This window comes from Canis lupus, chromosome 38 (assembly GCF_048164855.1).
Source record: "Canis lupus baileyi chromosome 38, mCanLup2.hap1, whole genome shotgun sequence".
Classification (NCBI taxonomy): domain Eukaryota; kingdom Metazoa; phylum Chordata; class Mammalia; order Carnivora; family Canidae; genus Canis; species Canis lupus.
The window spans coordinates 17,632,031-17,704,119 of record NC_132875.1 but is presented as its reverse complement, the minus strand read 5'-3'; the positions used below and the strand labels follow the sequence as shown (position 1 = coordinate 17,704,119).

Here is a 72,089-nt window from a genome sequence, read left to right as displayed (position 1 = left end):
GATTCTAAGAATATGTGGAAGTTTTAGCATTGATGAAAGTGACAGCCTCAGGGCTCCTAGGGCATAAAGGGCCCTTGTATGCGAGTTAGTCCAAGGTGACTCCCCCTGGCTTCTGGAGGCCTGTAAATTCATGGCTTGGGCAATTGGCACAGGCTGGCTTTCAGCCACCCCTCCCCCCATTGGCATTGTCCCTTTGTACAAAGAACAACGGACAGAACCCTTGGAATAGCCTTGATCAGCTTCATTTAAAAATGGAGAAATTAAAGTCCCATAAATGTTCTCACTATTAGTTGGCTGCTTCATCAGAAGGATGATCATCTTTTGAACAAACTGCTTCAACCTTTACCACAATTTTACTTGCACTATTTGCATGTTTGAGATAAATTATGTGACGATTAAATCATTTGCTTTTATACAACTATTATAATCAAGGAAGTGAATGAACAGAAAATGTCGATTTAGTGGTCTAGATTTTGTTTTGCTTTCCCTTTAATAATATATTTCATCAGCTAATGAATTCTATAAAGACTGAGAATTTTGACAATGGTAAAGTTACTCATAAACATCCATCCTGGTGTCACCAGAACATGGTGCCAATGATATTTGGCTTCTTTTGAACTTCATATTAGTGGGTGGACATCATTATTTTTAACAGTCATAGACAGTAAGTACTTACGCCTAGTCAGTTTGTCCAATGAATCTTACATTATAATTCCACCACCAATTTGCTAAGTTATGTTATAATTAATTTGTTACACAAGAATTCGTATTTTGTTTGCTGTAGATATATAAAAGTTGCTCAACATTCTTTCTATGGCATACATTATAGCATAGGTTGTGCCATAAAACAGTGGATTTGTATTTACAATCGACCCTTGAGCAATTAGAAATTAGGGGTGTCGACTACCTCTGATCTCACCCAGTCAAAAATCCATGTGTAACTTTTGCTTCCCCAGTAGCCTATTTCTCTCTCTCTCTCTCTCTCTCTCTCTCTCTATATATATATATATATATATATATATATAGCTAATTGTTATAATAAACATCAAACATCAAACACCTCTCTCTCTCTCTATATATATATATATATATAGAGAGAGAGAGGTAGTTCTTGAAACTACCTTTTTGGGAAAGAAAGACGTAAAGATTTACCTCATTTAAGCCCTTCACAGTACCTTGTTTGTATCTTTCTTGTGATACAAAATTTGAGTGTCTAGTTGATGGTTTAGATTGTAAATTTTTGAGGAGTGATGCTGTCTGACTCATTTTATTTTTCCTAGTACTGGCCAGTACAGGAGAGACCCTCAATAGATGTGTATTTGATTGAATAAAACCTAATATAATTTAAAGTGATATGTAATAGGTACCATGGCAGAGATGCAAACAAAGAGTAATGAAGATGAGAGGAGAAAGGCAACCATTCTGAAGAGGAAAACGAGAAGCATTTTAAGCTAGAGGATATTAGAGTAGCTAAGATTTAAAGATCGAAGTTAAGGACGGGAGCAATCAATGGCGATCGCTGAAAAGATGAAAAGTACTTAGGTAATAGAAAATGTGTAATTAGAGTTGGAATAATGATTAGTTCATAGTAGAGACCAGAGAAAAACAGTAGGCTGGGAGCTATAACTGAAAAGTTGTGTTGGGCCACATAGAGAAAGCTCTTGAATACCCATGCCAGATATTTGAATCTTATTTTTTGGATGGTCAGAGACGTGCAAAGTTTGGGACGAGTCACGAAAGGGCCAGATCTTAATTTTGGGAAGGTAACTGTGACTCTGTGAGGGATAAAGGGATGGAGAAGATGGCTGGGTTCCTGTTGGGATGAATAGTAGAAAACTTGGTGAAACTAGGCAGGAAGTATTGAGAACTAGGCTAGGAAAAGGAGGGTGGGGACACTGAGGAAATTAATGAAGGGGGCACTGTGGAACCCAAAGCAATGATTAGAAGACACTGATTGGACCAATTCATATTGCCATGGTCCCCCCGAAAACTGGGTATGTGGGCTTGGAGTTAAGGAGAATATACAAAATGAGAGATATAGATTTAGAATTTGATCATGAATGTGGATAATTGGATATGAAATTGTTCAGAGAGTTAAAGAGAAAAGCATTGAACTTTCAAAATATTTAAAATAGTTAAGTCAGGCAATTGATCAAACTGTGCTGTGTGCATGTGCATGTGTTTATGTGTGTGCGTGCATTTGGTGGGTAGTAGTACACATCAGGTAATTCATACAGAAAAGGTTAAAAAGGAGCAATCAATGTATACTTTCAAAGTACTAATTTGTAGCTTAGTCAAACCCATAGTTGAATGTGTGAAAGACAATAGGTCCATCAGATCCATTTTCAACGTAAAGTGAGTAGTCAGCCGTGCTGCATTCTACTGCAATGATAGATAGTCGGTACTAACTGAAATGTACATTTTTAGGTCCAGGAAGCTCTGGAAATCTCTGTGTAAGGCCTAAATTCCATTATGTCAGGTTTATAAAATAAAAATGCAAAAAAAAAAATGCAGGTAAAATCCTGTTTCAATCTTATCGATGGATTCAGATTTAAGTTATCATTATTGCTGAAATATACCTAGTGATGGGGGAAGTAGAATTGCTTACAAATGAAAAAACATTGCACATATTTTTAAAAAACATATTAACTAAGAAACTTAAGTCATATCCTTTTGGTTTCTTCCTTGGGCAATGACTATTGCTCTGCAGTTAAAAACTTCCAAATATGAGGGTAACTTCTTTACTATTGAGATAGAAGTTTAAGAGGAGTGTGTGATTTAATAAAGTTCATTATAATCAGACAAACTAAGCTTTTTGTTACTAAAATACTAGCTTATGAAAGACTGTGGAAATGGTCTTGTTTGATGGAACCCACAGAAAAGTCATTATACATAGTATAACAGGTGGGGTTCCCAAAGTGCAAAATGACCCTAATTCCTCACTCTTCTTTAATGAGGCTCCCTAAATCTCATTAAAAGGGCTTGCCCGCCTTAGAAAACACGATCTAGTCTGATGAGTTTAATTCCCAGGAAACACATAAGCTTTCTGAGTGATTGTTTACTCACTTATAAAATAGAGATTATAATAATGACAATTTCCTCAAGGAATGACTATAAGGATCATTTTTGTGTATGAGAAAGATGATGTAATGTTACAGAGGATCATGGAGTGTTAGAATTAATGCTATATGACACTAGAATTTAGTGTTTTGAAACTTAAATGAGAATACTTACTATTTTCTTTTTCACTAGAATATCCTGATTTTTTTTTTTTTAACCCTGTTTTGTGTGTACTCCGTGATTACCCCTTTTAGCTAGGGAATCCGTTTTTCTGAGCTTTCTCAATTTGTGTAAAGAGCAATAATTTGGGGACCTGGCGAATGGTTGAAAAGGAATACAATGATTACAAAAGCATAGGATGAGACAACTGGAATTACAGAATTTTGAAAATGTAACCATTTACTGGTTTGTAGTGGAATGTTGCTATGACTGCAGGTGTTTATACAGGTCTGATTTAATCTCCCAAATAAGAAGGATTTTCTCAATCTATGTTTAGTGTTTCTCTTCGTCCTGGCAAGGATTTCAGAAGATTGTCACTCACTCACTCAATTAAAAAAAGAAAGATATTAGCACTTCATGTTTTAAAATGCCCCAGGACAGAAATCTCTCCAGGTAGAGGAAGTATTTAACTAAAAATAGTATATGTGCTCATCCCATGCCAAGTATGCGGATTTTGGTTAAAATCCACTCTCTTGTCTACTAAAAGTTGTATTGTAGTAAATCTGATATGTGACCTCTAGGACACTGCTTTATAAATATTTAGGAAAAAAAAACTTGATTAAGTATCCAGTGGGTAAATTTCCACTGCAAAATAAATTTCTCAGTATAAACTTTAGAACAACATTTAATTAGGCTTTACAACAACAACAACAACAACAAACCCTGAGGGGCACCTGGTTTGGTTGTTTAAGTCAGTTAAGCCTCCAAGTCGTGATTTTAGCTCAGGTCATGATCTCAGAGTCATGGGATCGAGCCCCATGTCCAGCTCTGCAATCAGCTCAGAGTCTACTTGTCCCTCTCCCTCTGCTTGTGCTCTCTCTCTCAAGTGAATAAATAAAATCTTTAAAAAAAAACCTTGAAAAATTACTACATAACGATTCCTCTAGGCCTTAGACTAGCAGAATAAACTTTTCTTGGGTAAAAAAACAGATAGTACAGTTGGTTTTAGCAAAGCATAGTGAAAAGATGTCATAGGTTTCATCTGTACATGAGAAGGCATGCTTCAGTACGTGAATTATAACATTCCCAGTAGAAGTTCAGTTTTCCACTTGAAGCATTTTTAAGGACCTTTAATATCCTTGAGTCTATGAAAAGTTAGACTTAAGGTGAATCAAGTTCTATGTAATTTAATTAATGTATTTTATATAGCTAAAATCATTTTACATTATTCATTTAAAGTGATACTAACTAAATAAATTGTAGAACTTAATTAGATACGTAAATTGTATATAATGTTAAAATTGATAAAATTGATAAATTGATTAAAATGTAACCTCCATTTAGATAGAATAACCAACAACATCCCCTGAACACTGTAACTGGAAAACATTTAATGCCTAGGAAATGTTTGCCCAATGATAATTTGTTTTCATGTTGATCATTAATCTGGAAGTTATATTTTTCTCCATAGAAAAACATCAGCTCTCCTTCCTTTATTTTTTTCTTTTTTTTCTCTTTTTTTTTCTTTCTTTCTTTTTTTTTTTTTTTCCTCTCCTTCCTTTATAGGGAACTGACTAAAGCACTCTTTCCTTTGGCACAGAGTGGTTGCCTCATGCAGAACCCAGAACACCATATAAACAGAGGAAGGGAATAAGTCTTGGTTAGCATGTGAAGCATGCAGCTGGCATTTTGCAAAGCTTCTTTGCAGAGAAACATTCCCTCCTCAGCTGTACCACAAGGTGGTTGAGTGTACAGCTTGGAATTACACAGTTCCACATCTGCATTCCAGTCTACCATTTCCCAGCTGTGTGACGTTAGAATCATACAATACCCATAAGCTTCAATTTCCTCAACTACAAAATGATAGTACAAAGAGTTACCTTCCACGGTTCTATAAATATGATACAAGATTATAAACGTAACATATTTAACATAGTGATTGGCAAATACTGAATAGTCATTATGAGTAAATATTATTAGGATACAACGATAGAACTTATAACTGAACTTTCAGTGTGTGAAAAATAAAGATCCTGATGCTCAATAAACTCACATTCTATAACAGACCAGCATGGCCAGAAAAAGAAGATGCAAAAAAGAATAATCCAGACCAGAATGGAGACTAGCCACATTAATTAAGGTGTTTTACCAGTTCCATGTAATAAGGGCATGGAAGTTTATTCAAATCCTCATTTTCATCTATTGAATACTTAGAAATGCTTTGTATATGATGGATGCTATTCATTTATTTAATGCATTCCAACATTTATAGTAATATCTCTATACCTACCCATATCCTGTTCTCAAAGTTCTGGTTATCTCATAAAATGCCAGAATATTTCACACAAATTTTGTGTGGAATGATGATATACCGATAACTGAGTCAGGTGGACTCTACTGACCTCTATAGTCAAGATTCCTTTGTTGAGAGTGAGAAAACTGATGAGCAGCGTCAGTAGCTTAAAGACTATACATTTGGAATCAGGCCTGCCTGAGTTTGGGTTCTACATTTTCTACCTAAACATTTAGACAATATTCTAAAATTCTCTGAGATTTCATCTTCCCATCTATAAACTGAATATAACTAACTCCAAATGTGGTTGTAAGAATCAGCAAATGCAAAAAAAAAAAAAAAAAAAAAAAAAAAAAGAATCAGCAAATGCCATATTATCTAAGAAGGGATTGTCTTGGAGGAGGAGTATCTGGCTGTGCTGTAACATTGTAAAATGTTTGATCTAAGAATAAAAAAAGGAGATGTAGAATGACTTCAGTTGGAAAAGGTGAGGGGTGAGATAATCAATGGACGTCATTTATATTTACAAAAAGTAGATAATTCTTAAAGATCATAACCCATTATCTCAGTTTGAGAATTCTTTTTGCACTGTTAAAGATACATCCATATAATGTTGCAAAATTTTTCTTACTTGTATTTTAGGGAAAACTGTAAAACCTTCTTTACATATTATAAACTGAATTGAAGTAGGACAACTTTTACATGATTTAACCTACATTTATAATATATGCACAGATATATCATTGCATCTTCACAGCACTTTATTAATCATTAATTTGTTGTAACTCCTGCTATGTTTATTAAGCCTTACTGAAAACAGCCATGGTTCACCTAATGTTGTATTTTGTCAACATTTGCTTTTATGATGTTCTTGATGTGATATGATAGGGGTTATTTTTAGAAACAAGAGAGTTAATTTTTTTTTTTTTAGCTAGGTGTTCACAAATTACCTGTACCTTTCACCTAATACAAGCAGCTTCATAGGTTGCTATGTAAATGGATTTTTATTAAGAACTTTGTCTTCTATGGGTATTGGTCCTCTAAAAACTGCAGGCCTGCTTATACTCTATTAACCTAGATTAACAATTTTTTAGCCAGCCTACCAACTTGTGATTTCTGTGACTATTTTACAAAATAAATGGCTTTTGTGTATAGTGGTTTAATAGTTTACCTCTGTTAACAGGAGTTTACTTAACTATGTTGCAGGAAATGTTAGTACCAGAATGTGTTGAATTTTTCTTCTTCAGAGTGTAAAGCTTCTCCATAGAAGGAGGAGCCTAACTATGGACATAGTGAGTGGGACATTTCATGGAAGAATGATTTGCACTTAACATTAAGGTAAAGATGGCACAGCAAATTCTTACAGGGCCAGGCAGGTCACATAAATGAGGTAAGTAGAAAGAGTAGGGAACTATAAGATAACCAGAGTTGTGGGGACCAAAGTGATGTGGAAACTGCATCACCAGACCGAACAAATCACTTATGAGAGCTTCATGTGGTTTTTTAAGGTGCTTACTGTCTTAGAGGATGGGTCATATTTGAGTAGGAGAGTTGAGAAGGTAACTTCTAAGACTGGGGGTTATGTAAGCAAAAGTAAAGAAAGAAAACTAGCCTGGTGGCCCGGGATGGCCTTAAGAGGTAAGTCTAGCTTAGAGCAGTAGTGCTCAACTAGGGGTGGTTTTCTCTTTCTGGGACATTTGATGATGTTTGTGGACATTTTTGCTTATCACAGCTGGAGAAGGGTGCTACTGGCATTTCTTGGGTAGGTGCCAGGTGTGTGCTGAATATCATAAAATGCACATGTCATCCCCTACAACGGAGAATTATCTAGGTCAAAATGTCAGTAGTGACAAGGTTGAAAAACCATGCTCTAGATAAATGTGTGTGCTGGGGAGCAGGGGGAAAGTATATTAGAAATATCCATGCCAGAGGTTGTTTGTCAGTATATGTAAGATTCCATGCAGAGGCCCCAAATTTAGAGCCCCAGGCAGAGAGAGAACTTCACTCTCCTTTTTCTTTTCTTTTCTTTTCTTTTCTTTTTTCTTTTCTTTTCTTTTCTTTTCTTTTCTCTTTTCTTTTCTTTTCTTTTCTTTTCTTTTCTTTTCTTTTCTTTCTTTTCTTTTCTTTTCTTTTTTCTTTTCTTTTCTTTCTTTTCTTTTCTTTTTTTTCTTTTCTTTTCTTTTCTTTTTTTTTCTTTTCTTTCTTTTCTTTTCTTTCTCTTTTCTTTTCTTTCCTTTCTTTCTTTCTTTCTTTCTTTCTTTCTTTCTTTCTTTCTTTCTTTTCTTTTCCTTTTCTTTCCTTTCCTTTCTTTTCTTTCCTTTCCTTTCCTTTCTTTCCTTTCCTTTCCTTTCCTTTCCTTTCCTTTCTTTTCTTTTCTTTTCTTTTTTTTTTAAGATTTTATTTATTTATTCATGACAGAGAGAGAAAGAGAGAGAGAGGCAAAGACACAAGCAGAGGGAGAAGCAGGCTCCATACAAGGATCCTGATGTAGAACTTGATCCCGGGACTCCGGGATCACACCTTGAGCCAAAGGCAGACACTCAACTGCTGAGCCACCCAGGCACCCCTCCTTATTTCAATAATATCAGTTGCTTTATTAATTAGTATAATGGATAATATAGATTATTTTTTAGTCCATGAAATGAGGATTTAGCAGGCTGGAAATTTTGTATAAGCATGGCAGCTGGTACATAAAGAAGGCACGAAAACCTAGTGAGTCCAGCAGACCACATGCCTTGGAAAGGCCTTGTAGGCTTAGGATTCTGAACTTGTCCTATGTTCAGTTGTTTAGAAGAGGATGTTGTTGCCTGACTCGGGCAAAAGGTTATTGAGTCTTGCCATTAGAATAGAGTAGAGGGTGGGGATATGGGAAGATGTTGGTCAAAGGGTACAAACTTCCAATTATAAGATGAATAAGTTCTGAGGATCTAATGTATAAGATGGCAATGATAGTTGATCATACCATATTATATACTTGAAAGTTGCAAGGAGAGTAGATCTTAAATGTTCTCACCACAAAAAAGAATGGTAATTAGGGATTGTGACAGAGGTTTTAGTCAGTGCTGTGGTGGTAATAATTTTGCAATATATAAATGTACTAGATCAACATTATACACAGACTTATACAATGTTTTATGTCAGTTATGTCTCTATGAGGTCAGGGAAGAAACAGAATAGCATGGAATCTAATTCACGTAAAATTTCCATATAGAACTTTGCTGGAACACCAGAAAGGAAAGAGAGATGGGCCTTCATTGAACTTACAGAGTAGGTGATATGGTTGTTTCAGGGTCAAATGTCTATTTGCATAGATGTCGAACCAAGTCTCTCTCTCTCTTTTTAAAAATTTTATTTATTTATTCATGAGAGACAGAGAGAGAAGCAGAGACACAGGCAGAGGGAGAAGCAGACTCCCTGCAGAGAGCCTGATGTGGGACTCAATCCTGGTACTCCAGGATCAAGCCCTGAGCAGAAGGCAGAGACTCAACCGCTGAGCTAGGCATCCTAAAATCAACTCTCAATCTTGCTTTCATTTTGAGGTACTTGGATTGCCAAGGCTGTGAGAGAGAAGATCTATAGATTTTGTCTTTCTCTAACCATTGATTGTAACTAAAAACTGCCAAAAAGAATCCACTCACCATGAATTAAGAAAGGTCTAGGTTGGTTTAGTAGAATCAGTTACAGAAAACCTCAAGGCAAGGCACAAGAATGTGTACAAGCCAGGAACTTGATGTAATGGGCATTTGAGGGTAAGGGATGATTAATTACTCATGTCTAAAATGAATGAAAAGGAAAAATTGATAAGAAAATAAGTGAGAAACCTCTTAAAAGATTAAGGTGTGAGGTATGAGGTGATAAGAGTCAAGAGTCTGTTGGATTCAGCTGCATTTAAGAAAAGACAAAATTGGAGAGTCGTGTTGGAGATATGAATAATAATCACAACCAAAATTTGTAGTTATTTGTTTCCTAGTTACTGTGTAACCACTTTTCATGCATTATCTTACTTAACCTCAGAACAACTCCCAAACTAGATAGTACCCCCATTTTATGGGTGAGAAATGTCAAGCACAAGAATTTGAGCAGCTTACATAGGGTCACAATATTAGTAAGTGATGGACCAGGACATTTGGAGACAGATTAGTGAAGGTTTGCCTGCTGGGCCTGGTGTGATGGCTATTTCCAAAATGGGTATGCTGGAGATGAAGCCAAATTTAGTGGGGGAAGAGAGAAGGGTACAAGTGGGCCTGCCAGATTGGAGAGGACAGAATGTAGTGGGAGTTGTTGGTTCATGGATGATCTGTCCAGAGGATATGTCAAAGCTGAGCCAAATAGAGCCAAAGCAATAATTTCAGGAAGTTAAATTGTCCTATTTTCCTGGATTTGAATTTCTTGGGTAGATTTATTTAACTTTTAGAGCTTCAGTAATTCTCGATTGCAATTGCCAGTGAGATTTGCTTTCCTGTATGGACAGTATGGGAATTAAGCCCTTTGGACTCCAAAGACTTCTATCAAGAAAACCACTTAGGGATGATTCTTAAACATGCATGTCTTATATTCATACCTACTAAGATCCAACATTTATGGAAACCAGGGCATAGTCTTCTATAGATTTTAATCCCAGGCAGTTTGGGTTAACTAGAACTAATAGTTTTTAGATTATAGTATTGATCAAGCTTCTATTCCTTCCTTTTTTTTAAGATTTTATTTATTTATTCATGACAGACACACACACACACACACACACACACACACACACACATATACACAGAAGCAGAGACACAGGCAGAGGGAGAAGCAGGCTCCATGCAGGGAGCCCAACACGGGACTTGATCCCGGGACTCCAGGATCACGACCCGGGCGGAAGGCCGCCCCAAACCGCTGAGCTACCCGGGCTGCCCTATTCCTCCCTTTAGGCATGTCCTCCTAAACTCAGAAGGTGAGGCAGGGCCTTCCTTAGAATTTTGTGAAAGACTGTTGCAATTCCTATCTGGGGGCTTTAAAGTATCTGGGGCAAAATTAAATGAAATAATTTAATCTATAGATTATAGTGATCTACAGTGAGTTGTAGATCACTCCAAAGGCACAATGGAAAAATAAAGTAAACTACCCCATCTTGTCTTTCACGTTTCAAGCCCAGACACTGAAAAGCTAGTGGACATTTTCAAGGATCCTTCTTTAGAGACTTCCTGACAATTTACAAAATGATATTTTCTTATACTGTCCTTATAAATGGATTTGCTCTGATATTTATTTCCCTAGCAACTTACACTTCAAAAGATTTGTTCCATGTGATGTCATAGTCAAAACTATTTTTTTGGTAGAGTAGAAGCTTCTTGAAGGCAGGGAATTCATCTTGTTCACAGCTATATTTTCAGTGCCTAAATTAACATCTGACATATTATAGGAGGTCAGAAATGAAACAAATCCTAGGTTCCTGTGTTATGTGATACTGTGACCAAGCAAAAAATTTTATTTTTTCTTTTGTTCCAGGAAGCTTAAAACCACAAACTAAGGCAGTTGACATATAAAAATGAGGACGTCCCTCCTCTGGACTGCTTTGAAAAATAGCTTGCTTACCACACTATTTCAAGAACTCAACTTCCCTGTGACCACCAACCCAAAGTTATGTCATTAACTCTGCCCAATCCCCACTGGTTCTCTGCTTCTCAAGAACTACCTCAAAATCATTCAGGATGCATCTTATAACCCTATAACCTATATAACCTACAATCCTATAAATATCCTTCCCTAATTTTCTACCTTTGGAGATTTTAAGACTGCAAAGGTGGCATTCTTGCTTGCTGCAGAAGTTCAGGAAACTTATCTTTTTTTGATCAATAGGTATTTTTGATTATCTTCATTGGGGCTTTTGACCACGCTAACAAATATTTGTTAAATGAATGAATGGACAAGAGATAACCGAAGGGATTTCCATTTAATAGATGTGGACACTAAAGCTTCATTAAAGTAAATGGACTATAGATTCAAGCTCATTCAGACTTTCTGCAAAGCACAATTTGCCTGTGGCTCTTTTGAGATTTCTTTCTTTCTTCAAGATTGCCTTAAGGTTTCTTAAGCCTGGATCATCATGTGTTATTTGTGGGGTGGAGAAAGGGAATAAGTATGTGCATTGTCTTGACTACCTTCTTTAGGGAGTAAACCTAGACTTGGGAGGGATATGCCTATTACTATTTCACCAATTTGTATGGGAAGCATAAGATATAGAGAAGTTCATGTGTCCATATAGAGAAATGAAATATGGAATATGAGAATATGGTAAAGAGGAAATGCAATGAAGACTCAAGTGAATGCATTTTCACCAGGAGTGATATTGCTCCCAAGGGGTGAAAATGGGTTCTTGGAGAATCAAAACTTCTCAGCTATTACAATGGCTTGTGGCCCTGATAAAGGGCTATGGTAATAACCAGAAATAACCAGATAAGTATCTGAAGTATCAATATTTCATGGGAAGGGGCAATTAGGAAAACAAAAATGTCTAGGAAGGAGCCTTAGGGGGATGACAATAAAAAAAAAAAGATTGAGAAGCACTGCTCCAGTGACAATTTCTTTTAGATGGCCATGATTAAAAACTCTTCACATCCAGTTCAAAGTTTTCAAATCTAATACTGGGTCTGGAGCAATTATGCATGAACCCACAAAAGGCATTTGGTTGTTTTAAAAAAAACTGAACATGTTTTAAAAAAGATATTCTTAAGTATAAAGAAAGAATATACATATGGTAGCTAAGATTTCTTAGTACCTCCATAGGTTTGGTTATGTATGTTGTTAAGTCATAAACTGCAGTTTGTGTGTGTGTGTGTGTGTGTGTGTGTGGTTGTGTGTGTGTGTATAAGAGACAGAGAGAGAGAGAATGACAGATGTCAACTTTTCTAAGACAGAAGGCCCTTTATGATGGGTCTGGTAACATGAAATTCACAAAAATTTATTTGGTAAAGAGATTAACCTGGATATACCAACATTTTGGCAGATTGTAGAGAAAGCTACAATGAAGTCATTAGAGACCATGGCTTCCTTGCCCTGGAAAAAATAACAAGCCCCAATATTTACTGTACTCTAACACACTAGCAAGATGTACCAGTCAAAACTAATCAATCACAGCTGCAGGACAGCAAATAATTAACATGTCTCATTATATTATTCACCCTCTCGGCTAGTAGAAAGACTTGATAATGGGATCTCTGTGTACTACTTGACTATTTGCATTTAATTTAGATTGTAGTCAGAAAATGCTCACATATTCTTAAAACATTAAATGGCAAAAAATGCTAGCCTGTACTTATTGACATAGAATCCACTCATTTCTTTCCACATAATTAATTTCCAGGAAATATGAGATACTAAAATAGATACCATCTACATAAGCATATTTTACTAAAATAAAATTATACTGAAAAGTGATCCTTCAAGTACCTTGGCTTTGTGTAAGCGTGATACCAGAGAAAAGACTTAGTTTATAATGTGATAAAGATCATAATAATTTGAGGGTTTTTCGAGGTTATTTTCCTTTTTTTGCAGAATCTCAGATGTAGATTATTATTTTAAACAATGCAAACTAATAGACCTACATTTGTCTCTCTTGCAATGTGTAAACTAAGAATTGTGTGTTTCCTACCTCTTGGATTACAATATTAAGTGATTAGGGGATCCCTGGGTGGCTCAGTGGTTTGGGGCCTGACTTTGGCCTGGGGCGTGATCCTGGAGTCCTGAGATCCAGTCCCACATCAGGCTCCTTGCATGGAGGCTGCTTCTCCCTCTGCCTCTTTCTCTCTCTGTCTCTCTCTGTGTCTCTCATGAATAAATAAATAAAATCTTAAAAAAAATCCATTTAACAATACTATTTTAAAAAAATGATCACACTCTAGGCAGCCATATTTTTCTATTTGTATAAAATTTTAAAAATATAACAATAGAAAAAAAGCATATTTGTGAACACTTAATGAAGGCCTATAATAGTCAGTTTATTAGATACTTTACATTTATTGTTGAGAATAATATAACCTTCACAGCAACTCTGTGAAATAACTTTTATCTACTGATACTACTTTTTTTTTTTTTTAAAAAAAAAGGACCTTATTTTTTGGGGGGCAATTTTAGGTTCACAGCAAATGTAAAGGAAGATTAGATAGATGTGGTGGTGGGCCTCATAGTCCATGTCAAGTATTTTGGATTTTTTTCCCTTGAGAGTTATTGAGATCACTGGAGAACTTTTGAAGAGTGATATAATCCAGCACGTTTTCAAAAGAACACTCTGGCTCTGTGTTTGTGTGCATGCGTGTGTGTGTCTGTATGTGTCGGGGAAAGTGATAAGAATGGAGAAGTAGAAGCTGGAAGGCCAATTAGGAGCCTATTGGAATAGTCTAGGCACAATACAGAATGGCTTGGAGTAGATCAAAGTTGTGAAGATGATGAGTAGTGATAGACTTCAGGATACATTTCAGATGATGGGATTGACTGATGCATTATATGGGGGATGTGACAGAAAGAGCGAGTTCAGGAAGATTCCAGGGTTTGTCCTAAATGTTTGTGATTCATGCATTGCATTGACAACAGTTGCTGTCAACATTCAGAAGTCAGAGCGAGATGATGTTCTAACCTGGAGTGATCATGGAGGTCTTTGGGAAAATATGGTAGGATCTGAGCTGGATATTGAGAAGCAGGATTTGTTTTATAGCCAAGAGGAAGAGGTCAGAAATTTCAGGCTGGTGAAATGTTAACAGGGAAAATTGCAGAGCTTGGAAGAGGTAATGATGGTTCCTGAAATGAAGAAAATTGAGGAGGAATAGACTTTGGAGGAAGATCAAGAATTCATATTTGGATATATTAGTTTTGGAAGTTCTTATTAGATACCCAAACTATTTAAAGTTCCTCAAACATTTCATGCTCCTTTTATTTGTAAGAGTTGTTTGTCAGAAGCAGAAACCAAGAACAGATAGTACTGTGCTCAAAGTACTTTATAATCTCTTTGTCTTTATTTTCCTTAGTTATGATTCACATGTAAATGATTTCACCAATTCCAGGTCCTATTAAGAGGTTGTTTAAAAAACGCTTTTCTTTCTCACAGTGATTTAGTTGACAACAATTCTTTTACTCCAGATTGTGCTTTTAAATTGCCTAATTGTTTTTCAGAATTATCACTAGCTCTGATATTTAGAAATCCTTGTCTACTATTTGTAAAATATTTAGAAATCCTTGTCTACTATTTATCATTATTTATTGTAGAGTTCTGGTTCATTATGTTTTCTATTCATGTGATTTAGTTTTCTCCCTTGAAAATTTGTATTACTTCATTACAGCCGCGAAGCAACTTTAACACCATCCACTTCTTAGTGATGGTGCCTATTTCAGAGTGCTTTCTTCTTGTTCTTAGGGGATAAATACACTTGAAAGGAGATTTGTTACTGATAAGAATACTTTTCCTAAAACAATGACATCAAGAAATATATAATAACATTTTGTATGCCTGCTACTAAATGTGGGTTTCTACAAGCAGAAACTTAGCATAAAGGATAAAAATAATTTCTGGTTTTTCCACTTGTGGTTGTGTGGTTAGAATAAATTACTTAACACCTCTAAAGTCTCAGTTTTACCTGCTGTTACAATAAGGGTAGCAATGGAACCAAACTCATAAGATTGTGAGAATTACTGGAGATAATACACATGCAGTGATTGGCACAGCACTTGGCACCTGGTAAATGCTTAATAAATATTATTACTATTATGTTTATCATCATCACCAAAGGATAAAATACCGTATCAAATGTGTTTTAGTATTTACTCCTTGCAAACCATTGACGTGGTTTTTGGTGGAGATAAAGATGGAGAACATGGTCAATTCTCTCCAAAATTTTATAATCTAGTTGCAGAAATAGAGTACTATTGTTGAAAAGAATATAATAATAAAATATTAAAAAGTAGTTCAAGAGAAAAAAATATGACAAAATAGTACATGATTTATGGCCTATCAATTTCATTGATAATTGTTGCTGTGGACATTTGGAGAGAGAGATGGTTTTTTAGACTGATGTGATCATGGAAGACTTTGTGAAAATATGGTGAGATTCGAACTGGGTATTGAGGAGGAATAGGAATTATTTAAAGCAAAGAGAAAGGGGGCAGAAATTTCAGGCAGGTAAAATTTAATAGGGAATAGGGTAAAACTGGGAAAAGGCAAGGGTGTGTATAGACTAGTGTTGGTAAGAATGCTATGACTTCTATTAAGTAAAGCAGATTTTTTGAGGAGTCATTTTCCTAAAATTTTATTAGCAAAATAAAGTATAAATACTAGAAAGGTAAATGAATAGATACAACATACAGGACGTAAACTTGAATAAAACGTTTTCACACTAAAGATAAAAAGTTTCAAAAACTTAAGTAAAGCAGGATTCCAAGCACTCTATATTTGAAATTTTAAAATTTATTTTTCTAACGGCATAACTATTATGCCTGGGTTTTCAAGATAACCATTTGAAAGTAGAGAAAAGTCTGTGCTTGCAAATAAAAAACTGTTAAGATCTTTGTTATTGCTATGAGTTTCAGGTCTTTATTTTATTTTTAATTTTTTAAAGGTTTTATTTATCTATTCATGAGAGACACAGAGAGAGAGGCAGAGACATAGGCAGAGGGAGAAGCACAAGGCTCCTCACAGGGAGCTTGATAGGGAACTCGATCCCGGGACTCCAGGATCATGTCCTGAGCCAAAGGCAGACCCTTAACCACTGAGGCACCCAGGCCTCCCTCAGGTCTTTATTTATTTTATTTTATTTTATTTTATTTTATTTTATTTTATTTTATTTTATTTATTATTATTATTATTATTATTATTATTATTATTATTATTATTTTAGGTCTTTATTTTAAAATTCAAAAGCCAAGACTGACCATTTGCTTTCCGTGGTCTTTCTAAATGCTCCCTTATGCTACTGTTTGTTGCTCACAAATAGGGGAGAGCCATAGAAATGCATGTAAAACATCTTGGTTAGTATCTCACATTTGTTTTCTTGCTGCCACTAAGGATGGAGGATGAGACTGACTGAAATTTAAAAATAATAACAGATAAGATAACATATTTGGTGATCTTTAATGGAAGCAGAAAGTTTCCATATTTTGAACATATAAAATTAGATGTACATATTTTAATGGTTAGAAGTTCTATGCGAGAAAATGCATGTTAAAAGACTGTGACTTTAAAGGGATGACAAATGATTAACCTTTGGTCTTATAATGTGGAATTTATGAGGCAAGTAAATGAGAAAAGTGCGTTTCATGTATGGGAAATGACACCATGGAGGAAGGCACGTGGGTTTGAAGGGCTTGTAAGCAGTTTCTAATAGGTGTGTGTTGTGTGTTGTGTGTGTGTGTGGGGGGGAGGTGTGTGTGTGAGAGAGAGACAGACAGACAGACAGACAGAGCCAGCACAAGAAAGCATGAGAGAGCAAGCAAATGATGAGACTGGACTGGTGAGCTACAGTAAACATTTTGAAGAGACACGAACCATTGTGGAGACAAAACTTGGTTACTGACTGGCCTTGTGGCCAAAGGAAAGGAAAGAGTCTTGGGTGACTCCCTAGGTTCTGACGAAGGTGGCTGGGGAGCATCATTTATTTAGCAAATATTTACATATTAGGTGTGTATTAAACTCTTTGCTAGGCTGACAGATTCTTGGCACATAAAGGTAAGTGGGAATTTAATGGCAGGGTAGGCAAGTGAACATATAATTATATTACAGGTGATGAGTGGTGCCATCCATTCTGATAAAGAATACAGGAAGGAAAGGAAGCAGAGATAAATTACAAGGAGAATGATGCATTCAGTTCTAGATGCAAAAAATTGAAAGAGCTCTGGAACCACATGCGGGCACTGGGGATTATGCTGAGAGGCACTGAGGGCTAGAGAAAGAATAAACAAGAATCAGGAAGACGACTTGAACTGTTGCCTGTCTCCATCAATTGTTCGATTGATGATTTCAGGGAAGTAATGATTTATTCATCTTAAAAATGAGATTTGGATCCCCCACCTTTCTGAGTCATTGAGTATGAGTAATGATAAAAGGGTGCACCATAAAAGGCCCCCAAATGAGGTGGCATTGCATAAAGAAGATGTGGAGCTCAGGTAAGAGATCTAGGCTGGGGGGATATACATGATCGATGATGCTTCACGGGGAGAGAGGAAACTGTTCCAGACACATCTAGCTCAGCAAGAAGGGCCTTGATGATTTCTCAACATCTTTCTGTTATTGGATTGATTATTCAGTTCAGAATATTCAGGTTATTCACTTCGGTTTGTCTGAAGGATTTTCTGCCTTTGGGAAGACAGGGAATTATGGAAAAGAGTAATCTCTTTTATTTTTTAAAAAGATTTTATTTATTTATTCATGAAAGACACAGAGAGAGGGGCAGAGACATAGGCGGAGGGAGAAGTAGGCTCCCCGTGGGGATCCTGATGTGGGACTTGATCCCAGGACTCCAGGATCATGACCTGAGTGAAAGGCAGATGCTCAACCACCGAGTCACCCAGGTGCCCCAGTAATCTCTTTTAAAATTAGGTCTTCATGATTGTTTTTCCCCTTAAAGTGCACAAAGGAGTGTACATTGCAATACCTGTTGCTTATTACATAGAAGGAATTTTCAAACTTGTGTATCTCTAGGTGTTGCCCACAGCTGGCTAATATTATGACATTGTTTGAATGATGACAATAGCTAATTTGAGATCTGTCAAGAAGATCCATCATAACTTAGTAACATGAGAGCCCCTCAGTGTCAGAGGCTGATATGCAAGCATGTGACTAAAAAAGTCGTACTTTTGGTCTTTAATAAGCAAAACTTCATTTGATTAATGGGAAAAGCATGGATGTGAGTTAGAAAATTCTTAATTTTACCGCTGGCTTGGTTTCTTGGTTTCTTGGTTCCTTGAGTGAGCTTAGACAAGTTCTTAATCACTCTGAATTTCAGTTTTCTCAAGTTTAAAATGTAGCTAATAATAACTTCTTTGCACTTTTATTGTGAGACTTGAATGAGACAAGAAATGTAAAATGACGATCCCGGTGCCTGGCACTTGGTAGCTTCCAAGTTTTATGCCTGAAAACAGAACCTCCGAATCCTTTTTTTTTTTTTTTTCTCGAAGAATAAGCATTGATGACACTTCCCACCAAAGCTTGAAGCTAATAATAACATTCATTTGTGGCTACCCTAGAAACAAACTGCCAAACTGAAACATAAAAACCTAGCTAGCACATACACTCCAATTTTAGATTTAGTTGCTTGGGATGCAACTTACGTTTGAATCACCTGGCGTCTGGGGTGCTATCAGATGGTGTTATGGCATGCGAACAGACTATATTTACCTTACACGTCTTCTATCATTCTTCTCACTAGTAGAGGCCCATGAGACAGAACTCACTTACAAGTGCTGTCAGAGAAGCACATCGAAGGGTCCGATACAGCTAAACACATTATTAATTAGAAGCAGCAAGATGAGCTGTAGTCCCATCAAGAAGTCAAAGTATCCAGTAGATTTTCACACCTCTCTCTGTATGCCTTTCCTTTTAAAGTATAAGTTTCAGACTAAGTATGTTTATAGATCTGGCATATTCCTTTCTTGCATTGAAAACTTTCCTTTCCTTATTAAGAATGGAAGCTGTCTAATGAAGGATGTTTATCATACAAGTGCTGCTTATTTACTATCCTGGTGCTCTTGGTATGGTGCTTCTTTCTTCATTTCACTTTCCCCGGTTCTAGCGTTTGACACCTGTGACTGCTGCCCCTTTGGTTTACACTCCTAGCCCTCTGTTTCCCCGTTACAGATTTTATTTTGTTTTTGTCTTGCATGTGAATTCTTTCATCCTTTTTGATTCTTATAAGCCATTACTTTCTAAAAGCACAATCCCGGTCTTCATAACTCCCTTTTTAGGATCCCGACAATCTGCTGGGTACAGTGGTCTGAACATCTGAATCCATCAGTTCACTTATTTATGCAGCACTCCAGCAGGGAAGTTTCCATTACCTTCCTGCTACTGGATTTTTAGTTGCCTGCCTGAATCTCACCACCCAAGCACTGGCCCCTGGAGTAGCCTACACCCTCAATGCCCTGCTCTTTGGGCTCTGCTCCTCTTCCCCTCTATGTATGGAGGATGTTTTGAGGCTCCAGTAAAATAGTGAAAATGAATTATTCTAAGTCCTGTGAACTGCTGAAATTTGAAGGTGACACTGATCAAATCCTTTTTATAAACATACTAGTTTATACTTGGATAAATGATCTAAGCCCTAAGTGGCTGGTTCCACATCTTAAGCAAAACTGTGGGGCAAGGCAACAATGGCAGGCACTAGACATTGGGTAGTGTTTTTATGATGTGGCTGTGTGTGTATGGCTAGCAGATAAAAACTACCTCCGATGAGAAAGGTGTTGTTTATTAAAATTAAATAAAAAGATCTTATGATTTCCTATTTTCTCCAGATTCTTTGGCCATATATTATAGATTCTTTCAGCATTGTATTTCTTTGACCTTAGTGCTTCTAATGACATTTTTCACTATTTGCCCATACCTGTTCCTTCAGGATCTCAAACTGAAGATGCAGACAGTTAGTACTGACTGCCTATGGCTTTGGCCCTGGTCTTGGATCTCCCGCTCAATTTTCATCCTGGATAACAGCTGTGGGTTGCTGCATGGTGGGGACCATGACCTTCAGCCTCTTGGCAGGCTCCTAGTTTGGTTCCTCTACGATCGCCTTCCCTCTATTCCATAATAGATGTGTTTAAATACCTGGTTTAAGCAACATATTTACCAATTAAACAGATGTTTCATCCTACTACTGGAACCTGAGCATCATTACATGAGTTCTAGTAATTCTTTTTTCTAGCAGAGACCCAAGCATTGATGGTATTTTAAACAAATTTTCATGAGTTTATTAGCAGTAACTAGAGATAGTTTTAATAGTGATCTTCCATATTAAAATGGTCTGCATAGTAATGGCATTTTAAATTTGAATGAATATTTTTATATATTAGATCATTGTACGTTTGCTTTCCTATTCGGCTTGTTTATGGGAGGCTCAACTTAAAAGGATTAAGGTATTAGAGTTAGAAAAATCTTGGTTCTAGTGAGAGATATTGAAAAAGTTATTTCACCTCTCAAAACCTTGGATTCCTCATCCTTGTTTAGAGTTATCAAAAGGGAAGAGTAGGGACGCCTGAGCGGCTCAGCGGTTGAGCATCTGCCTTTGGCCCAGGGCGTGATCCTGGAGTCCTAGGATCGAGTCCCAGGATGGAGTCCCACATCGGGCTCCCTGCATGGAGCCTGCTTCTTCCTCTGCCTATGTCTCTGCCTCTCTCTCTGTGTCTCTGATTAATAAATAAGTAAAATCTTAAAAAAAAAGAGAGAGAGGAGTATATGAATTATGTAGGGAGGATTCCTTACCTATTTTCTCCAGAGCACCCCTATCTCCTCCACCGTGCTACTCTTTATCCTATTATTTTGTCTTTTTGTTTTGTAGCCAATATGATTGTCTGATTACTATTTTATCACATAAAGACGATGTAAGCTCCTTGAAAGCAGACATATTTTCTGCTTGGTTTATTGGTGGCTCCTTTTATCTAACAACCATTTTGCTATATGGTAGATTCTCTATATTGAATGAGTGAATAACATATCCAAAAACTTAGCATAGTATCCACCACATAGTAAAATTCAGTAAATAATCCCTATCATTACTATAAATGATGTGATGAGCTCTCAATGAGAATTTAAGAGTTACTAATATGTTATCTTGTTCCTTAAGGTATGTTTGGGTCATTTGGGTTTTTGCTCTCTGTCCGGCACAGCTTCACTAAAAGATCTCTTCTGATCATTGAGACAGCCATGCTAACAATTCCCAGATCTACATTTCTACTCTGGAATCCCACTTATGGCATCTAGGCACCTCATACTCAACTTGTTTCCCAAACCTGCTCCTCCTTCTGAGCTGTTTTTTTTTTTTTTTTTTTTTTTTTTCGGTTAATAGCATCCTATACTTACTCTGATGCTCAGATTAGAAACTTTGGATCAAACTTGACCATTCCCTGTATCTGATCTGTTCACAATCTCTCCCTCTCTTTTCTTCATTTGCCTCACTTAGACTCTCATTATTAGTTTGTATTTTAATTATCGGTTCATACAAGCTTGTGAGCAGAAGCCTCACCTAATTAATGTTTGAATATACAATATCTGTACTCAATAGGAGCTAGATAAAGTTTCATTGAAAGAATGCCTCTATAAATGCTATTTGCTGAGGAATTTAATACCTGCTCTTTTATTTCTATAGGAATGCTATTATTTTCCACAAAAATGTATTATTAGCATTTTAGAATACTTGTTTTTAAGCAAAGTTCTCCTGTCTTTTTGGTTTTCTACTTAACAGTATAGGAAGATGTTAATAAGCAGTCTCTTTCCATTTGTGACTTCCAGTTACCCTAATATCTTTGTTCTCTCAACCTATTTCCCTGTGCCATCCTATAGGCCCACATTCTATTTTCCTAAGTTTTACTTTCTGCTAGGCAACAGGTAAAGTGTCAGCACTAGTGTTTCATTCTTCACTTACAGCTTGAATTTCAACCCCATTTTTCACCTTTTATGACCAGTGATGGGAATTTCAGGTCCTAGATATGGGAGAAGATATTTTTGGGCAGTGGTATCTTATGATTTTCTTCAAATCACACCCTATTATGTATTTGGAGAAAGCTTTACATATCTCTTTTCTGTAATCGTTCTTCCCAAATTGGTAAAAAGTCTTTTGCAGTTGATGAAACTATGGTGTGACTGATGAATTATAAATAGGAAAGTGTTCATCTCTGCCAAGATATTTGAATCTGAACTGTATAAATTTCTGTCACTATCTTCTTTGGAGAAGATAAGATTTTATTTTTATGCAGATACAATGAAGGCTTATCTCATACATCTTCAGAGTTTGAAAATGTATATCTAAAAAAAGAAAAAAATCATAAATAAATCCAGGTTCTGACATCAGAAATCTAACAATACGTTTTTGACTTATTAATCTCAAAGCACTTATGATAAAACAAATACCATGTAAAAATGTGTTGATGTGGGCATACCCTCATAGCCATTTGACAAGTATCATCAATTTTTGAATTGTTTTACTATCCTATGGAAAATGAATAAGATTTAGTATGTTTTTAGGTAAAAATGATCTGAAAGCTATTTTAACTGCTACTAACATAAAACGCATGCTGCCATGTAGAATTCTTGAAAAGATGGCAGTTTAAATTCTCTGTTTTGAAGCAAAAAATTTCAGCACTCCCTCAAACAGTGTTAAATGCAAAATAGTATTATCCATTTCCTAACAAAAACATTGATTTTTGGAGGAATTCTAAAATGAATTCAAGCTTGTTACAGAGTAAAAGAATAATGAATTTATTAGTAATGGTATGTAATAAAGCACAGGCTGTGTGTGTGGCTCAGTCCAATAAGTTGGTCCCATCCTTTTATTTGGTAGATGAGGAAAATGAGACCTACTGGTACTATAGGTACAATGACATCAGGTGAGCGAATAGGCACTAATCCAGTTGCCTTGTACCTCAGTCCAAAGCTTTTTGTTTCATGTTACCATGTGGCACCTTGTTTACCCAACATGAGTGAAGGTGCTGGGATAGCTAAACAGAGGGACTCTATTTGGGAAGTAAAATCAGTGTATAAGCAAAACTGAAAGTTCTAGACTTATCCTGTATTGGAGCACAAATATTCATCCACTGGAGGGGAGAGATAAGTAGTAAAGAATGCTGATTATTCCATTTATTCATTATATCAGTGGCTGATTTAGCACGATTTGAATAGTAAGGGCTCAAGGTTTTCTGAAACTGCTTTAACCATGTGTATTGTGACCATATATGTATAACACTTCCTAAACATATGTCTATAAATATACTCATTCGCTGTCAGAGTGATATGAAACTATCTGAAATATGTGGAAACATTTTTTTTTTTTGGTTTATTATGGCTAGGGATCATCATCAACTTCAGATGTCTAAAATGTCAATCTGTATTTTATATTGATGTTTTTGTTTTTAAGAGAAAATAAAATTGGACCTCTGTGGTAATACTTTCTACTTTAACTAGAATCCACATTAATTAATGATATATTTTTTCACGAAAATATCTCAAGTATTTTCTCAGAAATAAACCCTCAAATATTTTTTTCTATGTTATAATATCCCTTTGCTGATGGAGAAGAATTACAGTTGATATTCATTTTCATGTCATACAGCATAGGTTTATAGGCATTTAAAATAGTAATGCCATTCCAGTCAAATATGAGGCCTGAGAAACACTTTTCATAGTAAAACTAAAAATCTTGGACACAATTTTTCTATAGTTAAATCTTTGGCAAAATGATATTAAATATTTTGTGCATTTTATTCTTCATCAAAAACATAGAATATTTATCCATCTGTATAGAATGTTATATGCTATGCTATATGCTAAACAAAACAATGAAATAGATATGAGTTGTTTCCTCCGGAATCTCCTAGCAAACTCTAAGAAGCTGCTATGACAGTACAGATAAAAAAACTCTTTTGCTGGAATAGTAACCTCACTTTGTCTTTGAAAAAAAGCATAGATTTGTAAGTTTTTAGTTTACATTTGGGTTTATTGATTGTTGGGACCACGATAAATTCACATTGTGAAGAAACAATACTTAAAATGTATGAACCATTTTCTACCCTTATATCAACATAAGAATAAAAAAGAATTTTATACATTCTTAATAGCTTAGAATCATCAGGAATTTTTCCTATGTAGAAGATATTTGTGATATAGAAGTTCAATGGTTAATATAATAGTAGGAAATTTTTACAGATAAAATCTATCTCAAGAACACATCTTTCATTGCTCATGATATTATACCACTGATTGTACTTCAAATACTAAGTCTCTCTACTAATTAAGGCTATTACAAGCACTCCATTTCTAGAATACACTCATGCTAGAGACAACTCGTATAGCCACACTTTTAAAAGAACTGATCTGTGCATTATTACAGCAAAATTTCATTAATAAGAAAATATCCATTAGTTGACTACTCAGTACAAGCCTTATAATATTGGTGTCATGAAGACCTTCCTTTTTCCTATATGTTAACTGAGCTACACAGGCATGCCCATAAATTGTGTTTTTCATGTTATAACTGTTCTAAGGGCCATCCCTTTGGGGATCTGTTTCTCTTTGAGAATTAGAAAAAATTAATTTATAGTTTGATTTCTTCTATTTCATTCCTATTCTATTTCTGATTGTGTCTGTATTTGTGTATTAATTAAAAAAACAAAGCCAGTTCTTTCAATATACCATCTTCAATTTAAACTTTTGAGTGGTAGTTAGGAATTGTTGTTGGGCTGGATAGTCTTCAAAAGTTTCTGGTACATTTCTGACTTTAGAAATCTGGGATAGGAATCCCTTTCCATGTGCATATACACTATCTTTTGAGCCTCTTCAAAACACGTTTGAGTGGGTTCTTGAATATTCCTGATGATAGTTTCTCTTGTTGAACTGTCAATGTTAATCTGAAAAGTGAAATTACATGTAGAACATAAGTAGGCATAATTGAAGATAGATAATGGAAAGGTTTAATTTATTTCCCCCTCTCCTTTTTCTTTCTTTTTTTTTTCTTTTAGTGGAAAGGGTAATTTTGTCTGGAATTTCATAGGTATCTAAAAAGATTTATGAGAAACAAATGTGGCTTTTTAAAAACCAAACATCCACCTACATATCTCAGATTAAAAAACAAAACAAAACAAAACAAAACAAAAAAAACACACAGCCCGAGACCAGGGAAATCTCAGAAACTCTTGCTTATTTAGGCAGATGCAACTGGTTTGTTAGTGGAGTCTACAAACAAGGAAGTTTATGAGATGAAGGCCTCTTTTAAGGAAAAGGGAAGTTAGTGCTATTTTTAAAGTTTATCTTTCTTAGTAGTCATGAATGCTGATTTCACTGAATATGCCCTGAAATGGGAAGAGAGTGAAGAGAAGTGGAGAAATAAAGGAGAGAAGTGGTTATTTCAATAAACCAAGTATTTTCCAGATAAGAGTTTTGAGGAAAAAGTTAATAATGTAGGACTGTCCTGCATGATAGGAGTCTCATCTATCATCATCTACCCTTATCCCCTTGACAAGAATTTTCATTACTTATTCTGTCTCCACCAGGAGGGGTCCCAGTGTGTCATGTACTCATGACTCTTTATTTTCTTTAGGCAGTTGTAAGTAATTGGCAGTAATATCAGTATGAATGTTTGCTGTATTTGCTGGTTAGGAAATGAGGTGAGCAGTAAGTTTAGTGAGATGTCACAGACTTTTCCAACACCACTGGTACTGTCAACTTGCCCATGTATGGTATCTGCAGTTCCTTCTAGCAAAATCAGTTCTTCTTACAAGGACTTCTTTTTTTATTTTTTTTGAAGAAATTTTTCAAGGAATTAAGATTATTTATTTATTATTTATTTATTTATTTATTTATTTATTTATTTGACTTAAGATAATTTAATGAGAAGAGGCTCTAGAGCTGGACAGGCCTAACTTTGAATCCTAACTCTCTGCCTTGACTGCTATGTGACACTGAAAAAGCTAATCAACTCCTCAGATTCTCAGGTTTCTTATCTGTAAAATAAGTCAACAAGATTGACTTTGTAGCATAGTAGGAGATCCTGGATATGGGGTGCTGGCACATATGTGTGCTTCACAGATATTGGAGCCCTCCCCGGGATGTACTCATTTCCATTAGCCATCACTGTCACATAGTTACCTCTCTAGGGGACTGTGGCTGGATGTAAGTCTTATAAAGCTTTTTTGCCCTAGAAATTCTGCTCCACCGTGAGGCAATTTTCTTATAGGTTTCACATGCCATCCAGAATTTAATATTCTCGTCACTGTGCTCCATTTTTAAGTATGCAGCATAGACTACTGGACCATCTAAAAGTAATGGAGAAATCAGCTTATTTTTGTGGGTCAATATCATTACAAAATCTGAACAATATTTAATACAGGTTAAAGCCAAAGTCTGAATCAAAGGTTCCAAATTATTTAACAAGTGAATGTTATATAATGAAACACACACACACACACACACACACACACACACACACTTAGATCTATACGTCTGAAACATGTTTGACAATGCCAGTCAGTGATGTGGTCATCCCTTCATTTCTTTCTTTTGAATCATTCAGAGAAAAATGTCCACTGATGCCTTTGGGTCTAGGGTAGGAGAGGTCCAAAGGACCCCAAAACAGGACTTAAGTTGTATCAGTGGACAGAGCTCTGACCATGAAACTGACTTGAAAAATCTAAGGCCTCAACCTTAAACTGGAAGGTCAGAACAAGGTTTAGAATCTCAACAGGCAGGTCAAGGAAAAGAAAGAGAAAGAAAAATATCCAAGTCATATAGAAGTAGTACACTGATCAGGTTGTACAGCCTGGAGTGTTTCCTCAATATCCAATCAGAGCAGGAGAACATGAATGGAATACAAATTTAACTTCATATTCACGCTTTATATTCAAATTAAAAATGAAGGACCAGGCAAAGAATGAAATTCAGATGGGGTGTTGGAAATTATCTCAAAATTGAGAACAGGACAATGAGCATGTGCAGCATGACATCAAATGACACTTGATGCTAACAGATGGTCATCCTTAATTTTGGTCTTAAGCTGCATTTTTGGGGTGGGTAGATGAGATATACATATGGAAGGAGCTTTTCTGATTGAGTCACTATTTTTAGAGGAGGGTTAAGCAAGGTCTCACAAATCCAACATATTACTGTGAATCTTTAGGACCAAATATTCTTAGTATCGAAGATAAACAGCCATAGAACTTCATTTGGTGACTAGGAAGTCTCTTGGCATATCTGAGAAATGAAATTGCTAAATGATGAAACAATGTAACTTTTAATTGATAGTAATAGCAAGGTGTGTGTAGGCACATTGAATATGCGACCAAGCATAGGATCACCATCATAAGAAATAATGGTTATCGGATGGAATAGAAATGTAAAATCAAATTTTTCTAGATCTTCACCTAAGAGATTAGATTGAGTTTTCTAGCACTAGAAAGCTTTGACTCCTTGGCTCTGTCAGCAGTAATATGAAAATAAAGATAACAATTAAGATATTTTTATTCAAGAGAAAAACTCAAATAGAGGTAAATTCCCTCTAAGGAGGATTAGGGCTATGGTGAACTGGCAATTTGCAAGAAACGTGCCATCCTAGGAATACACAAAATGAGAGCATGTCTCATTATTACCAGTAAGTGTAGCTAGCCTTCATGATATTGGGTGAGAAATATTTGAAAGGAACATCACTTGAGTTGAGAGGACCAATGAGTTGGGGATAAAGCATGTATAAAAATATAACATAGAAAATGATATGAATTAGATATTTCTACCCAATGGGGGAATATATTCGACCTTGCATTTCAAGGAAGAAGTTTATTTTCACACCTAAGTAACTTTAAGTTGTACCTTGCCTCATCACAGGCATAGAAAGCTGAGGCCAGAGACAATGTCCATAGCAATTGGAGTTCCTATTAAAGAAGTAGCTGAATGGAGAGGCAAACCAAAAAACAAAAAACAAAAAACAAAAAACAAAAACAAATTAAAACAAAAAGCCATTTCTGGCTTAAAGAGTAAAGCTGAAAGTCAATAATTTGCAGTGTGTGTTGAAAAAAATAGAGTTCTGCTTAAGAAAATAAAAAAGAAAAAGCAATTTGATATACTTTGTACTCAATAGAATTTTGACTGATGCTTCATTAAGAACAGAAAATAAGAGTCCTAAAATAAAGAAATGAGCTATGGAACAGGGAAAAATGAGATACCAGATAAAATCTGTAGATCCTGGAGTGAGAGTCAGTCATCAGGCTACTCTCAGATGGCTTTAGCAGATGGGTGGGTGGGTGGTAAGAGGATGACTTGGAAACCAATATTAGATTTTATGTTATAGTATTCTGCATTTGTGTTTATATTTATGTTTAGCTTAATTGTATAGTAAAATATTTAGAGATTTTCATTTCAGAACCTTCCTGCATCTGTATCAACTTTCTCTAGCTCCTCTCCTGACTGAGTGGAGGAAGGATCTTTTAGGGCTGGCCCCAAATAATCCTCCATATACTCAAGTCCTTTGCTCATGAAGCCATCCATGCATTGCAGTCTATATTTTATATAGATATTAGATAAGGTAGATTGTAGTATTAATATTAGTTACTTCCTACTTTCTTATAGGATTATACTTTCATGTTCCATTTATATCAGCCTTGCCATTGGATTTGTTTTAGCCAATGAAATTACATGCAAAGTGCCATGTACAGGTGCAAGCAGAAGGTTTTAGGTAGGTTTCAGCAGGTGGTCTGCTGTTGCACTTCCAACCTGTCATGTGAAGGTCACATTCTAGAAAAGAACTGCTCCTTTTGTCCGAAGGTCAAAATGAAGATACGGAATAGAGCTGGAGCTGAAACCAGTCATTGTGTGACATGAACAAGAAATGAACATTTCTTGTGTAATAGTGGGAATTTAATGTGGCATTTTCCTGCAGCATAACCAGAGCTGGACCTGAAAGCTGACCTGGGCCACTTGAACTTCTTTGATATTTCAGGTAAGATTCTGGTGCATAGAACAAATAGACTCACATGGCTGGTATATTTTCCAGAATTTTCGTAAGTTAGTCAAGTAAGCAGCTGAAAACGCATTTGTATAAAAGTGTTCCAGGAATCTGAGTAGCTATTAAAGTTGAAACTGAATTGCTCAGTTGAGAATTTCTAATGACTCAGACAGCTAGTGAATTTAAAGGTGGAAAAGCCTTTTCCAAATCAGGCAATGTAGCCCAAAGTAGCCCATTTTGAAGTTGTAAATGATACTTCTTCCTGAGTGTTACACTCCAGAGACCATGATTCTGCTTGAGCAGAGTGAATAAGGACAAACAACAGAATTGCTCATTAAATTGAGAAGATGGAAAAAATAGGTTTATGTCATATATAGTGCATGTTTTTTTCTTAAGAATGAGAGTGATGCTTTTGGGACTCTCTAGGATGTTCTCTTTAAGTGAGTCACTGAAAATTACTATTTCTATGACATACAAGGTGACACGTGTCAGTGTCTTGATGCAGAAGGGAAATGTGACATTCCTCTTGGCTGAGTCAGAACAGTGGCCCATCTGTTCCAGGACTGTTTTCTGCGAGGGAAAAAAGCTTACACCGTAGATTAAATCTGAACGCTTCGCTATGTTGCAGTTTTTCATTAGAAATGTGCCTAAAACAATTTCAAATTTATTTCATTTTCAATCTCTACCACTTGGGATAACAAATTCCATAACAGTACTAGACTCTACGTGAAGTCTTAAAGTAGATCTGCTTTACTGGGATTCTCTAGTTTGGCTTCTATGATATTAATCACTTAAGATTTTTCTCTTAACTTCTCTTTGCTGTGTTATTTTAAAAATAACAAAGTACTAGGAGTTGTTTTCAAATACAGAAAACTTCTAATAAAGATAATAATGATTGTTGACAATTGGATATATTTCCCTTTATTCTTTCAATCCTTTGTTAATGTTTGACTTTCTACCTAACTAATATTCATTCATCTACGCAAACACAGATACGCATACAAACTCCTGGCATCATACTTGAAAGCAATTTTGTGTCACTCTTTCCCTATTGCAGGACTACTCAATATTTTATTTAGCTATCCTCCCATTATTCAATATTTATATCATTTCCCATTTTTGTGTTATAAATTATCCAACATTGAAAATTCGGTGTATAAATCTTTGTATCTGTAATTATTTCTCTAGAATTAACTTAAAGGAATGGAATTCCTAGATTGACAGATGTGATATTTTTGGAGATTCTTGACCCCTGTTGTAAAATTGCTTTCAGAAATATTTCCTTATTTTTCATTACTAACAGCATTGTCAAAGTGTCTGCTCACTCCATCTTTTCCAATCTGATGGGGTAAAGCCAGTGACTTGTAATTGTTTAATTTAAAAATTTTAAAGCATGAATGCCTAAGCATTTTTTTTTCTTACCGACCTTATCTTTTCTTTCTGTGAATTGCAATCATTTGCAATGTCTTTTGCATTGTTAGTGTTTTCTGGATTTTTTTCAGATCTCTTCATAACAGAAAGACACTGTTACATTTATTGCATTATCTTCTGTTCTCTTCTTACAAATTATTTTTGTTTATAATTTTTGAGAAATATCTGTAAACCATCTCTAATCTGACCTGTTCAGTTCATCTATCTGACCTGCTTTCAATCTTTTTTGCACTTTTATCAGAGAAGAACTTCTAAGTAAAAAATCTGGCCACAACCCATATTTGTAACCTTTCAATCTTTTCCCATTATTGTCCTAAATAAGAAAAGCCAGAGCTTGGCAGTGGCTACAGGGCCCATGAGGATATGGTGCTCCCTACCTCTCTTCCCTTGTCACTTCTGGAAACATTCTTTGTCTGAGCTGTGCTCCTGGCCAGGCTGTGTGCTACCCCCATGCTGTTGTATATGCAGTTCCTTCTGTGAGGTGGGCTTTGTTACTCGGATCTAAGACTCAGGCCAAGTATCTCAATTCCTGGAAAAATTTCTCTGGGCCCCCCACCCCCAACACACACTAAATGTGTTTCCTGTCAGTTGACAAATAGCACCTGGTTCACCTTATTTTAATTACAGTTCCACCTCACCCTACATCACAGTCTGTTGTATCCATCGCTTTACTTTGATTACTCTCCCACCCATGGGCTCACACTTTGTGAATCAGGACCACAGTTCCACCTTCATATGGAAGGTTCCATTTCACCAGAGCCTACAGTAAGTGCTGACTCAACCAATGTTTGTCAATCAAGGCTTTCAGATTCCTCATGCTTCTGTGTTTGAAAGGGATTCTCCAGAAGTTTTGAGAAGTGAAGAAGCAGGCCCTGATTATTTAGCACCCAGGGAGCACCAAAGACCAGAGATTTTCCCTGACATGTTGTTACTTTTTTTTTTTTTTTTTTTTTTTTGACAATGAGACAACATGTACTAATTGAACAGTGATGTGAATAAGAGGCCAGGTTTTGCTGTTGTGCTTTTCTCCCTGCAAGGTGAACAAGTGCATGAGGAGTTGGAGAAGACGGTCCTGGGTGGAGGGGCTATGGGCGGTGGTGTAGGGAACAGGAGGGCTGCTGAAGGGAACCACAGCACCAGCAGCTGGTTAGCAGAGGGTAGAATGAGTGATAGGAAGCTGCCAATCCACAGCGAGCAGCACGGAATCTCTCACGGCTGAAGGGAGCGGAGGCAACGGCTCTGCCTCTGGCATCAGGCTGCATGTGATGGAACAACAGCATCCATTAGTAACTTCTAATGTCTGGTTTGTGTCAGGATGCGGATGCTCCAGCCAGCGTAAATTGGAGCAGTCTTCGTTGCCTTCAGCAGTGTGACAGTCCTATAGTATCCAACCTGGCATTTCCAAGGCTGTGTGCAGGTAATTGTGAGAACTGAGAAAGGCAGGAAAATAGACAATATGTTGAAGGATGATTTTGACCAAAATCAATGTTGATGCAAACTCTGTGATTCAGAACACCTGCCTACCTAGAATGTCTGCTCTGGAGCAAACTGAAGAGGCCACAGAAAAATAGGTACCTGGCCTTTCTCACTTGAAATCGCCCCAGCACATCTGAAGCGGGCATGCAACACCGCCCAGTCACCTACCACCCTTCCATAACGTCCTGGTTCTTTAACTCTCCAGAAACTCTTTCATATCTTCTCCTTCCCCCATCTCTCCTCAGCTCTCTGCTGATGACCTTGTCTCAGACTTCACTGAGAACCCTGATTTGATCCTGGAGAGATTCCCTTGTCTTCTCGCCACCGAATCAACCATCCCACCTCCACTGGTACCTGTCCTTTCTAATTTGCCTCCTGAAAGGAAAACAATGTCCAAGCAGTTCTTTTTTGGCTTCTGTTTTGTTATGCTTTCTCCACGGCTTTTCTTTTTTTTTTTTTTCTCCATGGCTTTTCATTTCTCTGTCACTCTTAAAATTATCCCCTCTCTCTTCTATGTCATCACTTTCTTCTAATGTTTGTCATCATCTCTAGGGAAGATGTGTTTCCCAAATAAAATAAAAAATGGCTATTGACTTTCTATTCACAGTACTGACCTCATGTCTCCTTCTAGTCTCTTCTGTTTTCTCTGCTGACCTTCGCCCCAAAACTTACGTAAATAATTGCCTACGTTCTCTGCCTTGCTTCCTCTTGTCCTATCCATCCCCATACCCCTGGAACTACTCCGGTCAAGGCACCACTGACTTCCATATTGTCATAGCAAAAGTCACTGTTCTTTCCTCATCTTACCTGCCTTCTCCGCAGTCTTTGACACAGTTCACAGCTCCCTTCCTGAAACATGCTCTTCTTTGCCTTTAATGATGATGCATTATTTTGGTCATCCTTAACTCACCTGATGCTCTTTTTCCATCTCCTTTGCTGATTCCTCCTCTTCTCTGGATTTGGAAATATTAGCATATGCACCTAAGCTCCATCTCTGGATCTCTCCTCTCCTCTCTCTGAACTCTCCCTCTAAGTGATCTCATAGCCTGACGGCTTTGATTAGTCTTTATGCTATATTCTCTTGGCTTTGTCTTCCTTGCTGATTTCTAGTGTTTTCATGGTTTATTGCAATAGCCTTCCAACTGGTCTCTCTGCTTCTTTTTTTCAGAAGAAAACTGGAGGCTACTTTTTTTTTTTTTTTGAAAGCGGAGCAGAAGCAGAATGATAGGGAGAGAGAGAATCTTAACCCAGTGTGGAGCCCAACGCCGGGCTGGATTTGACCACCCCAAGATCATGACCTGAGTGGAAACCAAAGAGTCCCAGGCTTAAATGACCGTCCAGGTGCCCCCTAGAGGGTACTTTTAAAAGCACATCTACTGTTAATCTGTAGTCTAAAATTGCTCATGTGGCCAATAAGGCTCTTTACTCCTGTCATGCTGAACTTCTTTGGTTATTTGAAAACACTATCCTCACTCATATCTCAGAGCCTTTTGAACACAGCTTTCCTCTGCTTGGGCCACTCTGCTCCCAGATCCCAGACTGGCTGGCTGCTTCTCATCAATCAGCTCTCAGGTCAAATTTTACCCCTTCTGATGGTTGCTCTCCAATCACCCAGTTGATCTGCCCTCTTATACCTGCCTTTCTTTGCCATATTACCTGGTTTTATTTTCTTCAAAGCACTTACCACTTTCTGGAATTAATATATTCGTCAATGTATTTGCTTGTTTGGCTATCTCCTCCCTCTAGAGGGAGCAGATGAGTTGAGCACAAGTGACCTTGTGGATCTGTGTCACCTCTGTCCCGGGGCTGGGAAGGTATACCAGACACATGCAGGGACTGAATGAATCATCCAGGCAAGTTAGTTGGAGTTTAATTTCTTTCTATTTATATTAAGCATACTTTACTCAAATATCAGTGAGAGACGTCTATCCTCATCTTTTGAGATTTAGGGCATACATATACTTACATATATATTTTTTTCTGGCATCATTTGCTGTCATTTTAATTAAAATTAAAAATAAAACTGATTAGTTAAAATTTTGATTTGATTATTTTTCACGCAATCTTTCCATTTTGTAGAGATGTAAAGTTTGTCAAACCTGAGAGGGTATAAGGCAATAGTTGGTTCCCTTGTCATTTCAAATGCATGTCTAGTTCTACTCAATTTAGTCATCAGAACTATAGATTTCTACTAGGTTTTTCATCTTGGTGATGCTTAACATTTTGATGGTATTTCGAAGTGCAGTGTTGTATTCTGGGCCAGCAACATTTAAGGAAATATTTTTGGTAATTCTCAGATATTTTTATGAGTTATTAACTAATAATTCTGACAATTTTTTTTCTGATCCATTAAAAGACTTATTACTGCATTTATGCCCATTTGCAAATAATGTAACTCTTTCCTAAACAGTTGGGTGTTTCGAAACTTGGAGGACTTTCTATCATCTGCAGATTTGCAAATTTTGCAGGGCACTTTCTGCTTAATTCATTATGGAGATTTCTTAATGAGACCAATTTTTACACTAAATCCTGAGGGATCCTACAGAGTATATCTCTTCTTCAAAGAAGCATTTATTTCTGCTGGACTTCTAAAACAGTTGACTATCTTTAAAATACTGCCAGTCAGACTTCCTTACCATTTTACACTAGTCTGAATCAAGTTCCAGCTGAGATTTGCCTCTTGTAAGCTTTCCCAGGAGACCTGCCATCTCTCTCCAACTATCTTCGCCCCTTAGCATGTACATACTAGGTTTTTAGTAGGTCATCTGCTATTTCCAGTCTCCCTTCTTTGTAGTTCACAAACTGCTTATGGTACACCTATATTTTATTTATCTTTAATTGTGGATACCTTCAAGAAAGCACTTCCTCTGTCCCTGTGTCATACATAGCTGGAACTCAATAGATACTTCACTGCTCAGGGATCACACTTCACAGTGTATGCTAAAACTCAAAGCAGTTTGTTCCTAGCAGTTCTTGGAGCAATCTGTGCAGCCCTCAGATTCTCAATATTTACATAGGGCACTTCATAACCACACAGTTTCCTCCAGTCACAAGCCACACTTTGCTGATATATTTTGGGTGCTGATCTTGTATAAGGCTGTCCTAACTAGACCTCACAAGTAATTTTATGTCAAAGAAATATGTGTCTGTGTTTTTCTTTCTATATCTAGAGCTTCCTTCTGCCTGTCGAATTTAACAATAGGCTCTTCATGGGAAAAGCCTAGATAGCTTCATAAAACCATCTTTATCTGGAAGCAAAAAACCAAACCAAACCAAACCTTGCTAGTCAGCCCTTAAGACAGCCTTTGGTGGAAATGTTGTCAAAGTCTATTTTTAAAAAGTGTTGTGTTTGCCTTGCCTTTGAAATTCCATCAATCACCATTCTCCACTTCACCCCAATGTGCTATCAATAGCAGGCTTCCCTGTTCTCTTCTGGGAGATTTTTCAGGTTTTGAAAAATGTTATGTTATTTCATGTGGTACATGGACACATGGAATTTTTTTTCAAGCACATTGGCTGCTATCCAAGTGTTTAAGATTTAGTGAATTGATATTGAGCACACAGACTGTTTTTGAAAAATTAACTTGTCAATAATGTATCATTAAAAAGCATCTAGATTACTAGCATTCTTAGTTTCTAGCAAAGGTCTTAATTTTGCTGGGATTCTGTTCTTAAACTGATGATTTTCTTGGATCCCTTCTTCCCATGAGGAAGTTGAATTTAACTGTATTGTGATAGCTAGCACTTAATGACTATTCAGCAAACATTTCTTAAACCAATTCCTGTTCATCCATTGAGACCACGCTTAATACATTTCCTTCCTAAATGGGTTTTTAAACTACATGTTCTTAGAAATAGTCTTTTAATCTATGTAGAAAGAGACATCTATATATCTTAGCTAGAGAATGCATTTTACTAGTATCCTTGGTTAGCGTAAACACACTGTATTCTCTGGCACATTTAATGCTTTTTTTTTTTTTTTTTTTTTTTTTAGTTTGTCCAGAGAATGAATTGTTTTCATCACCTGTTTTCATTATGTGATTATTAAATTTTTACATGAATTTCACAGTAACTAAATTTCTCAAGAGATTCTTACGCTGCTTTTTCGATGTTTATGAAGAGCGGTATGCTCTCTTCCTGTCCTCATCTTTTCTGTAAACTTTGCTTATTCTCATGACACTAGATCTCTAAATAGCTAATTCTAGCTAAGCTCTAACTTGAGATCATTACCAAACAAATTAACTTTATTCACTTTGTTTATGAGGCCTTCAGGACCGGCACAGAAAGTTTTACATAATATGGCTTGGTATTTTGATCTTTTCTTACCAATATTTGTCTTGTATATATTCACTGAACATTTATTGCATGCCCATTAGATACAAAGCACATTCTGAGTCCCTGGGTCGGGAGATGAAAAGTGAACGCACAACGATCTGTGTTCTCAGGGAATTTAAGATCTACTGAGAAACCGCCTGTGGAAAAAACCCAGCACACTAAATAACTGTACTTAGAAGCAGAATAAATAATGATACTAACAGAAGAGAGAGCACAAGTATTTCCAAGAGGTTTCAGGGAAAAGGTGAAAGCTAAATTTTACTAGCCACGATGGGCAGATAACAGAGTAGACAGAGGACTTTGTGCAGAAGCCTGGAGCAGGTGCGTCACAGGTGTAGCAAATGGATCAAGGGTCACCCCAGCGGAAGGGTGCATCATGTGAAGGCGTGGAGCTGCAGTAAATCATGGAAAATGCATTCGAGCTTTGGTACAGTCTTGAAGGCCAAGTTAGAGATTTTGAACTTTTTGGTAAGCGGCAAAGAAAAAGGAATGATATTCAGAGACATGCACTTTGTTATTAATTAAAATAACTACCAATTATTGTGTGCCTAATTTGCATTTATGGCTAACCTGAACAGTAATGCTGAAAAGATGGGTGGTATTCCCATGCTACAGATGGAGAATTTGAAACTTCCAGAGGGAGATTAACCTGCAATGTTGCAAAACATGGATTTCAGAGCATTGGGACTGAAATTAAAATTATTTAGCAGAGGATCAGTCAATCCAGCTGACTGAACATATGCTTTTGTCTCTTCTTCTCATTCCAGTGTCCTAAAATTGACCCAAAAATATTTTTAAAAATTCACAATCACTCTGGTAAACTGGATCACAAACTATGAGGAATGCTTGAGAATAAAATCCAGGGGAGATTCACAAGAAAACCATAGCCTCAGATGCTTACTGGAAAGACTTTTATGATCAATGGGAATTCAGGTAGTGACCCAAGTCTGGAGGTGTGGATCCCAGGACTAAGAAGGGCCATGAAGTAACTCCCAGAATAGCTGATGAAGGTTTTCCTATAGGAGAAGCCAGGGGTCCACATCTCCGGCCATTACCCTCTGAGTTAGACAGACACAGCTGTCTCCATACCAGGAGGGGCCCTTGGGTCAGAGAGCAGGAAGTGTCCCAGAAGCCTGGCCACCTCTAGAAGTAACAAGAAGTACTCTATCCAGTTACCACTGGCACATTCCATCAATCAAACCATCAATCAAGTAGCACAGCTAACTCCCTTTCCATAGTCAATAGATGTAAACAGAGGAAATGTTAACAGAAAGTCTAATAGGGAATCTCAAATAAAAAGAAGTCATGGGGGCCTCCTAACTCTGGGAAACAAACAAGGGGTAGTGAAAGGGGAGGTGGGCAGGGGGATGGGGTGACTGGGTGACGGGCACTGAAGGGGGCACTAGACAGGATGAGCACTGGGTGTTATACTATATGTTGGCAAATCAAACTTCAATAAAAAAAAAGTCTATAGGCAAAAATTAAGAAACATTTGGTGGGAGCAAACTCCATTAAAAAAATACGAAATTCAGCAAACAAGAGTTTTCTTTGAGTACCTACTACATTTTTTGTGTGTGTATCTGTCTTCTGGTGTTTATCAACTTCCCAGTTTTCTAACCAAACACAACTGACTGCTCCCATGAATGCACATACTTCTCCATGTTGCTTGCATTGAGCCTATGACTCTATCTTCTTAATACGCATTTTTGTTAACTTTCATTTATTACCATGTGAATGTCGATACTTATATACAACTATATGCAGTCTTCTATAACATTCCACTTAAATCAGACACTGATAAAGTTGAAAACTAACTCTGCGGAGTTTTAGAACATTAAGACTCAAATTTATTCTTACTTTTGAAAGCACTAAGAGCAGCAAATTGTTGAGTTTTCTAAAATGCTAACTTTAGAAGGCCATGCTAAGGCGGTATATTTCTGTATGTGTTACAATTTAAGCATATTTTCCAAGGGATTTTACACATATACTTGTGAAAACTAAATATTCGCAGTGACTAATCTTGTTTTAATTAACACCAAAGATAATAATAGTGGCTGACATGACAAACTATTTTCAGGTTTTCTTTTTTTAACAGGGGGGCAGTTGCCATTTAGAAGGCTGTGAGAAGAGAGCACGCATTCATCATCTAGTGCCACCTTTTCCTGTTAGGAGTAAAACTGACTAGTTATTCAAAGATGAAATATACATAATACTCACATTTTGTAGCCATCAGCTTTTCAAAAGACTGGCCCCACTGTAGTACTTCCTCCAAAGTAATGCTTTGAAAAGAAACAAAAGGTACTTATTGCACCAAAATATTCTCAAGGTTTTACTCAGCTACATAGAAATCTATGATCTTGAAAATAATGCCAAAATGTTGTACTCTATTTGTGTGATTTTTTTTTTATTTTTTTATTTTTATTTTTTTTTTAATTTTTATTTATTTATGATAGTCACACACAGAGAGAGAGAGAGGCAGAGACAAAGGCAGAGGGAGAAGCAGGCTCCATGCCCCGGGAGCCCGACGTGGGATTCGATCCCGGGTCTCCAGGATCGTGCCCTGGGCCAAAGGCAGGCGCTAAACCGCTGCGCCACTCAGGGATCCCTGTGTGATTTTTTTAAGAAAAGATTTTATTTATTTATTCATGAGAGACACCGAGACATAGGCAGAGGGAGAAGTAGGTTCCTCGCAGGGAATCTGATGTGGAACTTGATCCCTGAACCCTGGGATCACGCCCTGAGTTGAGTGAGGGCAGACACTCAACCACTGAGCCACTCAGGGGTCCCTATTTGTGTGGTTTTGGATGGAAACTTATCTTTCTGTGATCTTCTACATTTTATTTTTACTTTCTAAATGGTTAAAAATTTAAAAAATCATGTCAGTAGTATAAACTTGATAATATGATGAAATAAATTTTTAAAAGATAAACATCCATAGTCCTGTAATTTCCCTATTCCCAAATTACTACTGTTAATATTTTGTTATGTATGTTTGTGTGTTTTTAACCAAGAAGTATCCATACTCTGCAAGTTTGTTTGTGTGCGTACACACTTTGTGTGTATACACATATATATGTATATATTCACTTCTAATAAGCTTTTTATATGTCATCACAATTGTCTTAAAGTCCACTTATAGTGTTATGACAATTATAAATTTGATGGTCATTGATAGTCACTGTGGAGTATTCTACAAGGGGCCATTCTTTTTTTTTAAGGATTTAGTTATTTGAGGGAGAGGAAGAAAGAGAGGGAGAGTCCTCGAGAGCTAGTGGGGTACAGAAGGAGAGAATCTTCAGACTTCCCTCTAAGCACAGAGCACGTGGGGCTGGATCTCATGACCCTGAGATCGTGACCTGAGCCGAAATCGAGAGTGGGATGCTTAATCAACTGAGTCACCCAGGTGCCTTTACAAGAGGGCATTGTTTAGTTAACATAATTATTCTCAATGAGAATTTTGATTATTTCTCAGTTTTTAACATAAAAATTTGTGATTAAGGATTGCTAATTGCTTATGGGATTCGTAGAAGTAGAATTAAAGCGGGTCAAGAAATGTACGTTTTTAAGATTCTTGGTTCAAATGGTCAAACCGCATTTGGGTTTGCATTGTGTGCTGCTAACACCAAATGTGTTTGCCCATTTAACTATTAACATCCTAGAGTTCATCCACAAACTCTATTTGTATGCATTCACATAATAAAGTTAGTAACTCCATATCTACTATATGTAGATATTTTCTCTATTAGTTGCTATAATTTTTTTTACATGCTGAGGGTTTGAATGTCTGTTACTGTGAATAATATGTGAACAAATGGTATAAAAAAAACGTTTACAATTTCAAAAATATCTGTGAAAGATACTGCTTTTGAGGCTTCATTTCTGTTCAGTTTTCAGGACTTTGTGAGGTGAATTGGCAAGTGACCATGTATTCTTACATATAAATCATTTTACTTTCTCGCCTTTAAAATACTCCGTGTGTTTATTGACATTCAGTTTTTGATTGTTTCAGTTTATGTTTGGTTCACTCTTAATTTTCCTGTTTTCCATAATGTCAAATAATCAGATAGCTAGACAAGCTAGCATTGTCCATTGGCTACACCTGGTATGGAGGTAGCTCCATAATTGGTGTTGAGGGAACAGCCATCAGCATTAGGAGGTACTTCATACAATGAAGGAAGATTAGTTAAAGAGGTTAAAAAATAACCCAGAACATGGAAACATATCAGGAGTCTTTAAAAGGTCAAATATATTTTGTTTTCTACAAATTCAGATGGCCCTTGCCAGTTTTAGGTAGACTATGTGCATCAGTCCTGAGGCTTAACAGTATACTGCTGTTAGGGTTGCTTGCAAAAAACATTTCCATGAAATGGTATCTGACTCACTGTTCTTTTCTCTTATTAGAACTTTAAAAACAGTAACCTAAAGTAACCTTTTCCATCCAGTGAATTGGTAAGTCCTAGGCAAGGTATGTGGCATGCCTCTCTGGTTCCCCTGTTCCCACTATATAGGAAAAAATAAAATCTACTACATGAGTGAAGATGCTATCATTGTCTTGGCTTAGCTTAAAATAAAGCATTGGTACTTCGTTGGTGAGATAATTCTTCTCTTTCTAAAATTCATGAGATTTATGAAGATAGATCATGATTGGGGTGATTACGGTCGGAGTTAAAGTTGTGAAATGAAATTTGGATTTGGTTTAACCCCATTTTGCTTGTAACTTTTTTCTGAGTATCTCAAGTTCATCTTGTCCCATGGCTAGTCAGGTGCCCATATGAGAGTAGTTCTAAACGTCTCTGTCTCCTCACCCACCCAGATTTCCTAATAAAAGCAGTGGATACCAGACAGGGGAGCATTCTGAGACCCTCATGTCATTGTGGAAATAAGAATGTAGGGTGCTCAGAGTCTGATAGTCCTGAGTTTGAATTCCAGTGCTGCATTTAATAGCTTTTGGTTTTACCTAAAATCTTTGAGCCCTAGTTGTATTATACATAAAATGGGAATAAGACCCATCTCTCAAAATTATCTTGAAAATTAGAGAAGGTCATGAATGTAATGCACCTATAAAATGACCAGATTGCCATGAATGTGAATTCTCTTTTTCCTTGGCTTTCCCTTTCCCTGATGGTGGATCTGCAAGGCAAGTAGAAAGAAATGCAAGCCCCAGTGGCGATTCTCCTTGGGAGTCATCAGCAGAAGAGATGGAAGCGATTCCCAAATTATTCTGTTTCATCTCCCTTCCTGCACACACCCGTTCAGTACAGCAGCTTCCCCTGTTTAAAATGGTGAACTTTGGGTCTTACACTCTCTTCCACCACCATTGCAGCCACCTCCCCACCTCGCACAAATGCTTGTAAGTATTTTTGGACATTTTGGTACTGCTGGCATCCAGCTCTGACCAGAGAAAGGGAGATGTGGCCAGAATTGAACACTACGACACGGACCTGGTTAGTCCAGGTCTGGTTAAGCCAACAGACAGCAATCCCCGGTGTGGGAATCCTTGAGGTGGAAAAACCAATCAAATGGTATATTACCCTTCTCAGGCATTACGCTTTCCATCTTAGCAGTCACGGTTCCCAGCCAAATGGCTACGTTTTTAGTTGACAAAATATCCAAGAGACTCGGGAGCTTGGTAAGCATTTAGTGACCCTATCAATCTCCCTTCTTCCAACTAGACATGAGGTTTCTGGCACTTTGTAGACAGAGGGTTTGAATCACGAAAATATTTTGGATAAGGAATCTCATTTTAGCATAAAAATATAAAACTTCAAAAAAATTTAACAGTAGTTATTCAGAATAGACCCTGTACGAGCATTATACTTGTTTAATTCTCAAGTGTAAACCATAAATAATGAAAATGAAACCTTAGCATAATACATGATTGCTCTTCTGGTGGAATTACTCATGTGTAAATGCAAATTTTACTCTCTGAACAAAATATATTAAATTAACAGTTGAATAAATGTACACCTATTTATTATGTGATAAATATGCATGAGAATGGCTGTAGAATTTAAATGCTACTTACTTTGAAGGAAGCTTCTTAGATTCATCTCCGCACATCTTGCAAATCCAACAATTTTGCCTGCTCATTTTTCTAAAGCAATACAGAATAATCTTAGTATAATTTAATCATTTAAAATAATTATGTGCTAGAGCAATGTCTCAGGAACACACAAAATTATAAGTCATGAAAAAATAAGCTTGGGTTTTTGAAATTAATGGAATATTATCACTCATGGGGGTGGGGGAGGAGAGAGAAAAATAAAATAACTCATCTTGTAAAGATTTTCTGGAAATATAAGTACTTAGAGTTATGACTTTAGAACCCATCTGGGCCACTTATTCATGGCATTTAAGTGGTATTTAAAAAAAATACAGCTTACTGAGAAAGACCTTCCTCTTTAAGGCCTACTGACAATGAATTCAACTCCTGAGTCTTCTCTTTTTTGGGTAATTCTTAGTTTTAGAAAGATCTCTCAATATATCGAACAAGAATTTACTTCTTTGTAATTAGTCACAATGGCCTAAGTAGCTAAATAAAGAATAAGATTCCGTAAAGGTGAGCGCTGAGAAGGGTGTTGTTTACCTGGTTTTCTCCACTCTTGGCAGTATAACCGTGGCTTAAAATTCAGGTACAGTTTACTCAGCCCAGGCTTTATATAACAATATACATTACAGAGGTTTTAATCTCAGGATTTTGAGAAAACAACTCAAAAATTTATTAATAATTAAATCTTCAATTTATAATGAGAGCTGGAAATATTTTGTTAAACATATATGCACACTTACACATAATGAACTAAGGATAACTGAGTTTTTATATCAGTCCTTATTGATTCAATCAAAACATCTGTTGAACATTTGTTATGTGTCAAATTCTGGCTGCCAGTTCTATGTAGATCCTGTCTTTTTCCTCTTCCTGTCCTCATTAGCAAGCAGTTAAAATCCATGTGATGGGGACTTTGAGACAGGAAGTCCAGTGGCCCATAAGTACACACAGGAGGAGAACCTAGCCAGACTTGGGGGTGGCTAAAGATGTCATCCCAGTACAGTAATAGCTGAGTTGGAACCTATAGGGCATGCAGGAATGTGCTGAGCGAAGGGGATGAAGGGCAGCTTGGGCAATGGGTCATGTCCTAATTGAGGAAATGAAAGGAATGTAGTCATCACAAGAATCTAGAATATGGCAGGGAGAAAACTGAGAGAATAGGCTAGAAAGTTAAGACAGGACCAGTAATCATGTTAAAAAAAATGCTTATGGCAGCAAGAAAGCGATGAGAGATGAAGTTGGAAGATAGCAAAAGCTGAACATGTTAGGCCATACACATCATCAATTTCATAGTTAGGAGTTGGAAAATCATCGAGGGTTTTAAAATATGGAATAGACATGCTAACATTTGAGTTTGGTTTTGTGAATAGAATTGATTGTAATGGTGCAAGGATGGATTTCAGAAGAGTAGTTAGGAGACAGCCTCCAGGATACCTCCAGGAGTGCAGGTGAGGGTGTTACAGGTTTAGATTAGGAAGGTGGCAGGAGAGATGGAGGGAACGGGACAGATTGCAGATGTGGGGGAGAGCTTGATGTACTGGATATGGAAGGTGGGAGAAAGGAAGGAAACGAGTTCGGATGAAAGATTTGACCTCAAGATAAAGGTGGCAGTTTTTATAAAACACATAGGAGAAACCAAAAGAAAAGATAAGATGGTCCAGGAAGAGGATATGAACTGAGAAAAGCAGATGGCCCAAGACAGATGACTCAGAGACACACTGAAAAAGTGGAGCCTGCAGGAGGACAATCAGAGTGATGTGGTATCACAGAAACCAAGGAATGAGTTCTCCAAAAGCAAAGACTAGTCAATTGAGTGTTAAGAGCCAGGAAGAGATGGGGGCACCTGGGTGGCTCAGTGGTTGAGCATCTGCCTTTGGCTCAGGGCATGGTCCCGGAGTACTGGGATCGAGTCCTGCATTGGGCTCCCTGCATGGAGCTTGCTTCTCCCTCTGCCTCTCTTGCTGTGTCCCTCATGAATAAATAAATAAAATCTTAAAAACAAAACAAAACAAAACCCAAAAATGCTGGGAAGAGATGAAGGGAAAAAAGGATGGGGGAGGCAGTGGGAGGAGGCACTTGAGTGGGTCAGTAGGCTAAGGTTCCTACTTTTGATTTCAGTTTAGGTCATGATCTCAGGGTCATGAGATTGAGCCCTGTGCTGGGCAATGAAGCCTGCTTAAGGTTCTCTCTCTCTCTCTCTCTCTCTCTCTCTCCTTCTCCCTTTGCCCCTCTCCCTACCCTCATGCCCGCTCCATGCACATGCACGCACTCTCCCTCTCAAAAGAAAGAGAGAGAGAGAGAGAGAGAGAGAGAACAAAGGACTGAAAAATATCTGTCATATTTGCTAACAAGAAGGCCATTCAAGAACAGTGAGAGGGGTTTTGGTGGAACAGGTTGGGCAGAAGCAAGAGGGAAGGAAACAAGAGGAAATGGAGACCTGGACAAACGTAGGGCTACCTGCACTTTCTCTACTTTTCCCTCCCTTCATCCCTGCCTTCTTCCCTTCTGATGAAAGCCATGAACCAAACAGTGTAACAGAGAAACAGGACTATGCTCTCTGGCCATTCTGACCTGCACATCTCTAAGTGTATGGTTCATAAAGTCTACAGTGTGAGTGTCCTTGGGAGGATGTTACAGAAATAGGAGAAAGGAGGAAAATCGATAGATTCTCAGGTTTTGAAAAAAAAATTTTTTTTAAAGGAACTAGAATTCAGATTATGGGGGATAGAATGTTGGAGAAGTGTAAATAGAGGAAGAAATGGATGTTTCCTTGTGACTGGAATGGGTGTAGATCTAAGTACATTTGCAGGTTTGGGTATAAGAATTTATGGGTGTTGTGGTCTGATGGACTTCATTTTCTGTATGAGTCTTTACTGTAAGGAGGAACAAAGGACAGAGTAGCTAAGTATATCTATCTACAGGAAAAAAAAACAAAGTTAGGACACTTGTGATTACGAATATAGATTCAAACTAATTTAAGCAAAAAAGAGAGTTGATTATAAGAATAGCTATGTGAGCAGTTAGAATCTGGATGGTTTTACATGTTGGATTCTATTCTGTTGTAGTAATAATAATTCACTGTGGTCTTTAAATAATAGTGTGAAGAAAATCATATATTTTGTTAGAAAGATAAATCTGACCAAAGATGATTAACACTGAAATAATTGAAGCTAAGAAACCTCTTATGTTGACTGGCTCTTCATAACTGATCTTGTGCATAATTAGACCCTGAATTAAAATATAAGATTCTTTATGCCTATAATCGCTTCTAAGATGCAGTTACCCAATGGCTCCCTTCTCTTCTAAGTAGGAGGCTGGTAAAGAAGTCCCTTTCATCATGTGTCAGTTTAGTCATCCCTGTCTTCCACTGTAGCTTGACTTTTTCCCTCCCTACCATATTTAACACTATTTTTTTATATCTCATTACCTACTCTCTTAATGTATTAGAGCTTCCATGTCATATTGACATATTGACAAGGTATCATAAATATTTTTAAAGAACTCTGATGGAATTCTTTGGCAAAGGCAGGACAGTCTTAGTATGCAACACCCACTGAGGTCAGAAGCATGACAAAGGTAAAGTAATTTCCAGATGCACTAGCGTCTAGGGGGTTCCCGTAGCTCTTGACAGGTGACCGAGTATTTTATAATCATTCTAGGCTCTGAAGCCAAACAAACAGGGCCGTGAGTACAGGGTCTTATTAGCTGCGTGACCTTGGGCATAGTCAATAAACTCTTAGATTCTTAATTACCTTGTCTCTCAAATGGAATTGTAAGGATCAGAAAAATGCTTGTATGTAAAACCTTTCTGTCCTAGTTATAATCTGATCTTCCTTCAGCTTCTTGCACTCTGTCACTCAGGAAATATTTCCTAAACTCTTTTGTATGCACAGGAAACACACATTCTGTCAGACTGCATTCCTTCCTCTTTTTAAATTTCAACTCAGACTTCAGAAGCCTTCCAATTAACCTTATCCATTCTTCGGTGTGTTCTCATGCTCTCCTGCAAATCTTCCTTCTTTTCATTTGTACCATGTGTTCCTACATTTCTATTGTTCACACATTATATTAATAGCTGAGTTGCCAACTTTAGAAGTAGCTGGATCTCCTATAGCAAGTCAGACACTTGGATGTGTGTATCATTTTGAAGGGACAAGCTGCCAGGAAGGATTTGTTTGACCAGAAGAGCTCTGAGAGGACAGCCCAGCCAGAGCTACTCCTTAGAGTATGCAGGCTCTCTCCACCATGGACACATCTGGTCTGGAGGAGAGAAGGGGCTTAGATCTACCCACAATGCCCTTGCCAAGCTGTGAGCCTCCAAGTGGGGCTTCATCCATGTGGTGGAAAGGTTATCTTTTAGAATTCCAGCAAAGGCTCTGTATAGACCAATAGCAGCCCTGTGTCCAGCTACATGACTGATTTTGAGGGAGGTTCTCTAGCCCGAGTGGCTCTTTAGTTGAGCGACATTGGAAAAAGAGGGTAATATAAATATAAATGTATGAAAATAATGTTATTTATATTTCTGACTTCTATAATCCTAGTAGATAATAAATTCCCTGAGGTGTTATGTTCCAATGCTATTTGATAATCATGTGTAAGTTGTTGTTTACTATTCTAAGTCAAATATTTACAAATTGATTAAGTTGTAGAATGCCAATAGATTGTGATGACATAAAATATGAAATAAAGTATTTAGTGATAGAATTATGTAAAAGATGTATTATGCAGAAACCAGATCACAAAGCAGTCTTGTTTCACAAAGTTTTTTGGTTTTCTAGTCCATTAAAGAAAAGGAACTTGTTGGGGGGGCTGTCCCAGTGCTGGAGTTCTGCTCCATGTCCCTGCGCACTGGCTGGGGCCCTAATACCCATCTTCTAATATTTTAGAAACCGAGTGTCCACTGCACCTCTCTTCTCTGTTTACTCCAGGATTCGTTATCACCATATACCACCTCTTTGTTAAAATACCACAGAACACTCTCCATGTCCTCATAATGCCTCCTTCTACATTGAAACCAAGAGATAAATTCACAAATATTTAACTTAGCTCCTAATAAACCAGATTGGCCCCTTGAGCTTATGACTTCTAGGCAAAACACTTCTGAAAATTATAGTTAAGGCTTAAACATGAAGAAAAAAAGGAAATTAAACAAGGAGACAAAACCCAACAAAATCTTTTAAACTAATTTTGGAATATGGAAAGTAGATGAAAGAATAGAAATTAAAATTCTTATGCCTATAAAATGAAAAGAGAAAAGATAGCCTTTGGAAATTTGTCTGGCAAAATGGAGAAAATAAACTTAAGTCTGAGGACAAAGAGTTTCCAAAAATAACTAGTGGTTTGAAAAGAAATACCTGCAATCTTTCATTCAACAGAATATATCATTAAGTAATAGATCTGCATCAAAATACCAAAATTTAGAGTGGCAGAATGAATTATTTTCACATTTATAATTGAGAAGTTTTAAGAAATGTTTTTGGTAATTCCAAAAAAAGTAAATTAACAAATTTACTTGGAATTAGATCATGTGTGGTCATTTACTGGCAAAAATAAAAATTAGCCCAAAATATTCCACAGAATTAAAATTCTGTTTTGGCAAAAGAGTTCTCTGGGGAAGAATGATATAGATTTGATATAGAATTGATTTAAATTGGAGAAACTCACCAAGTTTCAAATCAATAGTAATCATTTTGTTCTCATGTTAGTGGTATGATTATGGAAAAATTCCATTGACCTAAAAAGAAAATAATAACAAAACCAAAAATATTACTGTGTACTTCCCAGAGAATGCATATTTGGCAAAATATGTCTATAAATACTTTGTCTTATATATTAAGTAAATAATTTTTTCACTTTGTAAGTGCTGGATTATAGTTATCCTTATTTTTAGTTTAACTTCCTATCTAAATTTTATTAATTTCATGGGTTGATATTGTAAAAATTCCTGTTTCTTATTTGTATTTTCCATTGGTTTTTCTTTAAATATTTTTTATTTTATGTTAGCATTATGCATTAATTTGCCTACCTTTTAAATTTTCTCCATATCCTCTTGGTAAAACTAGAATGCACCTTTATACTCTAAGCCTAGAGTATTTAGAACAGTTAGGTCTCCAAAATGATTTTGCTTCCAATGTTTTCTTGATTATTTTAAAGAAACCATAATTTCATCTATACAATCTAATTTTTAGAGTGATTATAAATGCTTTAGTGATGAATTGAGTTAGATACATATTGTGCCAGAATAGATCCACATTTTCTCTAGCATTTAAATGAAATCTTTCTCAAAGCAATGTGAAAATAAATGGATTTTCTTAAATTTCATCTTTCCACATATTTAAACGTTTTTATTTTCTGACAAGAGTTGATAAATTCATTCTGTTCAATATAACATCTGCATTTAAATGTATTTATTATATAGAATGGCACATAAAATTTAGAAAGACCTAGAGCAATTTACGTTTTAGTGAGGTTTTGTTTGCCAAAACACGTAAAATTCTTACCTTTTAAAAAGCAAGTAATTTGTGTGTAGTTGTGCTTAGGCATAACATTAAGAAATGAAGAAATTCTGTAAAATCAAAATTCACATTGCTTCATGTAAGCCTTGCAACAATCCATACCCGGAATCAGTACAGCTAATTAAATGATGGAACTAATTATTTGAAAATGCATGATTTTTGAAGCAAACAATTCTGAGACATCTGATTTTATAATATATTCTTATCTAAACATATACATCCATTTTCATACACACACACACAAAAAAACACATAAAATGAAAGGCCATACTCTAAATCTGTAATATTTCTTTTGCTGCACAATTTAGAAGTTTCATTTATGCATGTATGACTGTAAATATTTTTTAAGTATAGAGAGGCCAGGCCAGGCAAACATGTGTTTAGTAGTTTGTTTTCCTTAGAAGAAATCTAACACTTCTAGCAGCCCCACTCTTAAAGTAAACATCCACTAGTCATTTATATCAAGTCAACATCATTGTTATTCATCCACTCTTCTATGGAATCTCATACTTACAAATATATTCTGTAGAACGGTCCAGCATGCTAAATTTTAGTTTCTATCTGTATGATCCTTTTGAAATCAGGTTCTGAAACTCCATTAGACACCCAGTATTTTATTTTTCCTGGCATAAAAGAACTTTACTGTCCCTATAATCACCATTGATGGCACCCTGCCCTCTCTATGAATGTTCTGTTTTTACACACGTATCTATGCAAAGAGAGGTTTTGTTGAATATGTAAAGTAGTGCTGTGAGACTCCAACACATTGCTGATATAGAGGTTTTATCTAACACTATCAGCCCATCTAAAGTGATCAGATGATTGGAAGCAGTAGCTCCATGAAATTTTCAATGTAATATTAAATTTTTTTCCCCAAATAATCAATTTTCCTGGTTCTAGAAAATTTTTTCTAGTTTAGCTTAAAGTACAAACTGCCTTTTACAAAACAGAGAACTGAATATCAAGGAGCAAGCTAAGCCTGCAAGTACTTGTTATTAAATTCTTGAGAACTATTAAAATCAATCTGTTTAGATTAGTCAAATTCCTAAGTCTTGTAATAACTGAAGGTTCTAAAGAGGTGTTCTTTCTAGTTAAACCTTTCTAGTTCCTTTAGTTGATCCTCATAGGATGATTGCTGGATTCACCACTCTTCTTCAGTTAATATACCTGTTCAAATCTGAACTGAACACAGAGCTCCAGATGAGGATTAATGAATGCAGAGTATGGTGAGATTAATACCCTCGTCCTATGTCTAATCTAATTTCTGTGTGTGTGTGTGTGTGTGTGTGTGTGTGTCTCACACACACATATAGAGACAGAGAGAGAAACAGAGTGGTGGGAATTAAGAAAAGCTAGAATAAGACAGCAGGAAAGGGGATCAGAATATGGTTGGTAGAGTATTTCTAAAAGTATTTAAGAGCCTAATGAGGTAGATTATTTTTACTTGTATTTCATGATTTTGAGATCCAAACCCAGAGAAATTGAATCTATCAAATCTAGAGGCCAAGTCTGGGATGAGAAAAGGCAGACAAGCTTCAGAGAATCAGAAGCTAAGTAGATACAGCAATGCTGAAGGAAGTGGGGGGCGAGGTTTGGAGTAGTTGTGAAAGATCTAGGTTGGTTGTTTGCTGATAGAGGTCATTTTCATTGACTTCTAGTTCTCCAATTCCTTTTCTATGTCGGGACATTTGGGAGTTTCTCCGGGCATTGTGTGCATTTGTGCCTGAGATTCAGGGATGTTTCCTCTTTCTCTTGGTTTGGGCACAAGGAGCTGGAGGGACGATTCTGAAAGTCACCCCCGGTAAGCGTGCCAGTGGAAAGATTGCTGAACAGAATAAAACATGAGCATCTTTTACAGAGTGACAATTGGGTATCAACAGGGCTGAAGAGCAAAAAAGCCACAGAGTGAAGAGTCACACAATAGTTGGTCAAAAGGCAGTCCTAGAAGAGTTCCAGAACAAGATGTTTGTGGCAGATATCTAAGCTTTTCTGGCTTCTCTGGGAAAAGGCGGGCTAGGAATTAATGGGGTCAGAGTGATGTAATCCTCAGTACGCAGGTGGACCCGACAGATTCAGAGATGCCAGGGAAGGGCTGGTAACAGGATCAAGGGGCTTTCACTGGTGCAGTGTGGGAAAGCCCTTTCCTGTAAAAGGTGGTCTTTGATGAACTGTGATCTATTTACTCTTGTGAGTTTTTACTCTGTTTCGGCCCAACTAAGACCGAAGTAACACAAGTTCAAATGTGCAAAGTTAAAAATATATTTACTCATTTTGTATGGTTAAAATCCTCCATGAACTTCTTTACATGAATGAACCGTTAGAAATTCATTATTGGTGGTGGTTTAAGAAATCAGATATTCACAGTGCATCCTGTTAGCTTCTAGAGTTGTTGCCATTTGTTCACAGTATCCTATGAACTTGTTAATATATTCTATATATTTTAATAATACAGTACTTAAAATATATAACTAACATATAACACTTTAACATCATAATAAAATATTTAATATATAATTATTATATAATACTTTAAAATATATTCTAGAAGCAAACCACTGGTAAATTCACTCATAGACACTGGTGAGTTCTTCAGTTAAATGTATCCAATAGGCAGCAGTTTGTGCCAATGTTCTTCATTCCCACGTAGGGGAGACAATCTGATGTGTCCATAAGTACAAATATCTGCACTGAGACCAATAGCTACTACTTTAACTCCTGTGGAGAGTTTTCTATTTAGATGGAAGCACAGACTTTATCGTTTTACTTTCTACCCACTTGCAGAAGTGAATTTCCTTTCAAACTAGATTTTATAATGGTGTTCAGGAACAATTTTTCTGGCTCTGTACATCTGATACTTAAGTGAACTAAATCAGAATAAATTTTTGTACCCTTTAAATAAACTGAAAATTACTTAGATAACAAATTACGAAAACATTTACTATGGTGCTTCAGACTGAAGTACAGTATGAAAATGCTAGTTTCTGCTTACAGATTTAAGAGGAGAAAAAAAGCCAAGAAATATATACCGGAACACTCTGTTAAAGACCACGTGTGCTGTGAATATGTCAGATGTTGCCTCCTTAGTCTTTAACAGAAGGTTTTTTAAAAAAGCAATTATTCTAGCTCTACATTCCTTAAAGAATTTTTTAAAAATATGTTACTCGAGTTTTTATTTACAACGATAGAGTTTTTAATAAAAAGTTAAGGAACATTTGAGTTCTGTGCTGTTTGTAGATACCACCTTGCTTTAAGAAACCACTCAAAGTACTAGTTTTGCATTTTTTTAAAACCAGACTCTTCATTTTATCATCAAGTAAGAGATATCACCCTTCTCCTGGAGGGAGCAGATAGGCATGATCTGTCTTTTGTGGGGGCCCAATTGCCTTTCCCAGATCCTGAGATATCCATCTAGTGCATTTCCCCATGTTCCACATCCATCCTTTGCATCAAATAATGGAAGTCGCCCCTGCTTTTCTTGAACTCTGGATCTGACCCTCCTTAGCCTTTCCACTCTGTCCCTTCAGCCTGCATTTCCTTCCCGTATCGTATCTTTGCAAAGCAACCTCTTTTGGACTCAAGGTCCATATCTTAGAGTGTGATCGAACACTCTGCAACCCAGACTTGACTCATCCCCTCCTTTTGTCTTCTTGGGCTTGCTGCCACCTAAAAACAATCTAACTTTGGCTTTTGCCTTTTGTAAACCAGAAACATAGTGACAACATAAATTAGAAACAGATTACTGAGCACCCCACACTGCTGCCAGCACAAAAATGCACTTAAATAACTGTTAAAACTAGCTACCAATTTTGTCTGCATTTGTTCAAATGAATTGCTCTAAAGATGCCTTTATTACAGTTGTGGTTCCTCCAGTCTATAAAGTCCAGTCACTAATTCCCAATCATTATAGCTTCTCCACTTGGCGGTGAGTGGCTCTAAATCCATTCTTTTGGCTTTCCCAGGAAATCAGTAATGCTTTCAGGTTTCTGATCTCTTGCGTGTAATTGAAAAGGAGCAGCAGCCCTACTTGGTTTCCATTTTCTCCTGAGCACTTAGTGGTTTGTCGTTTTCTGTCTTAACCAAATAGATTCTAGGGGAATAGTTAAAATCTCATTTTCACTTTCCCACATCCTTGTAAGTGTATTTAAGGCAACATTGGTAAGTAGAAAAGTGATGTTCTTTTCCTGGAAAAGAGAAGACAGCTCAAGTTGTTTAATTTGAACTGGGACATGTCTTTCAGCTTTATTGTACATTCATGTTGTTCATCTGTGGAACCCTCTGAGAACAAGGTTGAGGGTACACTCCTTAGAAGAAGATGTGCATTGGCTTTGTCAGGCAACCCAACCACTTCAACCCAGTACTACTTTGTTATTTTCTTGGCTTATTGGCATGGGGAAGGAGGGGGAGTGGTTCCTGGACCACACAGATAGAATAAATTTAAATTATTGCTACCTAGTACAGCCCAAGAGCTCTTTTTCTGACTTGGAAAGAACTAAAAACCAGCCCTCTGATATTTGCTAACTGATATTAGCAAATGCTGAGCTCAACTATATGTTAAATCCTCTGGTTTAGGATTCTCTGTTTTTCCTTGACCATTTTCTTTCCTCTCTTTTTTTGATCTTAAGTATACATTTAAATTGGATGGGGAGGTATTCGTTGTACATTTTTCCTAGCATTTCCAGGTTTCTGGTAGTGAGAGGATATTTCAAGATATGTCTTATCTACCATAATCTATCCTTTCTTTTATATGAAATAATGTGCTATATTCATTTTTTAAGAAGACCAAATGTAATAAAGTATCAAGGAAACTGGAACTTCAGTATTTCTTTATTATCACAGATGGAAAGCACCATTATTTGTTCCTTTAAGGCACTGTGTTTGCCTTAAATATACTGGGCCTCCTGGTATGTGGTTGCAAATCTGAGGTCTGTCTGGTTTCTCATCATCCAAACAAGTCACTGCCCCATTCTTTATATGAGAGTGTTACTTTCTGCAAGATATCTGAATTTCCTGCTGTGGAAGGATAGAACAAACATACCTGTGTGGTGGTAATGTTTCCTGTTTTGCTTTGTTTCTTCTTTCACAGAGATTAAAATGGCTCTGCTGCAGATCATTATTTAAAAACCTGTTAACAAGGGCACCTGGGTGGCTCCTGAGTTTGCCTTTGGCTCAGGTCATGATCCTGGGATCCTGGGATACATCCCCATATGAAGGTCCCCATGGGGAGCCTGCTTCTCCCTCTGCCTATGTTTCTGCTTCTCTTTGTGTGTCTCTCATGAGTAAATAAATAAAATCTTAAAATTTAAAAAAAAATAAATTTAAAAAATTAAAAAATTAAAACTTGTTAACAATCATGAAATAAATCTGTCCCCAGGACAATTGTGATGTATAGTCCCATCTGACCCATTCATGGTGGAGGTCTAAGTGATATCCAGGGACTCAGAGAATTGGATGGCTAGGTAGTGGGTCCAATGCAAGGCAGTTTAAGAGTAGATCCTTCTGTCAGTTGGTAGGTGGTATAAGAAAGGATAGAGAACTCAGGGTTGGCTTGCACGGTCATGGCTTCTCCCTCCTTTACTAAGGGAATCTCCCATTTTTCTCATGCATGCTTCAAGCATATGGGGGGGGCATAATACTGAGACTGGCATAGTGGATACTCAATAAATATTTAAACAATTAACGAATATATCCTCTTTCTAACAAGATTCATCCAAAATAAAAACTACCCTCAATGTCCCTTTAACCAATTTTCATTAATACAAAAATCATTCAGTGGAGCTTGGAGGAGGGAGCATATTGTATAAGTTTTCCCACATCGCAAAATTAGAGATATGCTTTTTCTTATAATCCCTAATTAGTGTAGTAGTTAATGAGATATATCTGGAAATGCCAAGCTTTGTAAGTATAATTTGCAGAAATACATATTTTTATGAAGCATGCAAATTTGAACAATGGAGTCCTTGTGTTTCTATTGAATAAGGAACTGGAATAAAACAAAGCAAACGTTTGTCTTTAGGATCTGAGAATAACAGAACTATACTGTAGAACCTTTGGAAGGACAAGATATGCAAATAAGACTAGTTAAAACACGTTAAATTTTAGGAAAGGCAAAGAATTTTAAAAAATGTAATCCTACAGCTTTAGAAATCCACTTTAATATTGTTTCCAACATAAAAAAAACCAACAACAAAACACACACACACACACACACACACACACACATTCCCCCTCAGGTTTGAGTACCTGGTGGTCACCTTCATACCTTTAAAACTAGTCCATCAAATAATTTTTTTTCAGAAATTGGAAATGTATATTGAAAACATTTTTTACATAGAAGAAAAGTAGTTTGGCTCAAAGAAAATTAAAAGGGAAATGAAAGTAATTGCCATTATGAGAGTTATAATTTTGGGGGCCTAGAATCCTGTAAGGCATCCTAAATGCAGGACATCAGACCAATAGAGATTGTCTGAGTTATTTTTATAGATGAAGCCAAGGAAAGGGGCAGGATAGGAAGCAGAAGGGGACCAAGACATAAGAAGTATGACTTTATTTTTAAAAAGAAACATTTCTGAGCAGTAATTACAAATATTGTTTTTTTCCCCAAACACATTTTCTTTTTTAAAGATTTTATTTATTGGGCAGCCCCCATGGCCCAGTGCTTTGGTGCCGCCTTCAGCCCAGGGCGTGATCCTGGGGTCCCAGGATTGAGTCCACATAGGGGTCCCTGCATGGAGCCTGCTTCTCCCTCTGCCTGTGTCTCTGCCTCTCTCTCTCTCTCTCTCTGTGTCTCTTATGAATAAATAAATAAAATCTAAAAAAAAAAAAAAAAGATTTTATTTATTTATTTATTTATTTATTTATTTATTTGAGAGAGAGAGAGAGAGAGAGAGAGTGCACAAGCAGGGGGAGGGGTCGAGAGAGAAGGACAGACTCCATGCTGAGTATGGAGCTTGAGGTAGGGCTCGATCCCAAGACCCAGGGATCATGACCCGAACCAAAGTTGGGCGCTTAACCAACAGAGCCCCCAGGACCCCAAATACATGTTCAAATAGGACAGAAAATAGTATTTAATAAACCATGAAACTTGTTTAAGTCTACTGAAAAATTTCAAATATAACAATTTAGAGTAAAGAGCATTTTGAGGATTTTTTTCCAGGTTGATAGGCACTTATCCCATCTTACTGCCTTTCTAAGTGAGTAGGCAAAAGATAAATAGGAGCGTGAGATTTATGTCAGTTGTTTTTTTAATACCGTGGCTGAAGAGCTTTCTGAAAGAGACTTTTACAATAAGGGAAGTATTTCTATATTTAAATCTTGGTGGTCTCTGCAAGAAGTTGAAAAACTTGTATCAGAGACACACTTCTCCAACCCCATTTTAAAATAGAAGTCCTATCAGAGAAATGTAAAGTTTAAAGGAATTTTAGAGGTAATCTAGATTAAAAATTTCATTTTATTAAGAAAACCTTTTTCAAAAAAAAAAAAAAAAGAAAACCTTTTTCCATTTTACTGTGCATTTCCATTTATCTCCTGTGCATTGCCCCTCAAATCAGAGCTAACTGAGATATTGAGGCTAAAACCCTGGCCCATAAATTTTGTGCTCTTTTTACTATAAGATCTCTGATTCCCTTTCTGATTTGCTTCTTTGGAAACCAACCAATTATATATATCTTACAGTCTCATTTCAAATTATGTAACAACCACGAGTTTTCAGGCACATGTGTCTATGTATCTATGCTGTTTTCTTTCTTTACCAGAAGGACATGTGACACAGATGCTGTAGTTACACAACTCTGCCCCATTCTTGCTACATGATGGTCATTATAATTAATTAATTTCATATTGAGAAGACGGTCTTGCCACTTGATTGTTATTAACATGGTTTCTATTGAGTTGAATAAGTCTAATTTATCGGTCTCAAATGATGCAGTTTGGGGATCATTCTCTAAAGAAACAGAGTATACACTGCCAGCCACCAGAATATGATAAAATATCTGGCAGAAAAATATAGATTGAGGAGGAATTATTAATCATACTGAGAATAGTGATTTATTTCACAAAAGAATTCCATAAGGATTCCTTTAGTGAATTCCTCTGGTTTGAATTTCTGAAATTTAGTTGATGCCCAGTATTTTAGGAACATAACATAAAGCAACATGTCTTTGAATTTTGATGATAAATGAAAAACACCCAAACTTTTCTAAATAACTCTAGCGTTCAAATTCTGATTACATCTGATAATGCAAACGATAATAGGCTTACTAATATATTTCTTATTATTTTATTTTTACTTTTTTGCCAAGACCCAGGGTTGTTTGGTTGGCTGAATGATCCTATCTGCAGATTGAAAACAGATTTAACATGCTAAATTGCAATGCCTAGAAATACCCTGGAGAATCAAACATGCCTGAGAAAAGAGGGTCAAAAAAAAGTATTATGAAACATTGGTAATTAAGGAATATTCCACTTAGGTCTGTTTTAAGTCAAGCAGCGTTCCAAAGGGACTGTGTGGCTTTATTTTTAGGCTGCCGTTTATTGAGTCGGGCTGTGGCCTCTGCTAATTGGCAGAGCTGCTCTTAGCCTACAGATGCTTTATTGGCTTTAGATAATGGGAAATTAAATGTTTTGTCTGTTATCCTTGAGAGAAGACACCATTATTCTACTGAAGAAACTTTCTCTGGTGTCAAGCCCTGTTCCTAAGTGTACCATATTCAAAGTTACCTGACAGAGACTGAGACTCACACTGTCCATACCCCAGGTTTCCTTTGGCCAATTAGTGATGGATTAGTCAATAGAAATGCAGCCAGGATTTTGGAAGCCATGTTTGAAATGATAGCGTGAGGATGATTTTCCAGATAACGCTATTCATCTGGTGAATTAATTAGTTGACAATCTCCCTGAGGGATTGAGACAGGAGAATAGCAAATGTCAATGGTGCACAAGATAAACCTGTGGAGCTGAGGGATTGGCAAAAAAAAAAAAAAAAAGAAAAAAAATGCTTGAGGTTGCTGTGAGGAGAGAGGAAATAGTTCAGAGTTGATGAAGATACTGGAGTATGCATCTGTGGAGATGTTTAGAACTCAAGAGGAGACACTGGGGGTTAGGGGCAGCTCCATGTGCATGGGACATGGCCCACAGTTCCCCGGGAACCTTGTTTAAATGCTCTGCTAATAATTATTTTTTTAACAAAAGTTCTTTCATTTTCATTTTGCACTGGGGCCCACAAATTATTTAGCTCATCTTGCTAAGGGCACAAACATGGCCCGGGAATAGATGCCAAAGGCAGATTTCATGTAAATTTCAATTCGAGCTATGGAAAATTCTATTCTCTCTAATGGGGTTTGGAGGGAAGGCATTTAGATAATCCTCCTAATGTTATGGCTGGATAAGCATCAGGAGAGCATTTGACCATGGAGTTGCTGAGAATGGAGAGGCGATGCTAGTGGAGCCAATAGTGATGTTTCTGGCAGAGTACAGGGGGAAGTGGTAAGGGTAGGAGGGGTAACAGGGCCAGGGCTGGGGTCTCGGAGGGAAAAGCACAGCAGTGGCTGATACGTAAGAGATCCATAACAGGGGACATCACAGTTGCCTGGGCAATTGCAGTTGAGTACATAGAATTTGGAGAGTTAGATTGCCTTGACTCATTTGGTGCTTAAGAGAAAGTCACTTGATTTTCTATGTTTCAGATTCCTTATCAGTAGGATGAGTTTTCATACTAGCTGCCCCGCAACAACTAACAGTTTTAATGTGATAGTATCTGTCAAGTACTCCAAGCTCCTGAGAGATAGGCTCTTTATCAATCAGCACAGCAGCTTGTTCCTAACAGAAATAAATTTGGGGTCTAGTAGAGTTGCCTAGGAGGATGTGGTTTAAAGAAATTTAGGAGTTCAATTGTTCTAGTCAGCAGTTCTCTAGGGATATATATATATATATTTTTTTTTTTGAAAAATTTATTTGAGAGGGAGAGAAAAAGAGAGAGGAGAGAGATCTAGAGGTGGGGAGGGGCAGAAAGAGAGGAAGAAAGGAACATAAGTACACTCTGTGCTGAGTGTGGAGCCAGAAGCAGGGCTCAATCTCACGACTCTGAGATCATGACCTGAGCAGAAACCAGGAGTCTGATGTTTAACCAACTGAGCCACTGAGGTGCTCTAGGGAGATATCTTATAGGTAATAGCCATCCACCTCCCCATAAACACCTCCAGTATATTATCTAGTTAATATATATTTCCTCATAAAGTTAAGGATGGGGTCAGACCAAGACATTAGATCTCTCAGATATTGTAGGTGGGCCTTGCTTAATCTAGAGGATCCATTAAAATGATAGTCCGTGAGCTGTCAGGGGCATTACAAACAATTTAGGATGACTCCGTGAATTTCTAAATGACAAACTTGAAAGAGAAAGGGGTATGAAAATCTCAGGTCTCAGAGCTAAGTGTGCAGATCTATAGTGACTAGGTCTTATAGCTTCTAGTTTAGGGCTTTTCGCTTGTACCACATATATCTTGCAGGCAGTCAGGTCCATTATGGGTATATTTGAGGAGCTCTGTTGCAGTCTGTGTTTATGGATGTTGTAGGGTTATTATGGGATGTTTGTTAATCAGGGTAATGCTACTACTAGTAAGTACCAGTTATATAGGTCCTGCAATGGGCATAGTGAGCTCAGGACTTGACCTAATTCTTTTAACAACCTTAAGAGACAGATTTTACTATTTTCACAAGAAGAGGAAATTGAGACTCAGTATCTCATGGCTCTTAATTAGATCGGTTTTAGGACTTCATCAACCTTCGAGCAGTTTTCAGAAGCTGTTTGTCTCTGAGACTCCACTGCATTTAGTGGGAGATCTTCCATTCTATTTCTCACTGCCAAGCAAGAACCGGAGCACTGATTACAAGGATGTTTGTTTATCTTACAGTATTTAGTCTTTTGTTACATAAATTATTAATTCATGATGTTTCATTTCACTGCTTTTTTTTTTCTCCAGCTGATGATATAGAAGCTTTAAATTTTTCGTCATGGTCCAACCTCTGAGTTGGAAAGCATATTCATTTTTACGTAGAATCTAGTTGAGAGAAATGGCGGTGACTAAGAGTTCTGAATGTGGCACTTTATGGAAACGTAATGATGACTTGTGTGTATTTGTCAACTCTCTGGAAGACATAGTCAAGTAAAGCATTTTGATTATAAGAAAGAACAATTTTTGAAATCGAAGGAGACTAGGGGAAGTGCAAGGTTTTCTCAGGCTGTGCTTGCTCAAGACATTTAGAATTAGGCTACAGGTCAGAAGGTGCACATTTGCCCCTCTGCTGGGTGCAGGGGAGAGTGGACGGAATTGAGAAGAGTGTGGTAGATGCCAGGCTGGGGAAGAGCTCGTAGAGGTGGTATACCCTCCTTCCTGAAGCCCTTTGCAACCCTGTTCAGAGGCAGAGGACATGGCCCCTGGAAATGAACCCAAGGCCCTCCTATCACAGCTGTCATTTGTATTAAACAGCAAAGCCTCTAGGCTGCATTTACCTAAACTCGTGTTGTTTCTTCCTCAGAACATTCGTGGTCAGGTGGCGTTGCTGTAAGTACACTGAAGTGTAAAATAGCCACACAGGTTCCTGTTTGACAAGTGGAGTGCAAGTTTCTCATCACTCCCCAGGGGCCACTTATAATGAGAAATTGGTCTTGTGAGCTTTGAAACTTTTCCATTCACCACCCTGTATGTCTTTTATTATTTTGCCTTTTAAAATTAGCATGCTATTTTAGAAAATAAAGGTTTTAGAAGCATAACAAGGGCATCTGCTTTGCAGAGTCCCTGTCTCTTCACTTTGGGTTTTAAGTTATTACCCAAGATAGGAAAATATGCAAATGGAAGACATGTGTATTGATTATGCTTTTGTCTTGAGGCTCTTCTATAAATCTAAAGGATGGATGTTTGCGTGTAGATTTGATTCCTGTTTCTCCATGAGATTGTGCTTGTGGATTCTAGAATGTGGTGTAAGGTCCCTGGCACTACTCTGAGCCCCAGCACTGGACTATCAAATAGATTTTATTGTTAATAATGACTATACTTGGTAGGTACAGAGTTTCTACTGAGATTTGAAGATGTCAGAAGAGTGAAAAAAAGTCAGCTATGATTCCATAGGTGTCCCTCATTTGGGCCTTAAAGCACTGTATTTGCTTCTGCATTACTGAGCTTGTCACAGGTCTACATTTGCATGTTCAGGTGTCTGTCTCCTTCACTGGACTCTAAGCTTTGGGAGAGTAGAGCCTATGCCAGTCTTATTCACTATTGAGTCCTCAGAAAAAATTAATGCATGGCCCTCATCAGGTACTCAATAGGTATTTAATTGAATTGGTACTTTTCATTCAATATTTTTTAAAATCTTTATTATGCCAGGCATGGTAAAGAGTGCCTTAAACACATAGAGTCCTCACAATAACCACATGAGGCTGTTCTTTTGGTTTTCATATTACAGATAAGTAATCTGAAATTCAGGGTAAGTAATGTGCTCTGGGCGTATACAGCTAAGCTGTATGGTTTGGAACTGGATCTGTATGAATGCCAAGAACACATCTTATTTACTACACCACAATGCTTTCTATATCACAATGCAGAGTGATATAAAAATTATCTCAGATGCTAATGGAAACTTGCAAAGTATGAGAGAGATAGCTTTGTAAGACGCTCTGGCAAAGAAACATTGGTAGAGATGTAGTCCCTTTAAACTTTTTACAGTTCTTTTCACAGAATACAAATATTTCTTACCCCAGGCACCTGGGTGACTCAGTCAGTTAATTGTCTGATTCTTGATTTCAACTCAGGTCATGATCTCATCGGTCTTGGGATCGAGCCCCAAGTTGGGCTCTGCACTCAATGTAGGGTATGCTTCAGATTCTCTCTTTCTTCTCCCCCTGTCCCTCCCCTGACTTGCATATTTTCTTTCTCTCTCTCTAAAGAAAATAAATAAATCTTTTAAAAAACCCACAAATATTTCTTGCTCTTTAGACAATAAACTAGATAAAGCATGTTTGTTCATTGTTTCTGCCACTTGAATCTATGCTCATGGATATTATAAGTGAGAATGGCATACCAAAACTATTTGATTTAATTGATATTATTGAGCACTTTCTAATTCTGAGAATGACACTGAGTGAGATTGTGTTTGGAGGCAGAATGGAAAATCCAAGTTAGTAAATAAGCCTTTTATTTTTATAAGATTACAGTGTGATGGGAATAAGAAGGATCATCAAAATTCAACATAACAAAAGAGAACATAATATATGTAGTAAAAGTGGTACAATATAGAGATGATATAAAAGGAGTAGGTAATTATATCTGGGTGTGACAGAAATATATTATGGAAGGGGTAGCATTGGGATGGCTCTTAAAAAAAATGGGTGGTATTGAACAGTTTCATGTATTGGACATTTGAATATGAATAAGGACATGGTCTCTGCCTTTAAGAGCAACCAAGGCTCCTTGGTGGAAATGAGTACTGAGTACTATCAATAGGCCAGAGAGCAGTGAACTGGAAAATGCAATTAAATAATTATGCAAGATAACATTGAAAAAATAATGTGAGATTTTGTGTTTTTGTAGGGGTATAGTAAAGACTTCCAATATGGGTAGTTGGTGGCCTGGGAATCTGTGACTTAAGGTTATGTTGATCTGGATCTTGAATGTTTGTTCTAAAAATTGATCTAAGAGGGGCTTTTAGAGACGTATGAAACTCAGTTAACGTAAGCTCTGGTTCAATGACTCAGTTTTCTTGGGAAGTTAGAATGCTTTGAGTATGGAATCCACAAGGTCTGGAAAGGGAAAGGATTCTTCTTTAAACAGTGGAGTTTGTGGATGTACTACTCATCCGAGTTGGCAAAGAAGAATCAGGCAGCATTTGGGTTGGATTATGCTGAAATCACGTCAAAGACTGAATAATTAAAACCACTTGAAAGAGAAGTTTGTTTTCCCTCTTACAATGAACATATGACTCTGGCACAGAAACGTTTTTCTAGTTAAATGTTGTTTCATTTCCCATTTAAGATTTGTCATGGTAAATAATCTTTCTCAAATGACAATAGTTTGAATGTAAAATATAGTGTGTGCTGCCTAAATATTCGCCAGTTGGTTCCTTTTGGGATCAACTAGCTTTTCCTTAGGTGAAGACTGTAAAACATAATAAAGCAACACACATAATCAAGCACTAGGATTGTTCTCATGGTAAGGATGATGAGAGATACTTTTGCTAATAGAAGGAAAATGGAATGGATGTTAAAGATGTTCATAGCTGTGCTATGGCAACTGCTTTTTCTACAACCCTAAGCTTCTCCATTCATCTCTCATGTGTACAGCTCCATTTGCTAGCTATGAATATACAACTAGTATAGAGAACTATTTTTATTCAAAGTGATCAACAACTTATTATTTTTAATAGCTTTGTTGAGGAATAGTTTACATGCTATTAAGTTCACTCAATTTTGATTGTAAAATTTAATGATTCCGTAAAAACGTGCAGTTGTGCAGCCTTCACCACAATCTAATTTTAGAACATATCCATCACTCCCAAAAGATTCTTTGTGCATATTTGCATTCTATCCGCAGCTCCTGACAGTATATCTACTTTCTGTCTCTATAGATTTGACTTTTCTGGACATTTCATAATAATTTATTCTTGAATAATTTCTATGAATTGGTGACTGTAATGGGTATTTTTTTAAAGTAAAGCATGTTTCCTGTTTTCAAAAACCTGACAAATAACTAGGAAAGGTGATATTAATATTGTACTTTTTTAGAGGTGAATGATAAAGGTAAGGGTTAAATTCTGTATGGGGCTCACTGATACAGAACTAAAATGGGACAAGAGCCATACGTGTAGAGAGATGAGAAATGAAACAAATAAATTAGATATCAAGACATTTCACCAGAAATATCTCATTTGTTTGGATGAAAGTGTTTGATTGAATAATGTGATAGTACTTTCACTTCTTCGTTTTTCAATGAGGAAAGAAATATATAATTTTAAGTTAACCTTGAGTTGTAGTTAATCTTGAATTTATCTATTTATTTATTTTAAAAGATTTTATGTATTTATTCATGAAAGACAGACAGAGAGAGGCAGAGACACAGGCAGAGGGAGAAGGAAGCTCCATGCGGGGAGCCCAATGTGGGACTTGATCCCGGGACCCCAGGATCACGACCTGAGCCAAAGGCTGACGCTTAACCGTGGAGCCACCCAGACATCATGATCTTGAATTTAAATATTGGACACGATGAGATGCCTGGGTGGCTCAGTCAGTTAAGCATATGACTCTTGATTTTGGCTCAGATCATCATCTTAGAGTTTTGAGATCAAGTCCCGCATTGGGCTCCTGGCTGGATGTGGAGCCTGCTTAAGGTTCTCTCCCTTCCTCTCCTTGTGCCCCTCCCCCTGCCCACATGCTCCTTCAGTCAATCAATCAATCAATCAGTATTGGACATGTTGGCTCAGGTATTTTCTGGGTTGGAAGAGCATACGACACATATCACAGTGAAACCTATCCTGGCCGTATGTATGAGTGTAGAAAACCTGCTTAGCAAATATTGAGAATTCATAGGCTGCCAGTGTCCTACTACACTCTCCGAGTATGTTATCCACACTGTTCAAGGCCAGAATTCTCCCTTGCTGAGCTCAATACTTGGGTAGGCTACTCTCTGTCAAACTGTACTATGTTTAAGGAAAGAGGGTGTCTTATAAAAGATAAAGGAAATTTATTTTCAGGCTTCTTGATCACATTTCTAGACAAGCGTGTTTTATCTAATAGCTTCTGAGGGCTGTTGTAACAAAATACCACAGTCTGGGTGGCTAACACAACAGAAATATATTGTCTCACAGTTCTGGAGGCTGGATATCCAAGATCAAGCTGTCAGCGGAGCTGGCTCCTTCAGAGGGTGTGAGGAAGAATCTGTTCCATGCCTTTTCACTCAGCTTCTGGTGGTTTACTGGCAATCTTTGCCATTTTTTGACTTAAAGAAACAATACCACATCTCTGCCTTCATCCTCACAAAATGTTCTTCCTGAGTGCATGTCTGTCCCTGTGTTCACATTTACCCTTTCTGTCCCACCCTGCTGCAATAATATTTTAATCTAAACTGCATGCAACAATCCTATTTCCAAATAAGATCATATTCTGAGGTATTGATGTTTTGGACTTTAATATATGAATCTTTGGGGGACACAATTCAACCCATAACATCTAGTAATGATACTAAACGATATGCACGTAACACAGAATGTACCAAGCACTGTCCTGGCAAGTACTTAGAATCATTAACTCATATAATCCTCATAAAAACCCTAGGAGATAGGTACTATTATTATCCCCTCTTTATAGATTAAAAAAATTGAGGTATAAAAAGGACATTCAGCTAGCAAATGTGGATCTTGAATTAGAACCTAAACCAATTGACTCCAACCTACATACCCTTACACAACAAAATGTACTCTGCCACCAAAATGTACTGTGCCACCATCTAGGTATTTGTAAAATGTCCAAATGTTTTTTACATTATTTAATACATAGATGAAGAGTTTATGAACCTCATCTCTTAGGATGGCATTATGAAAGGAGTTATAGTCCTCCTTTTCAGAATAATATAGATTATACAGAATCAGAATGGTGCTTGATTTCCCTTTTAAAGAGAGAATATGTTAAACTCATGAACTGACTCATTATAATATATATATATATTATATATATAATATATATTAGGTTAAGCCATATGAATTGTATTTTTTTTTTTTTTTTTAGAGAGGAAGAGAGAGGAGGTATGGGACAGAGGGAGAGGGTGAGAGAGAAAATCTTAAGCAGACTCTACACCCAGTGAGGAACATGGGGCTCAATTTCACAACTCTGAGATCATGAACTGAGCCAAAATCAAGAGTTGGACATTTAACAGACTGAGCTACCCAGGCGCCCTGAAATTTTTTTTTATGAGGTAAAAGATGGCAGCAAATTAATAATTTTATGTGATTCAAGCTAATATCTCTATTCATACTTAAAGCCAACTTTTGTTGGTTTCTAAGACTTATCGCTTCTTTGTTGATAAAGCAGGCAAATCATCTCATTTCTTGGGAAATTCTTTTACCCTTCCTGTCCACCCCAACCTGTCTCAAACATTTAAGAAGTCAGACTGGTGGCTTTCTTCGCTTCAGGAAAGAATGTTACATAACACAGAAAAAAAAAAAAACAGCAACAAAAATATGATTTTTGGCTTTTGAAGTTCAAACACATAAATCAGAATATAAAATATAGATTTTGAGGGCAATAGAGATGCTACCTCTGTCCCTAGATTAAATAAAGATTCTATGGAAGTCTGGGTGGCTCAGCAGTTGAGTACCTGCCTTCAGCTCTGGGTGTGATCCTGGAGTTCTGGGATCAAGTCCCACATTGGGCTCCCTGCATGGAGCCTGCTTCTCTCTCTGCCTATGTCTTTGCCTCTCTCTCTGTGTCTCTCATGAATAAATAGATAAAATCTTTAAAAAATAATAAAATAAATAAAGACTCTATTGTAGAAGGAAAAAAAGTCTGAGTAGCAGCAAGAAATGAGGGTCAGTTACTGGGCAGAGGCTGTGCCTATCTGCTCAGGGCCAATCCCGGAAGAAGTTAACAGGATGATAGAATTATGTCCTATTTTTTAGTTAGTGCCGTGGAAAAGAGCAAGACAGTTCTGGGACCACATGCTCTATGTTGTGGTAATAAATTTCATTGGCTTATTTCATAGTTAACTTACTTGTGTAGACAGTAAATTTACTTTGGAGAATTTACTTTTGGAGAAATGAAGTTTTTGCACACTTGAATTTGTTGACTGGTATTTATTATTTATTTATTTATTTATTTATTTATTTATTTATTTATTTATTTTAAAATTCAAGTTAGTGTAGTATTGGCTTCAGGAATAGAATTTAGTGATTAATCATTTACATATAACACTCAGTGCTCATCCCCACAACTGCCCCCCTTAATACCCATCATCCATTAGTCCATCCTCCACCCACCTCCCCTTCAGCAACCCCGTTTGTTCTCTATATTTGAGTCTGTTTTATCTTATTTTATTCTTCTTTCTTTTCCCTTATGTTCATCTGTTTTGTTTCTTAAATTCCACATATGTTGTTTTTTGATAGATGACAAAGAGACACTGTAGATTTTAGAATAGTCTGAGAAAGTTATTTTAGAACATTTTTTTTTTCTTTTTATCCGACTGACTATCCAAAAAGTATCTAGAAGTGAAAATTCATCAGTAGGTCGTATTTAAAGGCCTACTTGCAAGTCCATTATTTTGGATTTGGCACATCTTCAGACAAATCTAAAAAAGATTTTATTTACTTATTCATGAGTGACACATACAGAGAGAGAGAGGCAGAGACACAAGCAGAGGGAGAAGCAGGCTCCATGCAGAGAGCCCGACGCGGGACTCGATCCTCGGTCTCCAGGATCAGGCCCAGGGCTGAAGGGGGCGCTAAACCGCTGAGCCACCCTGGCTGCCTAGACAAATCTTTTTATATGAAGGGTTAGTTTCCAAGATGGTCCACAAAAATTTAGATAACTTGTAATATTAATTATTATTTATGCAGATAAATTATTTTGCAAATTATAGCAATCACTACATTCATGGAGATCTAGAAGTTCTGCAAGGATTTTTAAATTTTGTATTTTTATTTTGATGACAATCTAAAAATTATTGTAGTCATATTCTAGATCATCCAAATAAACACCTCATTCTGTGATTCTCAAAAAATGTTCCACATATGAATGAAATCATATAATATTTGTCTTTATCCGGCTGACTTGTTTTGCTTAGCATAATACATTCTAGTTCCATCCATGTTGTGGCAAATGGCATGATTTCATTCTTTTTGATCTCCAAATAATATTCCATGATATATATATCACATCTTCTCAGTTGATGGACATTTAGGCTCTTTCCATAATTTTGGCTATTGTTGATACTGCTGCTATAAACATTGGGGTGCACATGCCCCCTCAAATCACTACTTTTGTATCCTTTGGATAAATACCTAGTAACACAATTCCTGGGTCATAGACTAGTTCTACTTTTAACTTTTTGAGGAACCTCCATACTATTTTCCAGAGTGTGCCAATTTGCATTCCCACCAACTGCAAAAACAGTTCCCCTTTCTCTGCATCCTCACCAACATCTGCTGTTTCCTGAGTTGTTAATTTTAGCCATTCTGACAGGTTTGAAGCGGTGTCTCATTGTGGTTTTGATTTGTATTTCCCCAATGATGAGTGATGTTGAACATTTTTCATGTGTCTGTTAGCCATTCATATGTGTTCTTTGGAGAAATGTCTGGTCATGTCTTCTGCCCATTTCTTGACTGGATTTTTTTCTTTTTGAGGTGTTGAGTTTGATAAGTTCTTTATGGATTTTGGATACTAATCCTTTATCTGATATATTATTTGCTTATATCTTCTCCCATTCTGTCTATTGCCTTTTAGTTTTGTTGATTATTTCCTTCACTGAGCAAAAGTTTTATTTTTATATTGATGAGATCCCAATAGTTCATTTTTGCTTTTGTTTCCCTTTCGCCCTGAGATGTGTCTAGTAAGAAGTTGCTGTGGCCAAGATCAAAGAGGCTTCTGCCTGTATTCTCCTCTAGTATTTTGATGTTTTCTAGTATTTTTGTTTTCCATCCATTTTAAATTTGTGTATCATGTAAGAAAGTGGTCCAATTTCATTCTTCTTCATGTCGCTGTTCATCTTCCCAACACCATTTATTGAAGAGACTGTCTTTTTTTCCATTGAATCCTCTTTTCTGCTTTGCCAAAGATTAGTTGGCCATACAGTTATGAGTCCATTGCCATTGATCTATGTGTCTGTTTTTGTGCCAGTACCATTCTGTCTAATGATTATAGCTTTGTAATACAGCATGAAGCCTGGAATTATGATACCTACTGCTTTTCTCTTCTTTTTCAACATACTTTGGCTATTCAGAGTCTTTTTTGGCTCCATACAAATTTTAAAATTGTTTGTTCTAGCTCTGTGAAAAATGGTGTGTTGTTTTGATAAGGATTACACTGACTGTGTAGATTGCTCTGGGTAGTATAGATATTTTAACAGTGTTTGATCTTCCAATCCAAGAGCATGGAATGATTTTCCATTTCTTTGTATCTTCTTCAATTTCTCTCATAAGCGTTCTATAGTTTTCAGTGTACAGATATTTCACCTCTTTGGTTAGATTTATTTCTAGGTATCTTATGATTTTTGGTGTAATTGTAAATGGGATCAATTCCCTATTTTCTCCTTCTGCTGCTTCATTATTTGTGGGTAGAACTGCAACAGACTTCTGTATGTTGATTTTATATCCTGGGACTTTGCTGAATTCATATATCAGTTCTAGCAATATTTTTGGTGGAGTCTTTCGGGTTTTCTAGATACAGTATCATGTTGTCTGCTAAGAGTGACATGCTGATTTGGATGCCTTTTATTTCTTTTTATTGTCTGACTGCTAAGGTTAAGACCTTCAGCATTAAGTCAAATAGCAGTAATGAGAGTAGATATGCCTGTCATGTTCCTGACATTAGGGAAAAAGCTCTCAGTATTTTCTCATTGAGGATAATATTAGCTGTGGGTCTTTCATATATGACCTTTAGGATGTTGAAGTATGTTCCTTCTAGCTATACTTTCTTGAGAGTTTTTATGAAGAAAGGATGCTGTATTTTGTCAAATGATTTTTCTTCATCTATTGAGAGGACCATATGGTTTTTATCTTTTCTTTTATTAATGTGGTGCATCACATTGATTGATTTGTGAATATTAAACCACTCCTAACACTCAGGAATAAATCTCCCTTGATCATGATGAATAATCCTTTCCTTTAACATATTGTTGGATTTGATTAGCTAGTATCTTGTTGAGAATTTTTACATCCATGTTCATCAGGAATTTTGGTCTGTAATTCTCCTTTTTAGTGGAGTCTTTGTCTGGTTTTGGAGTCAAGCTAATGATGGCCTCATCGGATGAGTTTGGAAGTTTTCCCTCCAATTCTTTTTTTTTTTTTTTTGGAACAGCTTCAGAAGAGTAGCTATTGATTTGGTACAATTCTCTTGGGAAGCCATCTGGCCTTGGACTCTTATTTGTTGGGAGATTTTTGATTACTGATTCAATTTCTTTACTAATTACAGGTCTTTTTAAATTTTCTATTTCTTCCTGTTTCAGTTTTGGTAATTTATGTGTTTCTAGGAATTTATCCATTTCTTCCAGATTACCTAATTTGTTGGCATATAATTGCTCATAATATTCTCTTACAATTGTATTTCTGCAGTGTTGATTGTGATCTCTCCTCTTTGAGGCCTAGTTATATTTATTTGGGTCCTTTCTCTTTTCTTTTTGATAAGTCTGGCTAGGGGTTTATCATTTTGTTAATTTTTTCAAACAACCATATCCTAGTTTTGTTGATCTGCTTTTCTGTTTCTTTTACTTCTATATAATTCATTTCAGCTCTAATCTTTATTATTTCTCTTCTTCTGCTGGTGTTAGGCTTTTTTTTTTTTTTTTTTTTGGCTGTTCTTTTTTCAGCTCCATTAGGTGTAAGGTTAGGTTGTGTATGTGTGACTTTTCTTGCTTCTTGAGGAAGGCCTGTATTGTTATATACTTCCCACTTGTGCTATAACCCAAAGGTTTTGGATTGTCATGTTTTCATTTTCATTTGCTTTCATGTATTTTTTTTATTTCTTCTTTAATTTCATGGCTAACCCATTCATTCTTTAGTAGGATGTTCTTTACTCCATGTATTTGTGGTATTTCCAAATTTTTTCTTGTGGTTGACTTCAAGTTTCATGGAGTTGTGGTCTGAAAATATGCATGGTATGATCTTAATCTTTTTGTACTGGTTGAGGTCTAATTTGTGACCCAGCATGTGATGTCTTCTGGAGAATATTCCATGTGCACTTGAAAAGAATGTGTATTCTGCTGCTTTAGGATGAAATGCTCTGAATATATCTGTTAAGTCCATCTGAACCAGCATGTTATTCAAAGTCTTTGTTTCCTTGTCGATCTTCCTCTTAGATGACTGTCCATCTAAGGGTGTGTAAGTCTCCTAGTATTATTATATTACTATCAATGAGTTTCCTTAAGTTTGTTATTACTTGATTTATATATTTGGCTCCTCCCAAGTTGAGGGCATAAATAATTACAATTGTTAGATTTTCTTGTTGGATAGATTCCTTTATTATGGTATAGCACCCTTTTTCATCTTTTATTACAGTCTTCGGTTTAATATCTAGTTTGTCTTATACAAGTATGGCTACTCCAACTTTCTTTTGATGTCCTTTAGCATGACAGGTGGTTCTCCATCCCCTCACTTTCAATATGGAGGTGTCTTTGGGTATAAAATGAGTCTCCTGTAAGTAGCATATCACTGGGTCTTGTATTTTAATCCATTCTGTTTCCTTATGTCTTTTGATTGGAGGAAAGTCCATTTACATTCTGAATAATTATTGACAGGTATGAATTTAATGGCATTATATTACCTGTATGGTCACTGTTCCTTTCTAATCTATGTTGCTTTTGGACCCTCTTTCCTGCTCAAAGAGTCCCCTTTGATATTTCTTGTAGAGCTGATTAGTGTTCACAAACTCCTTTAGTTTTTGCTTTGTTGACTGGTATTCATAATTGCTACATGAGAAAATTATGATTTTAAAATTTTAGATCTTAAATTCAGTTTTTCTCTTTATTTCTACACTGAAATTTTTTTTTAATAGACATGGTTGCTATGGGCTGAATTTTCAATAATTTCTAAGAAGAATTATATTAATAATATATTCTATTTATGAACTATAAGGTAATGTATGAAGTACTTAGATAAAATATTTTCAGATCATTTTGACTTTATGTAGCAAAATCAGGTACTATATGAGGAAGTGGAATAAAATAAGATACAGTCTCTACACTTAATTGAATTTTGCATATTTTTTATGACTTTAATCTCTATTTATAACAACTTAAATAAGTTTACACATAAAAAATAAGTTCTGGATATACAAGCTGTTGGAGGTGAATATAGTGAATAAACAGAAAAGTCACATAGGTTTACCTCAGGCAAGCTTGAGTTAAAGAGCTCACAAATAAATACCCAAAGTAAATAAC

General features: G+C 36.6%; 1 protein-coding gene across 2 annotated transcripts; it reads right to left on the bottom strand.

Annotated features, from left to right (window-relative positions):
* Positions 1-21,946: 21,946 nt before the first annotated feature.
* RGS13 (regulator of G protein signaling 13) lies at positions 21,947-49,637 on the bottom strand. Of its 2 annotated transcripts, XM_072814437.1 has the most exons (6): positions 49,481-49,637; positions 48,116-48,185; positions 42,428-42,496; positions 38,620-38,681; positions 26,316-26,482; positions 21,947-25,078 (listed from the first exon to the last, which is right to left on the bottom strand). In XM_072814437.1, exons 3-6 carry the CDS (start codon positions 42,490-42,492, stop codon positions 24,893-24,895), a joined length of 480 nt encoding a protein of 159 aa, XP_072670538.1. In that variant the 5' UTR covers positions 42,493-42,496; positions 48,116-48,185; positions 49,481-49,637; the 3' UTR covers positions 21,947-24,892. The 2 variants fall into 2 exon arrangements, with proteins under 2 accessions (XP_072670538.1, XP_072670539.1); XM_072814438.1 differs by lacking the exon at positions 48,116-48,185.
* Positions 49,638-72,089: the final 22,452 nt, after the last annotated feature.

Coding starts and splice junctions, on each gene's coding strand:
- RGS13 (XM_072814437.1), bottom strand. CDS start 42,492: ATGAGCAGGCAAAATTGTTGGATTTGCAAGATGTGCGGAGATGAATCT. Junction 26,483..38,619: donor AAAGCTGATGGCTACAAAAT/GTGAGTATTATG, acceptor CATTACTTTTAG/ATGGTCCAGTAGTCTATGCT. Junction 25,079..26,315: donor AGCCACAGTCCCCTAGAGAG/GTAACTATGTGA, acceptor TTCACTTTTCAG/ATTAACATTGACAGTTCAAC.